The 72,089-nt window shown below is 39.4% G+C and overlaps 1 protein-coding gene across 1 annotated transcript; it reads left to right on the forward strand.

Moving 5' to 3' along the window:
* Positions 1 to 2,256: 2,256 nt before the first annotated feature.
* Positions 2,257 to 20,239, forward strand: hs3st3b1a (heparan sulfate (glucosamine) 3-O-sulfotransferase 3B1a). Its single transcript, XM_072693288.1, has 2 exons — positions 2,257 to 2,717; positions 18,045 to 20,239. Exons 1-2 carry the CDS (start codon positions 2,257 to 2,259, stop codon positions 18,661 to 18,663), a joined length of 1,080 nt encoding a protein of 359 aa, XP_072549389.1. The 3' UTR covers positions 18,664 to 20,239.
* Positions 20,240 to 72,089: the final 51,850 nt, after the last annotated feature.

Genomic DNA, 72,089 nt, shown 5'->3' on the forward strand with positions numbered 1-72,089 from the left:
AGTCATCATCATGCCCACATAAGGAGCTCCTGGGTCGAAGCTATTTTGCCTATGAGAAAAATACACACAATTTCAGCTTCTTTTTTGGATTCTCTGAATTACAAGAGTTGGAAATACAGGGCTCCAGTGTTGTCCAGTGGCTCTTTCTTCAAGAGACCACTGGACCAATCCATCTCTCTGGATAGCTAGGATACACAGCTAGGATAGCTGGGTACTAAGCTGAGAACTGAATTGTGAGGCCCAGTGTAATTTGTGGCCCAAAAACCTGTGCAGCCCCCCTGACGCAGGTACACATAAAATCCACAGTAATGATGGCCTGGTTGCCTGTTTTAGTAACTAGTCATAAAAAAGTAAATATCTCATCTACTCAGCGATAAAAAAAGCCAACTCAGCATCACTTTTAAATTTGTTGCCAGCTCTATTCTGGTCTAATTCTGCATTTTTTTGCTTTTACTGGGAGTGAATGAAAAGATGAAGACTTTAGAGCTTGCTGTTCTGATATCTCCATGTGCGCAATAACTCTTACAGTAACCGTTTTGTGTGTATCAGCGCCATTAGCAGTGCCAGGGTTGCTCGAGTAAACAGAAAATGGTGCTAGATCCTTTTCCAGAGGCTGTGCATGTGACATGAGTACATGTGACGTGAAAAACTCTCGAGAAACCTACCAGACCACTCTGTTTTTAGAATCAATGTATTAGACACTGCAGGGATGACCGTGCAGCACACTGATTTATTACAATATTCTGTCCCCTCAGGACACATTTAGGAATACAACTGCTTTCAATTTTAGCAAACAAATCTTGAGGACCGCCGCTTTAATGTTCTCCTTCAAGTGTGTTCGGCTGTCCGATGAGATTATATCAGTGGCAGTTTAAAAAGATGTGTTGACTGGGTTCTTGTGTCTTGGACGAAGCATGCGCTAGCATTCACCCTCCCAAGTCTGGTGGCTTTGGGCTGTAGGGGGAATCCTAGCTAGTGGGTGAGGATTGGAAATTAGTCAACTTTTGGGTGAATCTTGGGGAAAACTAACAAGTTTGTGCTGTGCACTGAACTAATATCATAACACTGACAACCTAACCAAAGTAAGAACAACACACAAAAAGGACTGTAACTCACTAATGTTCACCCACTATGAAGAATTATTTGTTTGCCCTTTTCTCAATTATGAAGTCCATCCAGCATATTCCAGATCGGAACACCGCCTATTGCCTGCTTGATTGTGAATGTCAACTACCCTAATCCCACACATTGAAGCTCATTTGTCCACCATATCTTCTCTCAGCACAAGGTCAGATGCACAAGCTTGAGGAGATGCACCTGTGCTGCATTCATGTGCTTGACCTATGCCCTGGTTCACAAGGTTTCCTTGCCTGAAGCTCAAAGAGCAACACATTTTACCAGCTAGAAAAAACATGAAGTTGATTGTACTACATATTCAGTCAAGCATGTACTCTACAGCTGGACTTCATATTTTTAGCATCCTGAAAAGTGTGTTTGTAAGACTGCATGCATATTGAAATTAAAAGATGAAATTACAGGCTGAGTCAGGGTCTAATCTTAAGAAGTAAGATGAAGAAGTAGTGCTTTGTATATGCATGTCTCAGAACACTTGGGTTGCACAAGAGAAAGTGTGTGATATGCAGTGTTATATTTGACAATAGTTGTGTAATATAAATATAAATATGTAATATTTAAGTGGTTTAAGAGGTTTTTCTACTGGATTTTAGAGCATTGCTGTGAGGATTTGATTGCAGTCATCGACAAGAGTGGCAGTGAGGTCAGGATTTTGGATGATCACCACCCCACCTCATCCCCAACTCCCCAAATCATCCTCATACATGGTCTAGACAAGCTGTGTCAGCAGAGGGTGCAGCTTAAAGTAGCATGTAGTGTAAGTTGCCATATAATTAAAAGTAATTTACTTATTGAATTATTTACATTTAAACTGCAGTTCAGTATGTTTTAGGCTACTGTTGCACTGTATAGCGTATTAAAGCACCAGCCACCACAGCTACACAATTAGCCAATCGCAGCGCAGGGGGGCGGAGTTTGCGGCTTGGACTCCTGGCTCCCCTCATCTCTCTCACTTCCACCGTCTGTGGCTGAGGGTGTATAACGCCATGCGCTCAGCATCTCGTGCCAGTGCAGTGTCTCCTGTGTCGTGGCGCGCGGATCAGTTTTGGTGCGGGATCAGGGCAGCGTGTGACTTTGCCGCCATGCGCGCGCGGACCATGCAGCTGCAGCCCCAGCAGTCTTATGGAATATAGCCTGCTGTGCCACGCTTCGCACGCCGCCTCGCTGCCCCCGGTGAGAAACAAACTTTTGGTGTTGTGCATCATGCTGTCGCTGTGGGCGTACACGCTGTACTGCTGCATCGGCTACTGCTCCAGCGCGCCCAGCCTGCCCGGCCTGGTTGCGGACCCCGGAGAGCCCCCGAGCGCGCACACGCTCTCCACGGAGCTTCCGAACGGAGACAGTGGTGGTTTTGGCGGAGAGCCGGACGGCAGCAGTAGCAACAGGGTGGACGAGTGGGATGAGGGCAGGTTCCTCAACGGCTCGGAGACCAAGAAGTTGCCCCAGGCCATCATTATCGGAGTGAAGAAGGGCGGCACGCGCGCGCTTCTCGAATTCCTGCGCCTGCATCCGGACATTCGCGCCGTGGGCGCAGAACCGCACTTCTTCGACCGCAACTACGAGAAGGGGCTGGAGTGGTACAGGTGCGTGTGCGCTGGGCTGTGAGTGCGCTCCGATGGGGGCTGATTGAGTGAGAAAGCAGGGGTGTAATGGTGGGAACGGTTCCAGCTCCAATACGGGTTTACGGGTTTCCAGGTTATGAGCGACTTATTTCTTTATATATATTAGTTTATTAAATTATAGTACAGATTTGTATTTCAAAACACTGTAAAGTAGAATCTCCTCGTGCACAATTGTCAGGGCCCTTTCTGAACATTTGAGGCAATATCCTACTCTGGGAGTGAATGGCCACCTCAGTCAGGTCTCTGGTCTGCAAAAGTATGAAAAATAATGTTTAATAAATCAAAGCAGCCATGAAAAATCCTTAAATCTCCAAAATGACAGCTTTACATGAGAAAGAAAAATAACTCCTAACTTTCAATGAAAGTTAATGTATAAATAAATAAATATACTTATTCTAAGTCATTTTAGAGCGTTTCTATTGGTCCGCTCATTGTGAAATTTTGACTTCAAAATAATGTCAAAAAAGGGTTTTCTTTTAAGTGACACCAACAAAATATTAATTTGTATACAATAAAATAAATCGCAAGTGAATGTCTTTAAACTACTAATTTGGCTGTATTGTCTTGTAGTCTTGTGGGGTGTTCCTGTTATGCAGTGGTCAGTACCTACCAAAAGTGGTCTGAGGAAGTACAACCGGTGAACTGCAAACATGTCATGGGGGCCCAAAGCTGATTCTTGCCCCATGGGGTGCAAAGGCTACTTTGTCTTGTCCGATCCCACAGAACAGCTACTGTGGCACACAGCTTAATGCTGGCTGTGTCTTGTGGAGTCCATGCCTCAAAGCCTCGGAGCTGTTTTGGCAGAACGAGAGAGACTTATACAATAATAGGCAGGTGGTTTTAATGTTATGTTTGGTGTTTGACCATTTCATTTCGCTGTTATTAGAGAAGAAAAATGTGTTTTTATTACAGTTCACGTGGCGTAACCAGTAGCCGAAATTGTGTTGAATGATCAGCAAGATATGAATCTTGTCATGTACAGCATGTCTCTCTCTATTTTCACCTTCCCAAAATCGTATTGCTGAAATGTCAACACCAAAGTGTCAGTGTCAATAAGCAGTTTCTGAAACGTGGGTACTGGCTTGTTTTTTATGTTTTGTCATTTCCACCAAAGACCACATGAAGAGGCTGAGGGGTGTATCAGCGCTACTGTCTGACATTTCGATATGCTCTGTACTGTACTGCATTGCACCCTTATTTTGAATAGGCCCTGTTAGAACAGAACAAGCACCTTCAAAGATGTTTCTAAACTCTTAAGAGTGTGAGTAGACAGGACATATGGACCATTGTGCTGACCATTCAGTATCCAGACCAGATTACTGTGGATTATATAGTAGTCTCAGATCATTTTTGGGTAAAAGCCTGATTACAATAATAATTAATTAAATGTAAAATTATTATTAATATATAATTCATTTACTATGTACAATAACAGGTTTATTTAGGACTAAAAACTTTACACATTTTTTAGAAACCCATTTACTATCACTGTCCATTGATGCCATTCTGTAGACACAGAATCACACATTTTAAACCATGATGATGATAATGACAATGCTGGGTGGTTGGTGTTGTTACATTGCAGTTGTGTGAGGTGGAGCTAGAGGCTATTCCTGATTTTGGATGCTGTATCAATGATCATTTGCGTTTGACATTTGGCCTAAATTAGCTAGCATCATGCTTCTTCATTTGTGGTGGCATTAAGAGGCATGAAGAGGATGTCAAAGGTTGCCATTTTTCTTTTAGACATTTTATCCGCTGGTACTTATGAGTTAATTACATTTACTCCGGTCCTTATGTCCCCTAAGCTTGAGCCTGAGCGCAAATATGAACACTTTTTCATTTTAATCACTACATTTATCATCTTAGATCTAGTTTATGATCACACAGGATATTTATTTTTAACAAAACAACAGAAAATTGAATTTGACTGTAAATAAAAGTATGCAAATGATCTCTAATAAAAAAAATAGGTGTTCAGCCAAGGTGTAACTATACTGTGCATTATTTAAATTTTCCTTATCATGCTTAATGCAGTGGTTGGATGTGAAAAAGTGTCAAGAAAATGCTACTTGGGCAGCCTGAGGAAGAAATAATGAGTTTCCAGCCATACATGCTGCCTAGTATGTAGCAGTAGCACTTCTCAGAAAGAATCTTCCCATACAGAGAAACGTTAGGTGAACTAGACCTAAACTGAACCTGTGTGATCTTAAAGTAAACACAGCCTATACAAACATAGTGATCACATAGTAAAGCTCATGGTCAGTTTCCCTTGCACAACGCTATTGATTGCTGCCTGTAATTCTGACCTTTACCTTCCATTCTCGAGCACACATTTGCTAGAATGAGTGCAGAGCGCTTATGTAGAAGCAAGTACTTCTGAATGAGTTTGAGTTTAAAGATATGAGGTGGTCTGGTTCGAGAGTCTTAAAAGACTTGATGATATTGATATTGACCTTGGAATTTTCTCTCATCCAGACATCCAGCTCTCCAGCAAACTACTCATCTTACGACAAAGAGGAGGTGGTTTGAAGTGAACTGAAGGGAGCCATTAAGCAGCATAGCTTTTACAAAGGGCCCATATATTGGAAGACTGAATTTTCCTCTGCTTTAAAAAAAACATGCAGTCCGTTATACATACCTCAGTCATTTACATACCTCTGCCTATTCAGCCTACCACAGGTTAGCCCTGCCCGTTTGCATTGCAGTTTTCAGGAGTGTTTTAGCTCTGAGTGCTTTTTGAATAAGGCCTAATTCAGGGCAGCCAATCAGAACAGAGCTCATTTATTCTATATCTGTCCTAAAAGCACAGTAACAAAAACAGCCTGTTTAAATATGAGGGACAATGAATTATGACAAATTCTGGAAAAAGAGGCTTATGGGCTATGAGAAACAGTACTCTGTTCAGCATCTGAAAGCTGTAGGTATTTGTTCATGGTATGATGTTGTCAACAGCAAACATTAACTCTCTCATTACTTTAGAGTCAGGGCTGTCAACAACAGGAATTTAAGGAAAATCAGTTGGACTTATGTCAAACAAGGAACACGTTAAATTGGGTGGTTCTAAATGAATTGTGTACGTGTACGGAACTAAGTTTAAATAACCTCTGCATAATGTTTTATGACAGTTAAGTGGTGCAGAATTCGCCAATGCTGCTGTTGCATAAATTCGATAAGTAAAAAATGAGGTCTAACAGAGCTGAAATAGCAGAAAACAACCATAAAGACCACATGATAATCTGTGTTGTCATTCTGCAGCATGTTCATATAAATAATTCTGTATTTCTGTATAATATATATTCTTGTATAAGGTCATAAGGGTGCTAATACACATGCAAGCTAACACTACTGCCCACTAACTAAAACCCTTTACAAACTACCCTGCACAGACACAAACCTTTGTCAAATGAGGCTACTTTGTTAGTGGTAAAGTACACTGTAATGTCTATGCAGTATCATTTCAGTCCACAGGAATGTAGCATGACTTTAAATAAAAATATTAATAAAAACATTAATAATGTACACATAAAAAATACAGTACATAATGATGTAGAATTTCAGAGGTCTATAGGAATATGTGTCACACTTTAGTCACCTATCAAAGATAAATGTTAAGTGATCTGAATATGCTCAGGATTTTTTTTTGGCATGTTGGAAAATGGCTTGGGAAGTGGATAAGAGGGAGATGTTTTGGAAGGTCAGTTTATGAGGAATTATTATTAAAACAGTGCACATACTTAGTGTGTAGGATATGATGAGGGGACAACTAACTGCAATGCACTCAATCATTGCTCTGTGTACTTCATAATAGTCTGTTTCCAGAAATTCACAGCAAAAAGCACTTTATGCTCTTTCTCGTTTTCCCTGTCTCTTTGAGCAGCTAATCAAAGGGAGATGTGGACCATTGAGCAAAGAAAAGAACCTATATATAACTGTCTGGGTCATTTAAAAGAGGCACTGGCTATGAAAAAATAAGAACCTTTGTACTTTAAAAAAACGATAAAATGGATTTACTTCAAGAAGCTTCAAAATTACAGGTATTACTTTGTCACAGTGTTGAAGAATAAGATAAATAACAATTTTTAAGTATTTGAATTGGTGTAATGAAATGTAAGACTGAATACATCCATCAGTCTCTATTGAACTGAATCCTCTTTTGCCATCTTTGGTGGAAACCACTATCAGTGATCAGTCATCTTGATGCATCTATTCAGAGTAAAGTTGGCAGGGAGTGGGGAGGGGCTAATACTATGCCCACATCCACCCTCAAATGAGCTTTCTATTACATCTAGTTTAAGGGTGGTTCATTTTCTCCCCATGTTTTCATTGACCAATCAGAGCTAACCTAATCGGCATTACATGTAAACTGAACATTTTTAATACAGCATGTTTAGATTTTGGTTTACTTTATTTTGGTTGTGATTAATTGATGTATACATTTATTTCCAGTTAAATTCAGGATATAGACTGCTGATATGCTGGTTACATTGCTCTGAAGTCTAGTAGTGGTGTAAATATCCTGAGTGGTTTTACAGCTTTCTGTTGCCTCACATGCTTTTAGTAATACTGTGGCAGTCCAAGAAGACAAATAGCCTGAGTAACCTGTGACTGTGTCCCACTGGTGAGGGCTAAAGCCAGCCCGGTGGAAACCCTGAGAGCAGCAGCATGCAAGCTTGTCTAATGGCTGTCTTGTCCCCTGAGCCATCGCGGCTGGCTAATTAAAACATCTCTGCTTAGTCAGGGCCATGCACCGCTACTCGACCTCCATCAGCTACTTGCACAACATGCGGTCCCTAATTATTGCTCAAAGCATATCTAACTCACTGGTTTCATTGTTAATCTATGGCACCAGTAACACCGAAATGACCCTCTGAACAGGAGTAACCTTTCTCTTTTTGGACATCATGGGTAGTCAGTCAGCCACGACATGCTTGGTTCTTGAAGCTTTAGGTTTAAGAGTGGAGCGGCAAGACTAACGTAGCTAACAAGTTAGCTTATTACCTAGCAGCCATCTTAATTTTTTTGTCTCTTTTTATATATAACAGTTTGCTAAACTATGTCTGAAACTACAGAAGCAAGTCTATTGTTTGACATACTTCCACACAGTTTGACGCAGGAATATGATGATATAGGCTGGTTTATAAACTTTCATTAGTTGTTATGTCTTGGCTGACCGACTACATTTGGGGTAAAGGGTAAAATTGTAAACATCTCTGAACCATCAATTTAAGTCCTTTCTGTGAAGGAATGTTGGGTGCTAGCCCACTGGCTGCACTGTGTGTTACTTTCAGAAGGAGGGGTCATTTGGCAGAGCCAGAGAGTCAGATGGCCATCTTTATCGTGGGAGCCCCTTTGACTAATTGTGAGGCAGAAGCCTGGAGAGAGGAGCAGGCAGTCAGAAGGCCAGGACCCCTGTGGAGATATTCAGTCATGCCTACACTGTTGGCCCAACATGGTGGGGGAAGCCGTGTGGTCCCTAGTGGAGGTGCTGGGCACAGTAAGATTTTCAGCAGTAGTTATGACATTCATTCTTTTGTCTGAACTTTAAGCCACTGAACCCTAAGCGTAGTTATTCTGGAATGATTTTGAGGAATTGCATCTGTATCAGCAGCATGTTGCTGTTGTAAATGTTTTGATACGACTGATATTTCAAACTGATATTTGATGATGTGTTTCTTGCAGTCCATAGGAGCAGACGTTTTTAGGTGACGCTGGTCTATGGTGCAAAAATATTTCTAAAGTAAATCTTTTTTTCTTTTTTTTACTGCATTTTAACCCTACAGAAACCCACTTACTTTTTGGATCATTAAAGTGCTTTAAAATGACCTAAAACCTGAACCTTTTAAACCAAAGTTCCATTAAAAGCTTAGAAAAGTTAAGAAAAATATCAAATTCCATTATTTTTTCCCCTTCTTCTGTGAGGTGAGCATTTTTTTGTGCTGTAATGATTCTAAACCGAAATCAAAACCAGCATTTTGTAAGGCCATGGTTCATCTCACAACGCATTTCTATTTATTTTATTTATTTTTGTTTTGAGGGGCTTCTTTTCCTCTTTTACAATTTAAAATCTCAATAAATCGTGGGTCTCAAACTGGGCTTTGCAGGACCTTGAGTTAAATCATGCACATTAAATGAGTGGGTAGAGAAAATCTGAAAATCTTGTCATTGTTCGGTATAAACGATTCTGTCTTTTCACTTAATAAAATCATTTCCTTGCAGAATCTTTGGTGCATCCCTACTTGAAACTCTTTTTTACAAACCAGTTCAGCAAATTGCTGAACCATGATCTAAACCTAACTGTGAAACAGGTGTGCCATCACTGCCTTATTTTACATGGGTATCAGCAGATACGTAAATAGACAATATTGACACATCAATGCATCCTAGGAATACTAATAGCCATATTTGTACTGGGAAAATAATTATTTCAGGCCAGTGAGAAGACGATGGAGCCAATAAAAACCAATGCCAGGGGTGTCAGACTTTTATGTTTTGTGTAAGCAGATGATGAAGGTTTTCTTTTCTGCTTCATAATTATCCAAAATTATTTTCTGCCTTGAAATTGATAAAGTATTTCCTATAGATGAAGCTGACAATATCCTATAGATGAGGATGAATAGAGACTTAATCCGTTTTACTCAGTGTTTGCTATGAATCAGGAACTGCTATGAAACCAGAAGGTATATAATAATGAGTGAGGAATTAAAGTGTTTTTCCACATATGGCCCATTAGGGCCATTAATCTCTTCATTAAGAGAGGCAGCACCACGCTGAATGAATGTTTTGGTTCTTCCTATTGCTGTGTGTGTTAATGTGCAGCATTTCAGTGATGCGATCCTCCATTAGCGCTGTAAGTACCCAAGAATATGTTAGAAGCAAGAGCCATAACATAAAACATAAAAGTTTTCTATTGAGTAGTAATATTCTTTATTTCATTACCACATTCCCTGGCACTGAGTGAGCGAGACTGCCACCAGCAATGTGTGTGTGATTGTGATTGTGTGTGTGTGTGTGTGTGAGAGAGAGAAAGAGAGAGAGAGAGGGCGGCAGATGCCTGGAGTAAATTGAGAACGACTCTATTGAGGCAGGCCGGGCTGTGAAAGGGAGGGGGCGGAGCCCCTGAGGTGTGCATTAACCCCGATGAGAGAGAGCGCGCAATTAGAGCTGAATTGTGTTGTTTCTTCCTTCACTTTGTATGCAAATGCGCTCAGGAGGGCGAAAGTGCTTTTTGACGAACACAGCATGAGCTCTCTTTAAAAAAAAACACCCTGAAAAGATTTGGCCCAGGAAGAGATTCTAGACACTTGTAGCTTGCAGACTTTTCCGCATTCACACACACATTTAGAGGGAAACATTGGTCTTCCCCCGAGCAGAATTATAGAAGTTCAGATTGTTCTTATTGACTCTGTGTTTTGTGGACTCTGTAAAGTTCCATTTGGGATGGAAAACTTGGGAAGAAAAGGAAAAGGACTGGAAGGAAGGAAGTTGAGTTGTTCCTTTGTATTGTATGAACACAGCAGCCTGCTGAGCTTTACAGAGTAATAATCAGCATCTTTTAGGATTTTTGCTACTTGAAGAATTATTGGAATTTCACAAAGAAAATAGTAGCATTATGTTTCTTTCATAGTTATATGAATAATCATAGTTATATATAATTATAATGTATTGTCAGGGTGTGTCCTTTTTTGTTTATAGAATTGTGACAGTAGCTGTGGTCCAAAGCCCAGGCTTCATCTGAGATAGGGTGGGTCCTTGGTAGAACTGTCCAATGAAAACTATGGAGTAGCCTATTGGTCACACAAATTGAAGAGTCCAACCAGGCTGCATGGCTATGTCATGTAAAGATCCCGCCTCTTACAATTGTGGTCGGGGACTTGTGCATGTTCATTTCTTCATGGAAATTAATTATAATTATTATCAATTATAATTTCTGTAGTGCTGTTTTTTGTTTCTTCACTCTTTTCTCCGCTTTGTATGTGCGCAGATGGCCGGGAAGGATACATCAGTTTTACCCTCCAAATCGGGCCGAATGTAGACTGCATTTCTGGGATGTTTACAAAGTGTCTTTTACTTTGGAACAGCATTCTATAATGTAGTGTCCACGAAATGCAGCCTACCTCAGCTGCAGCCTAGGCTTTGGGATGAAATTGTTACAGCTTTGTCGCCCCTCTGGTACATCTGGAAACTATTTTAGATATGCTGAAGTAACTGTGAAACTACATTTTTGCCTAAAAGATGCTTACCTACTCAAAATCTAGGTGGCTAAGGGTCAGTGACACTGGGAGTACCAAGGGTTTTATCATCATACAGTTTGATTTATCTGCAGGCAGAAATATTGTAATGCAACAAAGCTTTGTTTTTCTTTGAAGAGGTCTGGGTGAAGTGGAGTGAATTAGACTGAAAATAAGATTATAAGCTGTGCAAGAATGATAAGGTGACATGTTGTAGTCAGGAACAGAGCCCAAAGCAGATTCATATCTGAAACGCGTCACACCGAAACCGGTAGATCATTTGAAGTGGCTGCATACCACCACCTCTCGTGCCCTATTGTGTGGTTAGAGAAAGAGGGATGTTCTCACTGGATTCCTTCTCACCGCAACACATGCAAAAACATGCACACACACCCTTAACTTTCTTTACATGCAATACACTACCAGGTTGCATCCAATTGGCGACTATTGTAAGTTGCTTTATCTAGTGAACGCAATTAAAAAATATTTTTTTATTAGGGCCATAAGACTTTTGTCTGCAGCTTCTAACATTAAAGGTATAAGGACTCTCCAGGAACTTAACTTAGTATAGGATTAGTATACATTGCATATGCTGGTTAAGGCAAATCCTATAAAACAATGGATTTGAACCCTCTGGAGTCAGTGAATGTGCTGGCACGTCAATTTTATGTTTCTTTGTTTCTTTGTCTCATGTTACAAGTTACGAGACTATGAAGATGTGTCGAGATACTCGTCTCTGCCTCTGTCCCTGTCTTCCTGGTAGATATGTGTATCCATCATCTGCCTCTCATTTGCAATTGGTGGATTTGTGTGTCCGTCTATGGTTTTGTGTGAAACTGACGAATGGACAGTGTTTTTTTTGTTGTTTTTTTCTGTCTTTTACTAATTACTAATTATGCAAAGTTGCTTTGTGACAGCAACAGTTGTAAAAAGCGCTATTCAAATAAATTTGACTTGACTTGACACTCCAACTCATCTTCTGCCTCTCGCCATGTCTAACTGGTGGATTTGTGTGTCTGTGTGAAAAGGACACTCATCTTCTTCCTCTTGCCATTTATATGCTATTTCATTCATACATTCGACTGCTGTTGGGAACCTGAGCCTCTGGTAAACCCATTTCAAGCACTAAAACAATTCGTCCACATGAGAAAAGGTCTGATTCACAACAAATGTGAAGATTTTCTAAATTCAGTTCGTTTTCAGGTTTAGGGTCAGATTATCTCTTTGCACAGTGCTCTAGATGAGGTCACATGAGGTCTCTTCATAGAGAGAGATGAGATTGTTCTGGACATGTTGATATAAATATGTGGGTATTCTCTTATATTCAAGTGCCTTTAAAGGCAAATTTAAGAATACAGACACGGGTTAAGGCTAATCCTATAAAACGAGGAATTTTAATAGAGAGTACCTAACTAATGGAGACGTTTAGTCCAAGATTATCAATATAGTCTAAGATTAGCTTAGCTTCCCAGAAAAACATGACTCATTGACTGTGAAATTGACATTACTTTGGGTGTCACAGCGTATTACACTCTTTGACATTGAGGAAGACTTTATGTGCCCTAAAGCATTCTTTGAAAAAGATCGTTTCAGGTACAAGTGGCGATGTTCAGGGAGAAAAGAGCTTTATTAAGCTTGCACTCCACTTCTGTTGAATCCGCAGACTCACTCTGGAAAGACCTGTGTCCTGCTGTAAATTAGTGCTTTGTCACTTCTGACACCTGACACTTCTCATTAGAGAACCAGAGAGAGCTTTTCATAGCCAAACACTCAGCGACTCAAGACACCAGCTCCAGCCTTTGAACGTGCTAGCTGATAGCAGGCAATGTAAACACGGGTTTTAGACACAGCTCTTCAAAAGCTTGTTCCGTAGGATCTACATCTGCAGACATACCTTAGGTTCCCCCCAGACATAACACAACAATTTTACACCTAAAGCTCTCTGCTTTGGCTCTTTTTGCTAGAGCGTGTTCTACATGGGAAAAAAAAAAGTTGGAGAGATGCTTCACTAGAGATCCTAGCTTTCACCTCCATACAACATCTCAACTTTGTCCTCTGTCTGCTGAACTTTTATCAGCAACTAACCAGCTAAATTACATATTTCAAATCATGCATGACATGTCTTTCACTAGTTTCCAATGTTATTGATTAATGGTCACAAATGTTCCAGGGCTTTGCCATTAGCCTAGCTTTGCTATCATAGTTGTAGTTGTAGTTCATACTTTTTTTTAATTAACATTTGTGACCTGTCTTGGAGACCTAGGTCTAATAGCCAAAGCTCACCAGTACCGGATGTAATGTAATTTTGAAATATTGACCAAATTCTGCTAGCATAACCAGCATATATTGTCGCTGTCCAATGAAAAACATGGATCTTCAAAATGGTGACTTTACAGGAGAAGGCAAAAGCTCTTAACTTGGAGAATGGAAATCAGTGTATGTGAAATAAGAGTTTATTCCAATGAATTTAAAGCTTTTCTATTGGTCTATTTATCCAGAATGATCTACATGGTGTACGGAACAGCTACAGGGTTCGAATACAGGAGAAAACTAAAATCGGACAAAAATGGTGACACATGGTTTTCGTTGGACAGCAGTGATAAATACATACTTGCAAACGTCCTCTTCTGAGTGGTCTTTTTCTTATCAATCTCTACTGTTTTTACCATTTCTTACCCTTTAGTGTTCCAAGTGCTTGTTGGTCTTGTGGGAGAGCTTTTAAGTCTTCCATGTTAACTGCAGTAAGTTAAAGGAGTGGGCTACTGCTTCCAGGCTACACCGCTGACTAAGGAGGGCAAGTTTGGAGAGGTTACTACTGTCCTGTTTCGCCTTTAGTTTAAGGCTTTTGCGTTTACATTTCACATCTGAATAATTCATGAATCTAGGTTTGTTTTGCTCGGGGACTAAGTGGAGAGTTTGATTGGTAGTAAGTCCCATGAGTCATGCCAGAAAGAGCCCACTGCGGTCTGGTTGTGTATCCAAGAGATGGGAGCATAATTACGGAGACACTGATACGCTGCTTTCTCTCCCACACGCTCCTCTCTCATTAGCGTTGTGCCTTTTTTTCTGTGATAATAATAATAATGCTCTAGAGGGAGAGATGGTTTGTAAGATTGAGTAAGAACATGCGCCACTGTTTTTAAAGGAATATTCAAGCATCTGTCTGGCTTGAAGAACTTGAAGAACCAAAAGTCATCATGTTCAGGAAACGTTCTACTAACAAAAAATGGTTAGCTGCCCATTTGATTCAATTATAAATGTGTTTTGAGTCAGTAGTTTTTTGCTGTTTTACTTTTACGTAATGTCTGGGGTGATCATACACGTTATCAATGTCGCAGAAAAAAAAACTGTATCTCCATTTATGCCTCCTTTTTGACACTTTTTGATGTAATAATCTGAGCTGATGTTTACGTTGTGTGTAGAATTTCATGACGGAGCAATAGAAAAACTCAAAAATCAGGCGACTTCCATTGAAAGTTTAAGGTATTTTCCATTTTGCATGATGACATGCGTCAGAAAATGACCATTTACCATGCTAGCTTTGCGTTTACCGGCCCTCCCTGTACTCCTGACGGCACAATGGAGTCTCGCCTCTCCTTTCTGTTCCTTCTCAACCACCCCCCCTTACACTCCTCCCACTAAATGCTCAGATATAATCTCTTAAAGTTTGTTTTGCAGTAGAGATTACTAACGGTTCTGCCAGCTAATGCCTATAAACATGTCATTTGTAACCACACTGGCTGTTTTGGGGCTTTTGTCTCTCCCACCCTCTGAACCCCAGGGCTAATTTTATTTGGAGCAATCTGTCACAGTCAGAACTCAAAGGCAAAATGTAAACAGCGCATTTGGATAAACCACTGGGTGATTGGAGAGTGACTTAGCTTAGCTTAGCTGACATCTTGTTTAAACAGTGTTCGGTGCAGTATATAAATCAGTTGGCATTACTTAAAAACAGCTGCTATTTATGTGCTATTCAAAGGTGTGTCTCTAATGCTCTGTGTATTCTGCTGTTGGTTAGAGCAGCTGAAAGTGTGTGTTGAGGTGTGTGTGCGTGTGTGTGTATGTGCTTGAGAGTCTGCCAGTGCTCTCTGCCTCCACATTAGCCTCATATATCTATCTCTCTAAAGCTGGAAAGCATCTAGCTGCGCCTAAATCCCACTTGGCCTACTTCAGGCGTCCCCCCAGTGCAGGCTGAAGTGAAAAGGCTAATTTGCCAATTAAAGAAACCAGTCTGACCCTGTTGACTGAGGTAGCAGGAGAATAAGTGCTACGTAGATCAGATATGTGGAAGATTCCCGCTTGAGAAATTCTGCACACTGTATTTTTACCTTTCTTGAAGGTCCATATGACTTTGGTGTCTTGTTGGCAACCAAAAATTATTGATGCACTGATGTGATATACTGGATTGGTTATACTGGTTATTATTAAACTAAGAAACAATAATGAACTCAATAATTAAATACAAAATAAACATTGCACTTTTGTAATGTTTGAATCATACCCCAGTTCCCCAATTCTAAAAAGAATGTTGGTGGTTGGTGTGCATCTCCGTGTATATACAGTAGTGTGCAATAGTACCATGAAGACCAGCCTTCATTTATTGAATTTCCAGTCAAAAACAGCCTTCAAAGGCCAAGTTCTTTTGCTGAGATGTTTCTGAGGAGACTTGATATAAGATAATCTGCTTTCATAAGGAAGAGAGAAAAAAAAACATTTTCTGGGTTCCCAACAGCCATGCAAGATCTAGGAGACCACCAGCACTGCCTCTATCAGATGAATATCACTTAAAGCCTTCATCTTTGAGAGAAGAAGAAATCGAGCTCCACTCTTCATTCAGATCTGAAATCCACAGGTGTTATTGTCTATCCTTCCATTCTGAGAAAACATCTCAATACTGTGGAGTTGATCAAGAATCCAGAGAGCCCCAGAAACTCTGATCCAGGAGTTCAGATCTCAACATCTTTTAATGTATTTAAGATGGCTTGGATCATGAGAAGCAGGAAACTTTGGACGTGTGGAAAAATCCTGCGGATTTCTTTAAAACACTCAAAGCAAGTCTCCTAAAAGAATGGAAGCTGCAGTTAAGCCAAAGTGTGGGGTGGGTAACCCATATTACAACAGATAATATACCATATTATATGCAGCTCACTGTCAAGTAGGCTGGTCCATTTTTATAGTATGTATATAATGTGTATATACATATTAAAATACCATAATGCATATGTTCTATAATACATGTTTTAATGACCAGTTTCATTGTGCAGTGTTTGCTTTGACCCTGCTGGATTCATACAGTGCTCAAACTGTGCTATCTACATAAATCTGTAAAATACATAAAAAAACATTGCTTAGTGAAGATGCAGTAGAAAAATTTTACAACTGACATTTAGTACATTTCACACAGTGTGGATAATATACAGTGACTAGGTACAGAAATATTAGTTTGTGACTTGTAGGAAAATTATTGAATGGATTAGCTGGTTGATGCAGTTCTCCACTGTACCTGAACACTGATTTCACGCCCCGCCTCTGCATCTTGAGTTCCACTGCTAAAATAGAGATAGAGACAAGCTGTAAAAAGTGAAACACTATAAATATCAGGATTTATCGCCATCTATCGAGTATTTAAGTTTAAGAGTTGGTATCGGTATTAGTACTCGGTATCAGCAGATCTGCTATCGGTAAGGAAACAATTGTATCAGTGCATCTCTAGTAATAACATCCCATTTATATTGGTCCATTCATCCAGCAGTTTTCATAGAATGTAAAGGAAAAGCTGGCATTTCCAAATGACATTTTGATTTGACATATGATATAATATATATGCTTTGCTACAGTGAAACACGAACACCTTAAACAGAACATTGGCATTGCATCGGTACATGGTTCAGTTAGAGCACTAGGAGTTCAGGTATTGGAATCTGTGCGGAGAGACAAACAATCAGAGAATTCCCCACACATTCATTGTGGAAGTCTGCAATAGGCCTTTTGAAAAGCTTTGGAACATGGAGTAACAACAGGTGCTGCAGTTGAAAATGTTATTTAGTAAGGCTCATTGAATCTCACTGATGAGATTTTAATGAAATGGAACTCCTAAGAAAACTTTTGTGCCCATTACACAGCGCGCTGCATTGTGGATATCTGCATGAGCTCACATTCCTTCCCTTGCGGAGAGATAGAAGTTATGTCATTGAGGAGGATTACAAGAGCGCAGTGAGAGGGATTAAAGGGAGTATAAGGGGATGTCTGTCTTTTCTTGAGTGGCTAAATATAACCCCACTGGTGAGGCATGTCATCACCACTTTGGGTTCGGTACGAGGCAGATGACTGCGTTCGTTATTCTGCGCTTCTGCTAAGAATCAGCTCACAGTTTAGTGTGAGTGCTTGCAGTGGGTGGCAGCTGGTTATGGATCTTAAAGACTGACCTTTCCAAAACATAGCCTGAGTGGCTGAGTGTCTGGACAGAGTTAATCCACTGGCTCACCCTGCTGTGACAGGAAGCGGCTTGGGAGGCCAACTGAAAGACGACTAAAAATTATTATATTATAATATATTATATTATTAGAAAAAAAAATGATTTATTTATTTATTAACTCAGTTACTCGTCATTTTGGATGAATGATTTTTGCACCTGGTTTGGACATTCATAAGGGTTTAGGTGTTGGAAGTGGATATTTCTTTGTTTTTGATGTCGTCATGGAAAGAAAAATGTGTTCTATTAGAATTTATGAATAATAATTAGTAACCATTGATTTAAAAATGCATATACAGTAAAAATGAGCATGTTTTTTCTCTGATCTGTGTTGTTGTCCAGGGGGGTATTGGCCAGGCACATGTTTGTATTTTGAATAAATTAAATAAACTACATTAAAATATTGAAGTAGTCACCCAGAGCTGGGGGTTGTCGGGGAGACCAGAGGCACCTCGGACGTCTTTGCGCTCACAGGGGTACATTGTCATTCTGTACAAGAGCATCTGCTAATTGAGTAAATGCAAATGCTGACTCCTGAAAAATATGTGCGTCACCCTTTGTTAACACTCTTGTCTTGTCTTGCAGAGATCTGATGCCTAAGTCTCTAGAGGGACAGATCACCATGGAGAAGACACCCAGCTACTTTGTAACTAAGGAGGTTCCAGGCCGCATCTACGCCATGTCGAAGGACACCAAGCTGATCGTGGTTGTTCGGGACCCAGTGACACGGGCCATCTCGGACTACACCCAGACACGGTCCAAAAAGCCAGACATCCCTTCCTTCGAGAGCCTGACCTTCAAGAACGCGACGGCTGGCTTGATCGATGCCACGTGGAGCGCACTGCAGATAGGCATGTACGCCCGGCACCTGGAGCGCTGGTTGAGGTTCTTTCCCATCAACCAGATCCTGTTTGTTAGCGGAGAGCGTTTGATAACTGACCCAGCAGGCGAAATGGCCCGCGTCCAGGACTTTCTGGGCCTGAGGAGGGTGGTGACAAACAAATATTTCCACTTTAACCCAGCCAAGGGCTTTCCCTGCCTGAAAAAACCTGAAAGCAACAGCAAGCCCCACTGCTTGGGCAAAACCAAAGGGCGCACCCACCCAAATATCCACCCGGACGTGGTCCAGCAACTGCGGGACTTCTACAAGCCATTCAACAAAAAGTTTTACCACATGACCGGACAGGATTTCGGCTGGGATTGACAAACCTCAGTGCAAAAACACTTTTTTAAAAAGAATTTATTTGTGTAAAAAAGTATAGAAGTCTATTTTATGATAATTTATTGCAGTTAATTCACTCTGATGCCTGTCCATTTGTTTGTACATACTGTAAGCCACAACTTTTTGCATTCCGGTTTGTATGTAGGTAGGTGAGCTTATTTAATGGGCTTGAGTATTTGTATTACCAAAAGGGAAAACATAGTAATGAACAACCAGGTGGAATTTAAATGAGGCGGAGAAATGTCCCAAAAAGGAGAACAAAAGCACAATTAAAGTAGTTACGGGTAAACACTGAGTCAGTCTTGCACAGGGAAAATGACATTACAGTTCTGTCCATTTAGCTCCCAAGCAATAGCAGCTCTTTCAGTATCTGTACCTTTCAAATGCCTAATTCTCACAGGAGTCATGCCTCACACACGTAATCTAATTTCTCCAGGAGACCATTATGCTGTAATCTTTTCTCATCATTGGATTAATCTCAGAGTTTGAAAGGGTCTTTTATGATGGGTCAATACAGAGTCCCAGCTGATCCGCTTGTTCAGGCAGATCAATATGCTAATTGCTGCGTAACATGTCAATTATGGTGAAAAAAATGGGCTGAAACTGGTGTGACCCCAGCTGTAAAATCGGTTTACATCGTTGTATTGATTGAAACCTGGAAGGTTTTCGCAATGATTTTACTTGTATTACAACAGTGCGGAATGGTTTTATTGGCTCTCAAACGTATTCCTTGCTCACGGCTTTATCACCATCTCTAAAAATGCATGAGGAAACATCGCCACCAGAAATATGGAAACTGTTAAAAGTTCAAACTAGTTGATAATGCTGCCAAAATGTTAAATGCTTTGACCAGAGAATTCAGATAACAAACCTCCCCGTGCCATAATTGCACATTCACGCTTGGGAGAGGAGGTCGTAATGCTGCGTCCTTGGTGCTTCAATGAGGAACGGGAACAGGAGGAGGAACACTCCTGAATTCTCTGGCAAAGCAGTTGCACAAACAAGCGAAGCCATCTGAATGACCTCAAGGATGGATCCTGCTAAATACCTAAATAAATAAATAACTAGATAGAACGAGCAGCCCATTAAGCCAAGCAAGACGGAAGAGACGCGCCGTTGTTTTGACTCAAGGTAATCCATGTGTGTAGCGTCAGTTCTCTTAGGTGAAGTCGTGTCAGTGTTCAGACTTCATGAAGAATCTAAAAGGCATGAAATCCTATAATATCCAAAAGGGATGTGTTCAGTCTGTGCTGGACAGGAGTTCTGTTTTCAGGCATTAAAAGGAAAAGTAATGTTTTCTGGACACGGTTATTTTACACACGTGTAGGGCTGAGTTTTATTCAACCCTTTAAGGATATTCAAATGTGGCTTTTGTTTCATTTTTGACACAGAATGCTCCTTACGGTTTGTCACAATAAGCTGAGACTGGGAATACACAATATGCTGTGCTATTCAGTTTTTATTCCAACAAATGTTGTCAGGGGAATGACACACTGAAAGCATTACGCTACAGTATTCCTCTAAAGTGAAAAAAAATAAATCTATTTTACCAAAAATATCTTCGTCTTTACAGTGTGTTTTCTCTTATGCCGTCAACTATCATCCAAATGTTAAACGGATTGCTGCCACGTGCCTTTATCTTATGAGTTCATTACATTAAGTTCATTATTCCGCAACGGAGAATTAGCTCCTCTGAGGGCAGGCCCTTGCCACAGAGCTCAGTATGTGTCTACAGCAGGGTCCTTCCATATGTTCTATTAAGTCAACCAGATAATGAGCAGTGGCACTACAGTGGAGCCGCAGAGTTACAGATAATCCTGCTGAATTGCCTTCTATATCTGGAGCTGATGGAACCAGTGTGGTTTCTCTGGAAGAGTTCTGCAAAAAAATAATACCCTACATGTCATACATCAGTGGAGGCATGTTTAGCACTTTAATAGCCTACAGTCCACCAGCAAACTTTGCCTGTAGTTACTGCATAACACACCTTAGTGTGTAATAAGCCCTGAACTGTTATGGGGTAAATGGGTTTGTAAGCATGTAGTGTTTTCCTTTTGGTTTAGTTTTTTAGAAGTAAGAATCTTTTTGTGGTCAGACTCCCATCTCAGTCTCAGCTGAATTAGACTCATTAGACAAGCGAAAGATCTGCTCAGCTCTTCTAAAGTTCTCTTCTACACCTCAGAAATATTTCAGCAGTCTAGCAGAGCAGAAGGAGAGCTATTTTTCTGTCCAAAACCGTAGTACAGTTAAGCACGGATGTTTTCCTCCCTATTTTGTCCTAAGGAGGGGTGTAAAATATAGATTTCAGGAACCAGTGAAACAATATTGACATCTGCTCTATTTCTCCTCAAACAAAGATAAGAAAAGACCTTATCTTTGGGGAGATCCAATGCTAGGGTGGCTAACAAGTGATTGCACCTTCTGTGAGAAATCAAAAATTTACTTCGCATTTGCACTGAATCAGCCAAAAAACATGGCTGCTGTCCAAAGTTCCCTTCCTGTGTTTTCCACTGGCGCTATTAAGCTAATTTAACTGGAAAATCATTGAATTTTTAGCTAGCATTGCGCAACCTTCATGACAAAGTCGCTCTTTCTCATATTGTATGAAATGTGATCTAAAGCATGCCACCTAGCTAAACATGGGTCAGTGCTAGCAGCCATTTAAAGGCCTGAACTTGGTCAAAATGTTTGATCAGTGCTTTTTCTATTAAGAAGAGTGACATTGCAAGCTTGCTACAATTCAAAAATTTGGAATCGCCATTATGAAATTTGGCATTGGCACAAAACACATTTGGCAGTGTATTATAAAGTGTATAAAATGATTGTATTCTAGTACCTTCACAGGACTGTGCAACTTTTTCAGGATCTGGATAACGGTACACTATTTCTAAAAATAAAAAAAATGAAAAAACAGCTGAAAACTTTGGAGTTTACCACAACTGGTTGTTGATAATCCTTTGTTGATAATCCTTTACCTGTGTTTTATGGCAATTCTAAGACAAAATATGAGACGATATGGTACGTTTTATGTCCTAGGTTAGCATTTTAAGCATTGTCCCAAGTTAGCACTATTAGTGATACCAGTTGATAGCGACACATTAAATGGTATTTTTGTGCATCCAAACACCATGGAAACACGTCATCAGTTACACAGTACCAACTAGAACTCGAACATTTCGACATCCTAGTACAAATAGAACTCAGAATAAGTTACAATGTTTCAAATCTTGAGGCAGCATGAATTCAATGCTGGTGTAAGATGGTGCTGGTGTAGGCCAAAAACCATGTTCAAAACGTATCGTGATATTTTTTGCTGGTGACCAGTTATGCTTGTTTTTTCAATATATTACAATATATTTTTTCAATATAAATGTGTCATATTTGTTGCAAATCATCAAGTGAATACAAGTCCACTTCCTATGGCCTGTAAGATCTGGCAGGCCTTACATGATGGCTTCTTTTCTCGGATGCCTTGAGTCATTTTGCTTTCGCCATCTATCGAGCTAGAGATCAAGATTTCATCTTGGAAAACGCAATCTCCATCCATTAAAGGGCAGCCTTTACTTAACTCCTCACAAATCACCCTCATTTACCTGTTAGCAGGTAATAAAAGAAGCTCCACTATGGTAGCAGGCTGGCAGCCAGAACCTGCTCAGGAAGCACCTTCTCAGCAATTAGGGGTTGTGCTGTGTGTGTGTGTGTGTGTGTGTGTGTGTGTGTGTGTGTGTGTGTGTGTGTGTGTGTGTGTAAAGGGAGTGGAATCGTGCTATAATTGCTATGCTCCCAGCTGGGGAATTGTTGTTTGCATAGATACCCGTAGGCTGTTGTGTGCAAAGCTGCTGTTGTTTGAAGGTTGAGAAAAGCAGAGAGCAGACACCTGGCAATTCAAGATGTAGATCTGCTCTGTTCTCCGTGTTTGGGCCTACAGCAGGCGAAAGAAGCCCAAAAACAGTGTGTTGGGCAAACAGGTATTAGGCACAACAGGCTGTAATTGCGGTTTGTTTTGCAGCCTTTATGTCATTGTACTTCATGTGTCTGGTCTTTACAGAAACAGAGTTTTAAAAAGATGGTATTGTTTCAGTTCTGAAATCTGATTGGCTGAAAGCTATTATAAAAACAGGAAGTGCATAGACCATTGCTTCTAATTCAGTTCTCTTCAAACATTTGGTTTAATGGTCAACCTTGGTCAAAAGCTTATTGTTGACAATCTACACTATATGGACAAAAGTATTAGGACAACTGTTCATTCATTGTCCGGTTGTATGTTGGGTGATCACAACCCCACCGTATCCAAACTCATCCTAAAAGCACTGGATGGAGCACCATCATTTCAGAGAACACAGTTCCACTGCTCCATAGCTCAGTGCTTAGGGGCTTTCTAGCTTTCTAGCCAACGCTTGGCATTAGGCATGGTGCCAATAGATTCATGATTATCTGCTCTGGAGAGTTTTTTTTATTGGCAATATTTATCTACAGGGACAAGACAAGCTGTGTGTGTGCATTTGCACATCTGTGTCAGCAAAGGGTGCAACTAGCCTTTCAACTAGCTGAATGAATTCAGCGGTTAGAGCACCGGGCTATTGATGACAGGGCTGTGGGTTTTGATACCCGGGCTCGGCAAGCTGTCGCTGTTGGGAGCAAGGCTTTAATCGGGCGATGGCTGCACACCTCTTCAGGCATGTGTGCTCACTGTGTGTGTGTGTGTGTGTGTGTGTGTATTAGTGTGTATATGTGCTAGTGTTAGCGTGTTTACTGCACATATGGGTTAAGGGCAGAGTCCAAGTTTGTGTCTAACAAGAAGACATACGGTCCTCTTATCTTGCATTTGGCCTTATAGTGTATATTATGTGACAACAAATATGATGAATTCATTATCTAAAATTATTATCTATTTAATATCATAATGTATATTTTCATACATTTTTGTATTTTACATCTGTGGTACAATGATTTTACTCCACTTTGTGTCACTGTAACTGTAAAACCACTGTAATATGTGGCCTTCATTGGATGGTGCTGTTTGTATTTGGGTGTAGTCACTCTCTCAAAAGAGAGTTGTCCTCAGCAAAGACAGGCTGACAATCCTGAAGCCCGGTAATTGCGTTAGTGACTTACAGACATTCACATTCTTCTAAGCCACTTTAGTGCAGCAATCTCTAATAGGCCAAGTGCACTGAGCTGTAGAGATTACAGGCCAGCTTGTCTGGTGGACGGATTCAGAACAGGGGCACATTCAAAGCCAATTTAAACAGGTTAGGACTTCTTCAGAAGACACTGTGGAACAGGCTTTAGGATAACTGATAAACTTTACATTACTCTAAAAAAACATTGAATGCTTTACGTATAAAGGGACACATATGGAATTTCTGTAGGCTCAATGTTGACACTTTTTATGGTTTCTTTGCACATGTTAAGGAAATGTTTTTAAGGCACTAATCTGTGTTTGATGTCCCATACTACGGTCAAAGTCAAATTCACACAATCCCTACTGTGGACAAACTGGGTTACATCTTTAACCCATTCTGCAATTAGCCCCTTTTTAAAGACAATAGGCTAAGGGTAATCCCTTTGTGTTTCCATTGGGTAGGTTCTTTGGTAACCTTAATCCAAAAGGAAGGATATGTGTTAATCTGAGCGGCTCCTGGGGGGCTATAAAACACAGACATAAGGGTGCAGTAGTGTGTTTCAGCAGGCCTGGTCAGTCAGGAAGAGGCTGGAAGTAAGGCAGCGTAAGGAAATCACAAAAAGCACAGAGACACTCTATGTCTTATCACTGCTTTATACTGCATGTCAGTCATGCATAGAGGATTCTGTCTGATTCTGAATAAAATAAATAACTGTAGCCCTGTAGTGCACTGTAGCCCAACTACATTTAATCCTGGCTAAGAATTTCAATAAAATATGTGATAACAATCCTAATTTTACAGAAAACTATTTTAAAAATAACTATTTTGTTTAAGTAGTTAACAAACCCCTGAGCACCTACAGACATAATCTGTAAATGAACAACTCAACTGTTTTTTAAAGTAATATGTCAATAATGCCAAATTACATTAATTTCTGCTTTTTTTTCAAATTGACAGAAAACAATACTATATTACTAATACAGTCATTTTCTTCTCAAATTAAATTTGAAATTATGTCAAATTAAATTAAATGGTTTACTATTAGTACTGTGTCTACTAATAATTAAAGTTTTTTTCTTTGTAATTGTAGGGTAAATCTTATGAGTTTTATAATTATGGGAACTTTTACATTTAAACTCCATAATCCTAGATACAGATTTATCAAACTTGTTTCATTTAAACAAACATAATTTATACATTTTAGAAGTATAAAGTACAATGCTCTCCAGGTTCTCCAACATTCAGCATCACTGATGTACCATAGAATGGTAGAAATTCTAGAAAAGAATTAGAAATTCATAGAATTTAGAAATTCTGTCAATTTCTTTAAACATTATCCCAGCCATATGTTTAAAAAGAAGAACTCTACCACTTTTTCAGATATGTTAGCTTGAGCAAGATCTACACACTTACTAGCACTGATTGAAATACAGTTTGGAGGACTGTTTGATTTTAGCTTTGTTTGAGTATGCATACTGCGAGTGCACTCTAACACTCATTCCATTAACGGAAAGGTTGAATTTATGATGGATTCTGTTTCATAACTCTCTTCCACTTCAAACCTCCTCTGGGGTCTGATATGAATTAACCTTGGACTGGCTCCCTGATATTGCTTCTTCAGATAAAAACACTAAATTATTCTTCAAGTAGAGCATGTTTCCAGACTCCTATCTATAAAATAGCTTGAACGGGTTTAGTTATGAAAACATTCCATAAAGAGGAAGTGGTAAATTTCATGTGATAATTAAAGTCGGTTCTCAATATGTGAAGAACCCAGGGGCTGAATAGCGCAATTTCTTTCAACTTTAAACCAATCGTGTATTAAAACCGTGTACACTAAGAGCTCACAAATCCTGCAGTTCTAAAGATAGTACATAATTAATTGATAGTACAGGCCATGTGCGTGTCTCGCGGACACTCGCTGTAACTCAATTAGGGGTAAGAAATTGTCCGCAGGACAAATCCCTTGTTCCCTTCTCTTAAATGCTTAAATCTCTGCACTCAGGGTAAAGCGACTGATTTTCTTAATACCAAGATGGTAGTCAGCCTAGGATTCTGCTAAATAAGATTAGCGGACCTTACACATGGTAGTCACCACAGTCCTTAATCCGAGTTTGAGAGTGACTGAGATTTCCCAATTTAAAAGCACTGGAAATCCGCGTTGATTGGATAAGCCATTTATGGATTCTGTGGTGTTCACACATATATAACAGATTTTCATAATTCAGCACTAATCCAGGCCAGAAGAGAGGCTGCTCAGATTAGTGTGTGAAGCATTACAGCTGAATTATATCATGATGCATAGTGCCTACACTGTCAAAAATCAAACAAACAATTTTTAAAAGGACTTTATGGTATCAAGAAATTTAACTGGCTTATTTATTTGGTATACTTTTACATGTAGTAATTCATAAAATATTGAGGTAACTTTACATCGTGCTTATAACATCTGTATGAAAATGCTTTGTAGATGTTCTTAATATGATGTCATTTCAAAGCAAGATTACACACAAACTTTACTGTGAGTGGAGAGTGAAGTAGTCACACAGTGAGTGTAAAAAACTCTTTAAGTAAGCCAACCAGACATTATAAATAAGAAGACCGGTCACTGGTTGAAATATGAATGGGAGTTCTCGTTACACTCGAAATAACGTCTGTTTATGGATAAAGTCCTGCCCTTCAACAAAAAGAGCCAATCAGCTTGCTGGGAGGCTCTATGATATTGTGTCACTGGTCAAATCTTATCAAAATAAAAGTCACTACATCAAACAAAGCAGTAACACAAAATACTTTCAAACTAAAAGCAAAAGTAAGTCTCTCACATTTGAGTTCCGGATTGTCTTTTTTGCTGATCTAAAAAATGATGTGAGAACTGATTAAGGGAAAACTGGTTTGGTTTTGTTATATTTTATTGCTGCTACTTTGACAAGAAAAAGACACTGAGACACAAGAGTTTAACTGATCTGTTATATTGGCAAAAATGTTTATTAAACTGTGAACTTCTGAATGAATTATTCATCTTTATTTTCTTCATTATTAGTTAGCAAATGCATAAAACAACCTCAAGCTAAACTGAATACCTGGTAGCTATAAAAGAGCTATGTAGTAATTGGACAATTAATCACAAGAATAATCAATCATTCATTTCAATAATCAATAGACTGATGAATAGTTTGTTGCAGCCCTGACGCAGTTACATTTACATTCTGTATTCATTGAATACACAATGGATTGTATCAATTCTGTGCACCTTTTCCCTTTTTGTTTTAATTCCAATAAATTACAAAAGTAAAGCAAAAGATTAAGGCTAGCTTCCGTACACTTTCCAGCACTGCAGGACAAGACGTTTTCAGCTTAATAATTAAAATGATTGCAAAATACTAGTGTATAATACAGTACAGACAGTATTTCCCCTGTTGTGTGTTCCAGCAGGCCTGGTCAGGTGTCTGATGATAATAGCAGGTCAGTCAGTTAGACAACACAAGGTACAGTATTTTGAAACAGAGCTGTGTCTTATTATAGCTTTTCCCTGCACAATGCTTTGGGCAAATAACCAAGACATCCACCTACACTGAAAAAAAATGTGATTCAACTTTAAGTTGAGAGAATGAGAGAATGAACATGCCTGAAGCCAACAATGAGGTTTTCACACCTCACCACCACCTTATCTCCCACCTTTAACCTCTCAGTCCTAGCACCACTTATCAGAAAGGGCTCTGGTCTTCTAGTGCAAAGAAGAAGCTTGCAAACTCTAGCCCAGAGTTTTCTGAGTCCCCACCCCTTTACAGCTTCCTACACTTCATTATTTGCTGATGGCATGTTCTGAACTACTAAAAAAATGCAGTACTCAGACTGGCCTAAAATGTTTTTTTTTTATACTCAATTAAAAGCATATCTTACAATTACAACTCCAATATTAAAGGTAGCCCAGCTATTAACTTTTTAATAGCCTAAAATATCCATTTCTTTTTACAGTGTAGTGCAATATATAAAGACTTGATATACAAGAGACCTGTTAATGAACCTAATATAGAAGTTCATATGGCTGCACCTTTTCAAAAGCATCAGAGCCACCTTTTACATCTGTTTACAACCAATACACCCTGAAAAGATTTCCCTGTAACAAATAGGAAGCACCCCATTCTATTTGAAACAAAATCACCCTCATAACCCAAAGACTGAGCTGGTGTACACATGTGCGTGCCCCGCCCCCCCCCAAGGGATTAGAGAGACCTGTCTGCCGTCTGTCCTTGTGTCTATGCCCTGAGCATGCCGTAACCTTTCACCTTCAATGAGTCTCTGTGTAAAGAAACGGAGTGAGGGTCTCCAATCGCCTGAGGTGCTGTCCTTAGACTTGCTTGTCTCCCAGAGATAAGAACGTGATCTCCATATGTTTTTCTGTCCTCCCTTCCTCCTCTCTTTCTCTAAAGTCTAAGACTGAGACTACCCCCTGCCCACCCTTTACCCAAGGGAAGAAACGGTGTAAATATGCCTCTGTGATATATTAGTCTTACATGTTATCACTTATAACTTCCTTTGCCTCTATCGACTTCATTTGTGACCAGAGACAGAAATATTTAAGGCCATTGTGGTTCAAGGGGTTTCATATTAAGAGACTAGGAGCTTTTAATAATAAGAAGCACTCTGCGGGCCAGATTGATAAAGTTATAATGTTTATGTCCGCCCTGAGCTACGGCAACATTTTATACATAGATAATTTCAGGGCATTCGGAGAGATTGAATCGGATTTTGCAATTAATTGGATCGTTAAACGTGTGCTCGTGGGATTAAAAAGAAATTAAAGCAATGCCAGAGCAGCATATTTCCCCAGACAGATCTTCCACAAGCCTCTGTTTATCCCTTATCCATTCTCTGAGACTGTTTCTGCTTTCAGCAAATCCCTGCCTGACGACGCCGATCTGTAAAAGGGTTTTGTGAGTCAGTGTTTTGTGAACTCTGACAATGTCGTTTAACATCAGGTATACATATGGCAGACTGTACACTTAAAACAATGCAGTACTCAGCCTCCAGGAAAATCTAGGGAACAGTTAATTATAAGTTTAAAAAACATAAAAATCAGTCTCTATAAAATGAAAGGCATGTTCAGCCTTTGAATAAATCAAGGGTTGTTATGCTTCATACAAATCAGGGGCTGTTCAGACTATGTAAAAATCAATGCATAACCAACCTACTGTAACATGTAGTTCTGTTTTGCATATTAGCACATGGCTCTGTTTGTGTTTTGTCCTTGTCTCTGCCCTAGCTCCTCCCAGTCCACCCTAGTGTTTCCACCTGCCTCCTTTGTGGCCCTGCCCTTTCGTTATCCTCCCCAGGTGTTCTTTTGCCTTGCATTGTTCTATGTGCCTCCCAGTCAGTGTGATCCAGGGTCCTTGTAGGGTAGCAGTTCTGTTATTTTTGGTTCCTCTGTATTGGGTTTCGTTTGTTTTTCTTCCTCTGACTTGGACTCTGTTAAGGGGCCTACTACAGTGACTTGCATCTTGCACTTGCATCCGGGCTCCTCACTGCCCATCGTTTATATATATCTATAGTCAAGGAATCAAGGAATCAAGGAATCATCAAGGAATCAAGGAATGTTTGGTTGTCATACAAATCAGGGGAGGTTTAGCCCATGTACAAATTAATGAACGTTTATTCTTAATAAAAACCTAGGAATGTTCAGTCTTAGTACAAACCAAGGGACATTCAGTCTATGTAAAAATCAAGGCATGTATAGTGTACATGAAAATTAGCTTATGTAAAGATTAAGGAATGTTTAGTCTACATAGACATTAAGGGATGTTCGGCCTACATAAGAAAATAAGGAATGTTCGGCCTACATACAAATCAAGGGAAGTTTTGCCTGTGTAAGCAATAAAGTGCATATAGCTTATAATGTACATAATAATTAAGGAATGTTAAGCTCAAGTAAAAATCAAGGCGTGTACAGTGTACCTAAAAATTAAGTCATATTTAGACTACATACAAATCAAGGGATGTTCAGTCAACATAAAAACCAAGAAATGTTAAGTTTACATACAAATTAGAGAGTTTTCTAGCCCATGTACAAATTAAAGCATGTACATTTGTGTACAAAAAAGTTTATTTTTAATAAAAACATAAGCATGCTCAGTCTTATTACAGACCAAGGGACATTCAGTCTACGTAAAAATCAAGGCATGTATAGTGTACATATAAATCATATAAACCTATGTATAAACAAGGGATAACAGCCTTAAAAAAAACAGAAAAAAACAAGGAATGTTTAGTCTTCATACGAATCAAGGAATGTTTAGCCTATGTAAAAATGAAATAATTACGGCATGTATAACGTACATAAAAATTAAGAAATGTTCAGCCTGTGTAACAGTAAAATACATTTCAATCTACAAATCAAAGGATTATCAGCTTACATACAATCAAACAAATGTTCGGTCTACGTGCCAATCAAGAGATGTTCAGCCTTCATACAAATGAAGGGATGTAGCCTATTTAAAAAACCAAGGAATCTTCAGCCGACTCCAATTTCAGTATCATTTAGACGTAACCAAACGTTACGTTAAGTGTAGGGTAGCAAAGTTCAGATCAATCTTGCAATCTTGTCAGCAGAGTGGGACACCCCACTGATGCTGTTTCTGAAGGCACATGTGCTGAGAATGGTGTGAAATAGTACACTTTTAGCTTTGAATAATTACTACCATCTGGCTTCAAATGGCCCAAGGAGGTTAACATATTTCTAGCAGCTCTGTATGTTTGAACAGACATGTATGTCTTTGGCTCTCCCTGATCTCTCCAACCTGTGGAGCCACGTTCTGAGCCCTGCACTCCTTGTGATATCTTTACATGTATTTCTTACATCCAGTTATCAAAAATGCTCCAAAATGCTCCATTCCTTGTAATTGAGATCATTCCATTCCTAACACTGGTCATTGCTGAAGTCCCTTTTTCTTCCTGCCCAAACTCCCATGATCCTCTGATCTGTGGCAGTGAAGATGGAGGTCCTGATTCGTCACAGGGCTTGTCCCACCAGATTCCGAGCGTTTCCATGGTTTCCAACCCCTTCCTTGTCAGTCACTGTCACCGGGGCAACACTCTTTCTCCCTACTGGCTCTGTTTCTCTCACTCTGCTCTTTCATGGAGAACTCTTCTGACAGGCTCCTGCGCTTAAGCCACCACAGAACTACGAAGTAGCGAAGGCTTTGCTGGCAGCCATCAAAAACTGCAAAGTGTGAAAAGATGGCAAGGTGCATTTCAGGTGCAAAGCAGCTCCACTTTTAATGCTACCGTTCCAAATAATTTCAGAGCTTGTGAAATAGACAGCTTCATAACAACTCTCAGCAAATAGGCCTATAAGGATTTTCAGTGCTGCTGAGTCTTGTACACTATTTGGTTGCCATCTCTAGCATGATGCCATAGTAGAACCAGCTTTGCTGCCCTAGAGAACCTTTTAGTTAATACTGTCAAAATACTGTAATTTCTATATTTGATGTAGGCTTGAACATCACAAGACATAGCCAAGACCTATTTACTTAAGTAACAGTACCTCTTCAGTGGTATTGGTTCAGTGGCAGATTCACCTGTTGTTCTTTCTTAGGGCACTTTTATTGGGTATTAACCACTGCATACTGGGAACATCCCACAAGACCTGTCATTTTGGAGATTCCCTGATCCAGTCGTCTAGCCACCACTATTTGGCCCCTTTCAGAGTCGCTCAGATTCTTAGACTTGCCATTTTTCCTGCTTCCAACACATCAACTTCCATCAACAACTGACTGTTCACCTGCTACCTAATATGCATATCCCACCCCTTTACAGGTGCCATTGAAGCAAGATAAGTCTTATTCACTTCAGTCAGTTGTTTTAATGCTATGCCTAATCAATGTATCTTTATGTCCATTAGCAGATGCTTAGGAGCATCAGGCATTTTTGGGTCTTATTATTATTTAGCATGCCCCCAGACCCCTTAAGTAAAGGCTAAAATATCAAATGCCAAGCTCCAGAGTTACATACAGAATTTCTTTATTTTAAAGAAACCCATGTATTTATTTTAAAATATTTTTATTTTATTTATTCTTGGTTTGAATGTATGGTTCTATGAAAATAGTATGTTTACTGTACATCATTTGCATGTTCTTTAAACACTATAAGTGGATCACCACTGAGAGTGAAGAATACACACTTCGGATTGTAGAGTCCCACAAACAACAAAGACAATGAATTGTGGTCTTACACCCAATTTAGATTCCACAGCCTGATTCAAATTCCACTGTCTGTCCTGAAGAAACCCCTCTCTCAGCCTCAGCAGTGAGTTGCGAGTAAGAGTCTGCTCCTCCGTCCCACCACCCCAAGCCAAGCCTGCTCAGCATAAGGCCACATCTAAGGCCCTCAGAATGATCCTGTAATTATTTCAGAACTTGCCCTTCCACCATGGTCCCTTTGAAGTCTCATATCCAATCGGGCTGTCAGATTGGCCAATGAGCCCTCCAGCACAGTTTCCATTCAACGACTAAGCCGTCTGGCTTGAACACGACACACTGTTCTCTGGTCCTGTTATCTGTTATCCGGCCGCTGACTGACTGCACATGGGCTTACTTCACATGCACACACACAATCCAGTCTTTCTGTCTGTCATGCCCCTTTCCAGCTTCTTTACCCTCTCAACAACAATGCTGTAAACTAGAAGCAAGGATTCATGCCAGCTTCTCGCACATGAGGATTCTCATATAGGCAGGATTTGCTTGTCTACTGCTTTTGTCCCTTGTTGATCCCTTAGCTGAGAATAGATACCCGCAGTGTTTTGATGTTAGCATGTTAGCAACTAATAACATTTCCATGATCTATCCTTGATCTGCAGTAACTATTGTGAGGTTGGATAAGCTTTACAGGACAAAACCTATTAAATCTAATGAAATTAAGTAAAGACATAAGTAAACAGGCTTTCTTTTTAAAACAATATATTTGACAGTGATTATCTGCGAGGTGATCATTCTTTAAAGTCTTTATATATATACAGTTCTATTAACAACTCTGTTGTTTTTCCTTAGGAGAAGATGCAGTGATTATTATTTTATGGAGAGTTCATGGGTATAACATAAGTTCTGCTTTTATTGGTGGCAACACTATAGCAAAAACATTAAAAACATTACTTTTTGGAATTATTCCAGACTCTTAAAAAGTAGTATTGCTATCCTCTCAGTGTCCTCACAGTGTCCTTTGGCCACATTGTGTTGTTACCTAGCCTTAGCCTAGCACAAATAACCACTCACTTCCTGGCTTTCACTTAGGCTTAAAGCAGCAATGAATATTTAAGTGGATTCATTTTTATAATCCTTATTTAACAATCATCTAACACTCCATATTTTAAACCAAACCCACATCCACATGGGATTTAACACAACCATATCACATTAGTACCACAGGATACCTAAAAATATTGTAGAGGTTGCATTGTTAATGGATGATTAATAATTCCAGATAAAAGATCTAATAGGTCTAATAGGGTGTGGAGCCAGTGATGTTTGGATAGGTGATAATAAGAACAAGAGTAGAGTATGCCTTTCCCTTATGCAAGATGCCTTATATTGTACATCACACACTCATGTCAGTTGGGTGACAAAATGAATTGTGTGAACAGTGTCTTGCAACCCATCAAGTAGAGGAGTAGAGGAGGCAGCAGCAGCCCATATAAAAAGCACTCTAGTAAGTCAGGACTAGTGTAAAGTCCTCATAAATAATTCAGCTGGCCATTAAAGAGCAGCCCGTACCAACAAAGCAAAACTCGAAAAGCAGCAAATGTGAATATTTATGTGATACTAAACACAGATGGGGAAGGAGGAGTAAACCCACCAAGCCAAGTGTTATCTTCTAGTTGACCTACTGCTCCATTACTGCATGACATAATTGCTGATGTCATCCAGACACAATTCAACAGGAAGTTTAAACAAGAAAATTAAAGTCAAGAAATTAATAAAATGCAATTTTATGTGCAATTAAAGTGAGTTTGCAGATTACAAAAATATTAGTGAGATTTAAATAGAGTGAAACATGTAAATACTGTAGATGGTATAAAACAGGGTTGTTCAATTCAGTTACTGCTTTGTCAGAATGCTAATTGCATTCACACTGGTTATTCTGGAACACAACTGCTCAAAAATAACTAAAAAGCATCAAAATATTAAAAGAACAGAAAAACTGTAAGTGAATGATCCAAAATCTTACTCAACTAAAGGTATGGAGCCAGAAATATAGTAAACTATTGATAGGGACAAAGACCACGCCCTGGAATGGCTGAGATGGGGAGGCGAACTCAGAGAAGCTGGAGTTCGGGGCAGCTTCAAAGTCCAGAGTGAAGCCGAAAACCTCCACATTACATGAAACTGGAGCCTTAGAAGAAAAAGGGTGGAGACGAGGCAGTGGTGGGTGCGAAGTTGTTTGTCACAGCGTTATTGGGAGAGGGCTGGATAGAGCTTGGGAAATAAAGAGGTATAGTAGGAGGTAGGAGGGCGTGGTCCTTCTTTCAAAATTATTATATAACTCCACATAAATTAAACATGAATATATATTGTCACTGTTCTCCAATATCACAGCAAAAAAAACTTTGACATTCATTAGCAGTTAATGTAAAAATATTTTACTTAATTTTCAAGTTATTTTGAAGTATTTGAAATCATGCAATTTTCACGCAATGTAAAGAACAACGACCAGATTCATATTACTCCAAATAATTCAGATGCATATCGCTGCTGGTCAATGAAAACCATGTATATCCATTTTTGTCTGTTTTTAGCTTTCTTGATGGTTAGAACCCTATAGCTACTCTGTACACTGTGTAGATAAGTCTGGGTGAATAGACAATAGAAATGCTCTAAATTATTTTAAATAAACTCAGTGACATCCATTCAGACCATTTATGCCTTCTCCTGTAAACTTACCATTTTGGAGATACATGGTTTTCATTGGACAGCAATGGTATACTGTACATGCAAATAAACACACATCAATACAGGTATACAAAGAGCGTATGAGGGTGAAGATACATGGAAAATATAGAATCTGTCTCTTTTATGGCCCTCATTTGTAACTGACCATTACTTAAGTATTGAGAAGTGAGTCATATTTGAGGCAATACTTTTCTATATTTGGAGTGAAAATGTCTTTTTTGATGATGCAGTGATGTGTCACATAATGGGTGATCATGATCCTTACACAAAGACAGGTTTGCCTAGTGGTGGACAGATTTATGCAAAGATATTAATTTGCTTGATATTTGATAGAATGCTTCTTTTAATTAAAACAATCATTAAAAATATGTGGAAACTTTCTTTTTTAGAGGACAATTACACAAAGCAAATATCCATTTTCAATATTTTACTCAAATAAAGGCCAAATCTTCCAAAACTATACTTATATAAAGTGCAACTACTTGTGTATTGACGTGGATGTGTATTGAAACTGAAGTTGAAAACTGTACTGTAAACTGAAGTCGTCATATTTATATAATTTGTGTGATACATTTATAGTGTCTTTGTAGTGATTCAATCTTTTATCATGCATTTTAAATGGTATCGTCTGAAGCGCTATACACTGTGTAAAAAAAAAAGTCTCTTAACCTTCTACTGACGTAATCCTGACAGATATTTCTAACAAACCGAGTCCAATTTCTATGTGCTGCTAAAAATAGGGCCACTGAGGATCTGAAACTTTTAAAGCTCTTAAAGAAGACAGCAGCCTGCTGTTTCAAAGGAGCATCTCATGTACTCCACCCCACTCACTCACAGCAGGCCTGGCTTCTATAGAGTCTGCCACAGCTTTTCAGAACGCTCCGAGCCTGTATTCAGGCTGCTTACAATAGCTCGTGGGTGGCTGGCTGTAGCATTACCCTCACAGAGGAGCAACACATTTCTCTCAGCACACACACACACACACACACACACACACACACACACACACACACACACATGGTTCATTCATTTCACTTCAGTTCAATTTAATTCAACTTTATTGTCACAAAACCAATGCAAGGTTGAACAGTATAACGGCACACTACTACAGCTAAGAACGACTCTAGAATCCATGTTCTCAGCGGCAACTTTTTTATTGGGTTCAGACGCTTATTAAAACAAACCCACTCTCCCTAAAGCGCACTGACACTGATCTATAGGAACAAACAGGGAGAGAGTCCAACTGCACTGCAGAACCAATCAAAATCTCAGTTTCAGCTGAAGTGCTCACATATTACCTTACCGTGTATGCTTTAGTGCATTTACTGTGTTTGACTTTAGTCCCCTGAGCCAGGGGTCACCTGGTGACAGAACCAATCAGAATCTCAATTTCAGCTGGTGGGCAGGGCAACCGAGAATCAAACTCAGTGGCGGAACCAACCAGAATCTCCATTTCAGCTGCCGCATGCACATATTAGATATTAGCTTGCTGTGTATGCTTTAGTGCGTTTCATGTGTTTGACTTTAGTCGCCTGAGCCAGGGGTCAGAATCCCCATTTCAGCTATTGGGCGGGACAACAGAGAGCCAAACTCATATTAATACTCAGTTATACTCAATACTAGTTCACAGTGTATACGGACCTGGTCTTCTCCAGAAATGTTAGCTAGCACAGTTAGAGCTTTGTATGAACCTGCAGGGTCAAAACAAATACAGAACACTGACACTGTTCATGAATGGGTTCACTGGAACATGCTAGTATAGTATAGCTCTGTCAGAGTCTGTATGTAGAGCAGGAAGTTAGTGTTGGTCAGTCAGTCAGTGGTCCACAGAGATGTATAGTAAGGAAGTAGAAGTACTTCACTACTGTACTTAGGTGCTAAAATGCTGTATCTGTTCTCTACTGGAGTATATATTTTTTTTCTCTACTTCAACTTTTACTTCACTTCATATTTTGGATGAGTTTAATACTTTTACTCTGTTACATTTTTATGTGCTGTATTGTTACTCGTTACCATTATAAAAATGGTGCGAATCATTTCATTAAACAACCCATTCCCATCTGTGCAGTGAACACACACATAGTGGACAGGGAGCACATTGCTGTGGCACCAAGGTAGCAGAGAGGGTGAAGGGCCTTGCTCAAGGGCCCAATGTTGACCCTAGCCCGGGTATCGAACCCACAACCCTGTCATCAATAGACTGGAGCTCTGACCACTGAGCCACCACTGTCCCCACATTCAAACCCACATTCTCACCACCAGAGCGGTAGATGGCACTGATCAAGCCGTGAGCATGCATGCTGCCGTTCTTCCTTTCGCTCCGCTGCCGCAGTGAGGACACTAACACTAGAGCTTTGTTCATTTATTTCCAGATGGAAGAACCACCTGAAGAAACCCCATCTTCACCACTTTTAAATACTTTGTGGCCTAATGGCCTGAGATCTTTCAGTTGTAGTTCTGAGTTAAACTCAGTGTTTTAAGCTGCTCTCCTCACTGGTTTTACAGACAAAACACTTGCAGGTCCGGTTCTGTTCCGAGCCTTCCTTTTGGGCGAGAACCAACAGACCTGTGATGGTCTTTAAGTCTAAGCATTTAAAATAATATAAACAAATGTCTGGTGGTCCAGTTGTCTTTAATCATTCAGAGAAAGTTGTCATTTGTTAGCCGGTCATCCACTGTACCACTTGCACATTTAGCCACAATGTGCTAATGATATTTAATTGTCCATTAGCACATAAAAAAATGCCAAGTTTCTTAATAAAAAATCGCTTCGGTCCTCTTGCAATTGGACTGCAAATAATTCACCCTCTCACCTCAAATCTGTGTGCCGCCCCTGATCTGGTGCAAAGACAACAGGCGATACAAGGAACAAGGACAATATCGGACAAGGACTTCCACAGTGAGTACAACATACTGTATGTATTTCATGCTGCTTTAGAATTAGTATGACGTCCGTGTGGCATCAACCCACCATTTAAAACAGTCTGAAAGTATAAAAGGAATATTGTATGGATAGATGGCACTGTGCCCTGCTAGTGACCCATTGGTGACCCCTTGCCCAGGGGACTGGAGCCAAACACAGTGGATGCACTAAAGCATACATGGCAAGCTAATATGTGTGTGCTCCATTTAGTGCAGTGCTCATTACTGTACCAGCTACATTACTCTTAGCGCCCATAGCCTGTGGGAAAAGAGACATCCGCAGAGGGATCTGGACCTTAAAGAGCCTCAGATCCGCCCAGTTCTTTGGTTTCACGAACACCAGACTTGTGCTGTCTCTGAACTGTTTCCTATCAAATATCAAAGTCTCACAGTGGAACAGAGTCAATGTGTCTTAGAGGGCAATAGAAGAAAGAACATGTGCAAAGACAAAGGATTCTATACTGCAGTTCCTAAATCAGGGAAAAATGAGTGTGTGTGTTTTTTGGCTTTATTTTCTCTGATTGTCGGTTAGACAGTGTCCTAACACATAGGAAGGTTATCACTCCTAAAGGTTACATTTCCTGCATCCTATCTTGTATTTTATTTTTCCCCTGATGTCATGTTAATGTGTTTTTATGTACCAGAAAAATGTCTAACCTCAATTTCTATCCTTTGAAGCAACATCGCTCTGCACGCTGATAACTCCACTATGCGACTCTAGATACTCCACACGTTTTTTTCACTTTCAGTTCTGGTTCTGTATCTCTCAGCTTATCCAGAAATGTGTGTTCTTCAGGTGGTTGGATGCGCAAATTACTCTTACCAACTGTAGGGGGAGCCTAGGAGCAAGAAATACCAATTCTTGCACAGTGCTGTTTTAAAGAGTTGAATAGACTTAACTAAAGTGTTTTGTTCCTGTACCTTAAAAACTGATACATGTAAATGAGCTGTGATCTAATTGGCTGCCCTGAATCACGTCTCATTTGAATAGCAATCCAAATTGAAACACTATGTTTAATTTCAATCAGAGCAGTCGGAGCTAAACTGCAGTAGACTGTAGACATCCTGAAAACAGGATTTCAGGTATGCTACATCCCCTGGACACCTGATTTTGTGCAGTGGTGTAGCATAGTTTCTGTTCCTGCTGAACCAAAAGGAAATGTAAAAAAATCAGGAATCTATGGAATTTTAGGAAAAGTATTTCATCAATTTTGTTGATTAAATCCATAAGATAATGAGCCGTTGTTTCGACATGTTTAGTTATGATGATGATGCTGGAATAATGCTGCTGGCATCCTGTCTAAAAAAAGGACTGTAAAAATAAGGACTGATTAGGTGTTTCTGTTCTTGCCAAGCTGCAACCAAACAAGATAATAGAGCAGGTACAAGTGGACTTATAAAGAAATCAAATGTACCTTTCTGAAAGAAAATAACACAAAAAGAAAACATCAAACAAGCATGTTTTAACTATCCTCAGCCATGGCAGTGCTGAACTGACAGTGTCGCTGCTGATCTCATCTCTGCAGCTGTTGTATTTGCCAGTGTGTTTTGTTTCCGCACTCTTACGATGCAAGTCATTAAATTAAACAAAGCAGTAAGGAGAAGCTGCTCAGTATTAAGATTTCTGTATAAACGCATTCCATATTTCTCAGAATTGTTTCAAGATCATGGCATAGAGAGTTCTGTTCTCTGCTACATAGCTGATAGACATATTTGCTCAGGCTTATTCACATAATATATGTGCAACATTTCAGTTATTGGTTTCATTTGCTCTATAAAAACACGATAAACTACATTTGTTTTGTTGTTTTTGGGGGACACAATAGGAGGTACACTACCAGTCAAAAGTTTTAGAACATCCCCAAATTTTCCAGTTTTTATTGACATTTAAGCTGAGTGTCCAGTTATATCAAATTGGACAAAGGTAAGCAGGGAACTGGCAGGGGTTTTGAGGAAAATTAAAACTAGTAATAATTAAATAATGTAAATCTAAAAAATAAAAAAGGGGAGGGGGCCTTTTAGCGAACAAATTATTGGTTAACAACTTACAGCTGGTCTATAACAATGGAAGTAAATTAAGTTTTGAAATTGATGTAAATGATTACAAAGCTTTTCCTATTATTATGTTTAGAAAATTATACTGAACAAAGAAAGAAACACAGATTCTGTTAGATTGATAGCTCTTAAAAGTGTAGATATATTTTATTTTTTTACAGAAATTACCAATGAAAGGGTGAAATTACCAGGCTGTTGTCAGTATAGTTTTCTTCACCTTTAAAAGGTTCTTGGAAACTGGAGAAAACTGGAGAGGTCTGATGTAAGGTCCAACAGTCTCCATAGAAATCCACAACTGCATCAGAAGTTTCTGAGAGCCAACAGCTTATGTGATAGGCAGCTCAGATGACAACACCTTAAAGGACAGCTTAACACTGGATCTGAAATGTCTAGAAATGGTCTATTTACAACCCTGTTATTTAGGCCTTAGATAAACCATGGCAGTTTTCCTTTTATGGAGGGCTTATGAATAACCTGGACTCTGCTCTTATTAGATGTTTTACGTCACTGCAATGGCTCACACAGATGCCACATAGCACATCATTGCATAGCGTAGCTTTGTTTTTAGCGCTGTTACACGAACACTGTAATTATGTTTTGTAATAATTCCCAAATAGTGTTGCTGTCCTCTCAGTGTGGTGTTCAGTTAGTTAGCTAAACAGATGGTAAAGCTATATGGCTAAGGCTAGCTTTTAGCTTAGCACTGATATATCATCTCTTCTTTTGCCTCGTTGTGCATCACTTTTGAGCACCCCTTCAGTGGTCAATGGCATAGAAAAGGCCACAGTCACTTTTGAGCATTGTAATTTCCAACTGTGTGCATCCTCAAGGTTTTTCAATGCTCTCTTTCTTGCAAGAGAACCTCACACATTCACCCATTAACAGGACCTCATGAAACCCAATTGATGCTCCTACTACATCAGTGCTAAGGTTAAATCTCTTTGGATCTTGAGTAAAGGTTGATTCCTAGTTTAAACACTTCTTGCAGGACATTACTATGGAAGCAATCTTGCCTGTTGGATCCGTCTCAGGAAGTCATTAAGCATCTGTTCTGAGAGTGGAGTGGCCCTGAAGCTTGTCTAACTGCTTTATAGGAACCAGCATTAGTGCCTTGGGAAATGCATCACTTTGTTTACAGCCTCTCCACCAGATGTAACAAATGCCAGATAACCGGAGCTAAAATGTAAGGATTAAAACACAACTTTTTTCATTGGTTACGGACTAATTCAGTGATTCGGCCCAGGTTGGACTGAGGAGGGCCCAAAAAGAGGAACCTGAGGATGGCCAGAGGGTCTCAGGTACACAGGTTTGTTGGCTGAAATCTGCTTCTCATTTCTTCTTTTTCATCTTTGCAGTAATTAAATGAACACTGACAATATGGCATGTTCCCATGCAGGATGGTAGACAGAGGCGGGCTTGAAGGAGGGAAGCAGGAATCGACTGCATGAAAAACTGCAGGTTAATTAGAAACAAATTGCAACAGCAGCAAGATCAAAGTCAGATCACATGCACCTCACTGACCTGGTCTTGACCTGGCTAGAGGGTGCTGTTAGTACTCAAAAAGATTTTGTTTACATCAATGCAGGGGATAGATAGCAATTCTAGGTAACAACGGTGAAATCAACAAATTTATCACATCTGTCATTCCTTTTTGTTTGAATGAGTTCTCTGAACTCCTATATATTATATATGTTGAAACAGCAGATATCTGCTTCAATCCACTGCTGCCCCTCAGTGATTTATCAGTCTACTCATGCTTCAGGGTTTGTAAAGTAGCCATTTGTTGAGTTCCACTTTGGAGTCGGTTACACAGCAAATTTGTCAGTGTTAACACATAGTGTTAAATTAACAATATAAGTGTTGATTAAACACTGACAAATTTTCTGTGTAATTACACTTTCTGGGCCAATATAATATAAATAATTGTAATTTCTTTTGAAGATTGCATGTTTTTTCATTTACTGGATAAAATTTTTTAATACATATTCCTGACAGTTGTATTTTGTCACATCCCAACCCTGTTAGCTAGTAACAGCAAGATTACTATCCAACATTGTAAAACTTAAAAAGACATAGACATTAATAGTAAATTCCACCAACAGATGCACCCATGAGCTCACTTACCAACAACATAATATATAGAAAGGGCTCAAAATGTGAGATACATTCATATTTGCTGCTGCTGCTGCAGTATGAGAACTACAGATTTCAAAAATGTTCACTTGATAATTGCAACCATCTCAGCTCAGCTAGATTGTGGAGATGACCTCAGCCCTTAAAAAACACCTGATGCTATGGAAAATGTGTACTTATTCTCAGGACAACTATGACCAGTATTGTGGTATTATTATTACTTTTAATATGCATTGCCTGTCAGGTGAGATACTACTATTTTTCAACAGCCTAATACAATAATGAAATTCTTTTATTTAAGCTTAATGAAGCTAATTACTGTACTAAGTCAGGAACGTCAACAATGGTTCTACAAAATTTTGTGAAAGTTTACTTCTTTAGTTTACAGACTAGAGCTACAAACCCAATGTTCTCAACTTCAGAAACTTCAGCCACCACTTAGCATTGTGCAAACTGCATGCCTAGATCATCCCACCTTCTCAAGTTGCTAAGTCATTTTAAATAGAGATGTGTATTGGGTTTCTAACAGACTGTTATCTATAAAGAGGGAAAAAGGTGCAGTAGCAGTAGTCACAGCCATCTTGAAGCCCTAGTTCAGTGCATAGCTTTGCCAGTTTTTCTAGGTAACAGAAGGAACATAAGGACGTCAAACCATTGCTTTAACCCGGAGGCTACTGAGGAAACTCCGCTTCTCCTCCACTCTTCACGATCTGTACAGTTCCTTACGCAACTCGAGTGGCTCGAGCTGCAGAGTGTCAATATCAAGACTGACGGCATGTTTTTGTGGATTGTTTTGTAAGAGTAGGCATTTTGTAAGTGGCTAGTTTATGGCACTGACCTCGTGACAACCATCCATTTGTCTTGCTTAAATAACATATGAGATGCTTAGGGCTCGGAACGCGTACATAACTCTTCTCCGTGAGTTCACATCTCCTGCTGAGCCTGGAGCACGCAGGCTCCCTGGGACCTCGACTCACACTAGAAATATGAGCATGGCCCTGGAGTGCAGTGCAGAGGCTATGTGGGGTCTGAGCTCAGAGCTGAATGAAGGGGACAGGGTCAAGTTTCTCTAGCCACAAAATGAGAACTTGTGTGACTGAAAGACAAGTGGTTAAGAGAGATGTTTGTAGGCTGCGTAGCTTCAGTCAGTGTATAGGCTGTATCCAGGCCCTACAGGATAAGCTGAACCATAGCAGTGAACTGCTATTCCCCTCATCAGAGTAGTAAAGGCCTTTTCCAAGTAAGAGCAGTAATTTGCCTGAATTGTATATTTGAAAAGTAAAAGTTAATGGATTAGTGTGTCAGTCTGTCAGCAATGGTCCTTGTAGAGCTTAATTAAGCTTAACCCAATTACAACATGGAGGTAACGCCAAAATTGGGCTATTTAAGAGTTAAAGATTTAGATATGTCAACCCTTAGACATTAGACATTTTGCAACATATTAAGCCTTTCTAAATAGTAACACACCTGTGAGGACACCTAAACAGGTCCCATTTCAATACTGACTATTAAGGTGAGTCGCAGCTACATTGTACAAGTGGCCACATGCAGGAGAAAAAGAAACACCTGCTTATTCTTTGTAGCTCTACCTGCGGTCCAGGGAACACTTTCTGATAGATTTCGGAGCATTGCTGAGAGGATTTGATTCCACTCAGAAACAAGAGTACTAGTGAGGTCAGGGTGTTGTATGATCACTACCCCACATCAGCCCTAACTACCCACCTTATCCCCAAAGTATTGAATGGAGTATCATCATTCCAGACAACACAGTTACAGTGCCCTCCATAATTATTGGCACCCCTGGTTAAGATGTGTTCTTTAGCTTCTAATAAATTGAGTTTTTTTCTAAATAATATAGGACCACGATGGAAAAAAGAGTAAAATCCAACCTTTAACTCAAGTGAATTTTAAGGGGAAAAAAAAATCCCTGACTAAGAAATAATTATTCTTCATAAAATCACCTGTTCCACAATTATTGGCACCCCTTACATTTCTTAGGAAATAAATGTAATTAAAGTATTTCTGTCAATTCTACAGTAGTTTACGAAGTTGATCAGAGTATGTAGGAACATTTAATTAGTAATTCACAACTTCCTGTTTCCCTGGGGTATAAATATGACGTGACACAGAGGCCATTTCTCTTCAACATGGGAAAGAAAAAGGAACATACCATTCAAGTAAGGCAGATGTGTGTTGACCTCCACAAGTCAGGCAATGGCTACAAGAAAATACCCACTCACCTCTACCTGTCCATATCTACTGTCTATTAACTATTAAGAAGTTTAAAACAACTGGAACAGTGGTAAACAAGCCTGGACGAGGACGCAAGTTTATTTTGCCACCACGCACAGTGAGGAGGATGATAAGAGAAATAAAAAGGTCTCCAAAGCTCACTGTTACAGAATTGCAACAAATGGTAGCTTCTTGGGGTCACAAAGTCTCCAAAACAACCATCAGGCGCTATCTGCATGCCAACAAGCTGTTTGGGAGGCATGCACAGAAAAAACCTTTTCTCACTCACAATCATAAACGCAAACGTTTGGAGTTTGCTAAGCAGTACTGGAACTTCAACTGGGACTGTGTGCTTTGGTCAGATGAAACTAAGAGCTTTTTGGCAACAAATGCTCTAAGTGGGTCTGGTGTAACACAAGAGCTGAGTATGCAGAAAAGCACCTCATGCCCACTGTGAAATATGGCGGAGGATCAGTGATGCTGTGGGCCTGTTTCTCTTCCAAAGGCCCTGGGAACCTTGTTAGGGCATCATGAATGCTTTGAAATACCAGGACATTTTAAAACTAAATCTGGTGGCTTCTGCCCAAAAGCTGAAAATGGGTTGTCACTGGGTCTTTCAACAAGATAATGACACAAAACATATGGCCAAATCTACACAGAAATGGTTCACCACACACAGAATCAAGCTCCTCCCATGGTCATCTCAGTCCCCAGACCTCAACCCCATTGAAAACCTGTGGGGTGAGCTGAAGAGGAGAGTGCAGATGAGAGGACCCAGGTCGCTGGATGATTTAGAGAGATTGTGCAAAGAGGAATGGTCAAAGATCCCTCTATCTGTATTTTCCCATCTTGTGAAACATTATAAGAGAAGATTAGGTGCTGTTTTGTTGGCAAAAGGGGGTTGTACAAAGTATTAACATCAGGGGTGTGAATAATTGTGGCACACATGATTTGATGTTAAACAATTATTTCTTAATGTGGGATTTTTTTCCTACTGAATAAATTCACTTGAGTTAAAGGTTGGATTTTACTCTTTTTTCCATTGTGGTCCTATATTATTTAGAAAAAAAACTCAATTTATTAGAAGCTAAAGAACACATCTTAACCAGGGGTGCCAATAATTATGGAGGGCACTGTATAAAGCTGGGAGGTTTTATCTACTCCTCTAGATTATGCTTGGCTTAGTCATGATGCCAATAGGTTTATGTTCATCTGCTCCATAGGGTTTTATTCTATTGGCAGATACCTTTCTACAGGGACTATACAAGCTGTGTATGGGCATTTGTATCTGTGTCAGCACTGGGTGCAACTCAAAGTAGTTGAATGCATTCATTGGATGGGGTGTCCACAAGCATTTGGACATGTAGTGTATCTGGGAAGTTACTGAAGCAACTGTACTTAAAGCAAGATTATGTAGCATTTTACCTTAAAATAACAGCTTCAAAATCCTATTAATGCCTCACTGGCTTGTAAAAGGGGGAACAGCATCTATGTAACTCTGGTGAAGTTGGCAGGACAAAACGCTGAAGAGAAATTCTGTACTTTAATGTCACATGATTATTTCAGTTTCAATGACTGTTTTATACCTCTCAGCTTGTCCTTTAGGGTGGCTCACACTGCAAGTTACACTTCCTGACTATAGGGGGTGTCCCAGAAAATACCAATTCTCCCATGATGCTTTAAGTAAAAGTATAAATACTATGGTAACAAATACTGAGTATTTAGGTAAAAACATAATTAAAAAGAGATCTAATTATACATTTGAAACAGTTCCTTATCAAGTGAGATAATGGTTTATGCTAGTAGAGCACACATTATCTGCAGAATTACACCATTACTATAATACTATTTATAGAAAAACACACAGAAATACTGAGATTTCCATTTTGTATCCACTTACAGTGAACCATAAAATATGCAAAAAAAAATGTTTTTTAAATAAATGCTGCTGAATAGTTTGTAACCAGTATTTAGGAGAAAGAATAGTTAAATATTTTAAAACGGCAAGCCTCATTTAAAAAGAATGAGTAGCAGTATTACTATTAAGTAATAAGAACTAGTAAGTGTCAGAAATTACAGATATTTATTACTATTCATTACTTTCTACTCTTGCTCTACACTGTTGTTTACCTTGATAACCTACACTAAATCACTAGCCAATCTTGAGTAATAGCTTACATTAGCTAAATTAGATAAGTTAATAGAAATGCATAAAAGAACAAATAAGTTACAGATTTAGATTTGATATAGAAGTGTTATATGTTTGTTTTCCCAAAACAATAAAGACATGAAAAAGTATATAAAAAAACAATAGCTACTTAGCTAAGATCACTAACTACTGTACTGATGTGCCTAATAGCTATGGTATTTTTACATAGATAGATAGATAGATAGATATTTTATTCATTCTGAAGGAATTTTAACAGCCAGTAGCAATTGCACAATACAGCACACTAATAACAATGCAATAATTACAATAATAATAATAAATAGTTAATGTAGTTAATGTAAAAAATGTAGAGTTAATGTAAAAAATGATAAAAGAAGATAAAAGGCAGTGCAGTTATAAAGAATAAGGAATGAAGCAGACAGATGACAATACTGAATAAATATATTGGTATATAAGTAAAGTAGTGTCAGTAGTGTCAAGGAGTGCAGATGTACAGGTGTCTCTCAAGGTTTCTCCCTCTTGATCTGATGGAGTTTTTCTATGTCACTGTTGCCACTAGCTTGCTCAAAAGAAGCTCTGACCCGGATCTCTGACCCGGATCTCTGTGAAGCTGCTTTGTGACAACATTCATTGTGAAAACAATAGAACAAGAGCACCTTCAATCTCAAAACCTTGGTTACCGTTTTACTACGATTTCCTAGTTGAATAATATGTTTTGTGCGAAACAGCATCTGAATTCTCTGGTTCTATGGGTGTGTCAGCGGTGGTAGCCAATCAGCAGCGAGAGCCAGAGCACCTAGTGGATTCTGATCCACTGATAAAGTCCTCTACAAGCACGAGCGAGTGTTCAAAGGACCATTTTCTGTTTAAACATGAGTTTTGCTCCGTGTTGTCAGGGCTGAGCGCAGCACTGGTCTGTGGGCAGCAGCTGCTGGGTGTCTGGACTGTAAGCACTATGTGACCTGAAGCACGCACTAACCTCAGTACCCTCTTGCGAATTTGAGAGCCAGGCTTACTGAACACGGAGTCTTTAGTGAGTGTTTTGAGAGCATGCCTGGATATGCTTGTTTTTGCTCTCCAGCGTTTATAGGAAAATGTATGGTGTTGCTTCATGTTTCTGTTGTTTGTGGGAGTAAGCTAAGACTTTTATAGGGTTATCACCTTACTTATGTTCTCAGCATATTGTGGGTGTGTGTTTTTGAGAATCAAGGCCGCCATTTTATGATCTGATATGATTTATGGGAGCGCTCATGCCCAAGGGAAATGAGGGGCAGTGGGGCAGGAATGTGTAAAATTGAGACCTGTCCTTGAGTAGCATCCTCTTAGCACTGCTGAACTCATCGAGTAGAGGTACTTGTGTAGAGGAGGGTGTGATGCAGTGTCGTTCAGGGCCAGGGAGGTATTCAAATGAGTTCATTAAAATATTTTGCCGCTATTTTTGAGCCCCACTGCCAATGCTAATTTCTTCAATTAGCTGCTTCCAAGACAGAAGCCTTTCACGAGTAGTCACTGGAGCTGGCAGCGTTGTCAGTCCATCTGCTCACTGAGAAACAGTTAAACTGTCAAAATATAGCACAAGCACTTTGAAATGCTCTCTGGGATCCACAAACCAGCAGCTGAGAAAAGTCTATGTGTGTGTGCCACTGTGTTTGTGTGTGTGCATAAGCATGCTGATGCAGTTTATGCAGTACAATATAACTTTGTGGACTCTGTGACATCAGTGTTAATGATGCATTTGGTGCCTGATATTTATGAGAATATGCACCGATTATGCAAAAGCTACATGCAAGGCAATAGCCATGCAATTTTGAGGCAAGACTTCTTACAAGTTGTATGACTCCTTTGAGTAGATATGGAAGGAACAATTGGCTTTGTATATGTATCGGCCAAATTGCAGCTCAAATATGCATTCAGTCGATAATTTAGCCAATCCTGAAAGCTGGTCAGATGTTTTGCGAGTTGCTACAGCTCTATGGATAATGGAGGAGTTGGAAACACTGACTGTATGAGTGATACAGTCTGCATGTATACAGTTAGGGGTTGGCAACCACTGCAAACATGCAACCACAGATGTGAAACTGTGATTACTCGCATGATTGTTCATGTTCCAGTTCATTTGAGAGCTGTATTAATACGTACAATAATACATACAACTAGAAGAGTGCATTACCTAAAGGAAACGCTGAATGGTTGTGCAACTTGAATGGTTCCCACTTCCAGGAAATTGCTAGGTTGTTTGCTATGGTGTTGCTGTGTGGTTGTTATGGTATCCCAGATGGCATTGCAAAGTGGTTGCTAGATGGTTGTTAGATATGTGTTATATTGTTGCAAGGCAATTTCTGTGCTATTTTAAGTGGTTGCCATGATGTTGATTGTGGTTGCTAAGGTGATTCTAAGTGGTTGCTTTTGGTTGCCTCGGTAGGGTGTCCCTTTTGTGTTGCTTAGTGTTACCCCACGTGGTTGGTTAGCTGTTATTAGTGCATTTGTATCATCATGTGACATTTGAAGGGGGCACAAAATTTTGCATGCCATTTTGTCCTATGGAGACAAACTCCCCAAAAGTTTACACGGAAACCTGGTACAACCATAATGATGCATGCATACACATTACACACTTTACAATTACTCAAAATAACACAATTAATCACAATTATGATTTAATTTTTCATTCACAATTTCATAAGGGCCCAATTGTTTACTCTGGGGTCTGTATGATCCCAGTTTCTCCATAGCCTCTGACCCTAAGTTGATAAATGAGCACTCTGTATGCTACAGGGTTTGACTGTTACAGAGAAAGGAAAGATAGGAAAGATCATCCAAAATCCAAGTAGATAAAGTTAGGTAGGACCACCTATCAAACCCAGAGCCATGATTTGTGCTCCACAAAGACAGAGGAGGGCTTTTTCATCTATTGTGGCCCATACCAAAACTTAGGGGTTCGTTCGCTTCAGCTCTCGTATCTCCAAAGACATACCGGCACACTATGTGACATGTGAACCCTGGACAGGAGGAAACTGACTCTGACCCTTTTGGTGAAGCATGCAGGCTAATGGAGGAGGGGGAATAGTGACAGAAAAGCACTGGAGTGTGAAAGCAGCACCTTGATCTCTCGGGAGAGTTGTCTGATTTATTCCACAGAGCGAAAAATCGGGACTAATGATGCTGAAAAATGAGCCCGACACAGTGGTTAGTTTCTGTGGGCTTTTCCTTTAAAGATAACTCCTTATTATTGTATGCTCAGTGTAGGGTATTAGTCTACAGCTGGGGGAAAGGGAGGCAGCAGCGAATGAATCACTGGCTGCATTCTTGCGAGCGATTCAGTGGTTCTCTCAAACTTAGGATGGCCTGGGGAGGATGCACTGGAAGCTTCCTTTTGAGCGCCCTCCAAAGCAGAGGTCAAGGCAACCCACATCCATCAGTTATGGCTGCAAACGTGAAGGGGGACATAACTGTAAATTGTGAGCGAAGCCGAGTTCGTGAGGAGGATAAAACTTGTCTTGGGAGTGGGGGAGTGAGGGGGTGAAGGAAACCAGTCAGCCATTTTCTCATGGTACCGAAGAGCCACGTCTGCTCTGCTCTTGGTTCTGTCTGGCTGTGTTCCCAACCCAGAGTAAGGCTGCTTTTACGGAGATGTTTTAGTATCAATTTGCTGGTTTCTTGTACACCCTCAAAAAGGGGGTGTAGGAGTGTTCTCCAGGGGTTATTTAGGCAACAGTTATATATCAAGCCATGATGGAGATGCTCTGTCATCATATCAAACCATCATGGAGAAACTGTTGTATATGGTTCTTTAAAGAACTCTTTAAATGGTTCTGTAAAGCATCAAAAAGACTTCACTGAGACCACTACTGTTAGAAGTCAAAGACGTTTCTGGCACCGTACAGAAGTATTTTTGCTGTGTGTGTGGACATGTATAAGGGCAGAGATATAGAAACTCAATCAAATATTATTGCTTATAATGAAATAAAAAAGTACTGTAGTAATTGAGTGTGCTCTTGGATTTGAGTCCAGGCTCCGATCACATTTTCCATTTGTTTTGGACTTGTCTTCAACTCAGTAGTATTTGTTTTAGGAATATCTTGATCTGAGCTATCATTCTCAACCAAGATCAGCTACCATTATTGTAAAAAATATAGTATTTACTTATTTTCACTGTCTATTGAAAATGGACTTATACTCAAACAATTCAAAACCAAATCAATGCATCTGTTAGAGTCTGATTTCGCACTGACATTGGTTGGAATCATTCAGGGTAGACACTGAAAGACTGTTAAACTGTTAAACACTCCTAAAAGTTAAGGTGCTTTGAAGGGTTTCTTTGAGCGATGCCATGGTAAACCACTTTTTGGTTCCTTATGCTCTGTTTACACCTGAAATTAATATGCGATGGGGTGATTTGATCATAAATGGTTACCAAAAAGCATAGCCGTTCACACCTGTGACTGCTTTTCCACTGAAGGAAGGCCATGGTGCACATTAATATACCAATATAATAAAAATAATATAATAATACCAGCCACGAGTATTCATTTATTCATTAGGTAGTCTGTTATTGTAGCATGCTCAGCTAACTCATGCAGAAGGAGGATGGTGTGGTCTCACGGTTATTACATAATTTCCATCTGTGACAGTGACGTGGCTAGCAATCGGATTCCTGTCCACACCTTTACTTTTCACTGGCCACTTATGATCAGATTACCCCAGGGTGCACATTAGTGCCAGGTGTGAACAGGGTTGTAAAGAGCCATGTTGGTAATAAAGATGTATAGTGTGAAGAACCTTCAAATTGGTAAAGACCATTTTAGAGCAAGTTAAGGTTCTTTAGACCCTTCAAACTTCTTCATACTCACCCATCTCTGTCACAAACATGGTTCTTTGTGGAACCAAAATGGTTCTTCTATGGCATCATTTAAAGAGCTACTTGTAGCACCTTGATTTTGACTCTTTAAACTTAAATAGTCAAATTTTGACTAAATTAAACTTTCAATAAATTATATATTATACATAATATTGCAAAATATAAAACATTATTTATGTACTTAATCCACATATAATTACAACATTAATATGTAGTTAATTATACACTTTAATATAGACAGTAGACAGTAAATTTAAAGTAATAACTATAGTGAAGTGTAGTGCAGAGTATTGTGGTCTCCATACTGACTTTTGTATTTAGTACCGTCTAAGCTTAAAGGTATCTTTTGGGTCCTAGTCTGAACAAACTAGCTAAGAGTATTTTCTGAATAGTGAAACACTTTTGTAAGTTGCTCTAGATAAGAGAGTTGCTAAATGCTCTAAGTGTAAATGATATATATGGTCTATAAGGGCTTTGGTATAGCTCACTTGTAAAGGACTTCACCAAACTAACTGAAAAGACTGGTACCTGTTAAAGAGAAAAGACTTGGTCTTATAAAAGATTCACTGTTTTGGGCTTCAATCTTGATGCTGGCTCACTCTCATATGGACTCAGTCTTGACTCTCCCTCGACTACTTGGAGTGTTGGACTTGTATTGAACTCTTGCAGCCGTAGCAAAAACTTGCCCTTCTTCACAGAAGGAAGCGAAAGAGATAGAGTTCAGCCTGAGCCGTCCATGAGGATCTTTAGAGTTGGCCTGAACAGCATTGGAAGTGAGCTGACAACAGTAGTTACTTTCTCCTCCATCTTGCTCACCATTAATATGATTGACTGGCTAACTGATTGACCTCAGATCATCTCATGCTGGCTGATGCATGGTTAAGCCAGAGCGTTCCATCAGGTTAAACTGTGAGGGACGTTTTCAACAAAGATGTCAAATTTTAGTGCACTGCCAGGCTTAATGCATTTTACTAATTAAAATCAATTTCAAGAGATGATTTTTTGACAGATACTAAAATACCCTTGTGAATGTAGCCTACGGGTAAAATCATTCCACCTCGCGATGTCATTTATTAAGAGTGGGCTGTAGTTGCCAAGCAACGTAACAATCAAAGATTATTTCATTACATTTCATGATGATTCCATGCCCCCCTTTTGCACAGAGACGTGGCACAGTGATCAGTATGTGTCAATGCAGAAGGAATACTGTGTTACACCACCACATAGCAAGAGTATCAAGACAAGTAGAAACCAAACATCTCTATCTGGCATTAGGATTAAACAGAGGAATTCACTACTGAGTACTGCTCTGTGCTCAGCCTCATGCTCTGCTATGTTGGCCACTTGGAGGCTACTGCGATATAGGGTCAGAGGTCAAATGGCTCATTAGCACATACTTGCTCTGATCGTGACACTGATGGCGGCTAATGCATTGAAGACATGACCTCTGAACTTCTTCTTGGACTCTTTCTTTACTACAGTAGTTTAACGGTCCAGTAGAGTAATTATGAACTTACTCTAAAATGCTCTGCATATTTAAATGACTATATGCTGCTGAAATGAATACCTAAATTACTCACAAGACACAATAATACATCTAATGCTAAGTCCTGCTAGTTCACCCGTTGGATTCTAGTAGTTTGTTAGCACTATACTAAGATACTACATTTTTGGGGGCATTTCGTATTAAAGATGCACATTTGCCCTAGTGGGAAAAAATGTACATAATTATATTTAAAACAAATGTCGAAAATGTACATTCTTGTTTAAAATATGTTAAAAATACATTAATATCATGTTTTTTAGAAAATGCTTGCAAGTAAACTTTGAGAACACTTCAGAAATATAGTATATTTTGTTATATAAATAGTATTTATATATAATATATATATAAATAATTTACGTTGTACATAAAACTGGATCTATCCCATGTATAATTCAATTGTTTTGAGTTAAGTTTGTCATCATTGTCATTAACATTGTGTTAACATTAACATTTGTCATCATTTTCCAGATCTAAGTTGAATCAACTTAATAATTAAATTATATTTATCTTATTCCATATATCACATTTAGATACAGTATGTGTTCAGTCTCTTGTCACTGGCAAATGGGCAGTGATTGGCCTATGCAAGCTTAAAAAAGGCAACCACACAAATAGAATAGGAATACAACCTATTTGAGTAAAACTCACAACTTTGCCATTGGCTCCTAGGTGCTCCACCTGTTTGCACCACCAGTTTGTAGTCATTGCCACCAAGCTAAACTGACCTACGGGTGCATTTGCTATGTGTATATATATGTATACATAAATTGTATGGTACTTGTCTGGTCTCAGTGTTGACGGATATGGGAGCAAGTAAAAATTTTCTTTGCTGCTAAGTGAGGCTTTATAGTGGGTGCTAAAGTGATCACTCATGCACTAATGCAGAATTATGCTGTTGACATTTATGAAGATGGCAATTGTTAATGTCATGTAACTTCCAGTGAAAAAACAATCCATGACTGGAAACTGGATTCACACTTTTCTAACATTTCTAATATATGCAGTATCATAATTGTAAATTGATACTTCTTCTTGAATGTTTTTTAATTTCAGTTCAAGTTTATGTGAAATATGGATTTATGCACATGCAGTGGTATATTTCAAGTCTTTCGTTTAAAGTCTACCAAAGTACAATTAAAATGGTTTCATAAGAATAAGAATAAGAATAGTTGTTCCTCTTTAAGTGCACTGATCATTTGCGTGGCTCCTCACTAGGGTGAGTCTTATAAAACATATTTGTAACATACAGTAACAAGCACCAAGCTACCACTGCAGCTTTCCATTTCTAACCACTGACTGAACGCTTGTTAGACTACTGCTTATATTTGCTGTCAGAGATGTAGCTACCAAGAGTGATGGTGTTGTTTGGGAGGAAACTGTCTCATCCATTACAGCTCATAATTGGTGGATTCCACTGTCACTTTCTAATTATTTTAATCATTGATTTGACTTGTTCTCCAGAAGTCCTAACCAGTGGGAGCGGCTGTATCCACCTAGATACCACAAACAAAAAACATTGCTCTGATTGGACAGTTTTTTCTGGTGAGATTTGTGCAAAAAAAAAACAAAAAAAAAGAACTACTAATAAAATACAGAGTTTAAATACGAGGACACAGCAGGTAGTGTGTGTGCCAGACAGCTTCTGGGGGCCCAAGGTTGTGGGGTTGATTCTTGCTCCAGTCACTGACTTTGAGGAATCTGGTGTGTTCTTCCCAGTTTTCTTCCCACCTCCCAAAAACACATGGTAGGTGACTGGATATGCTAAATTGCCCCTAGAAGTGTGTGGTACCCTGTGATGAACTGGCGCCCTGTCCAGGGGGTATTCCTGCCTTGTGTTTAGTGTTTCTGGGTAGGTTCTCGACCTACCGCAACCCTGACCAGGAAGAAGAAGAGAATAAAAATTAAAAAGAAGACGTTTAACACAACAGACATGATGGTTCTATGTTATTTTTTTGGATTTCTTAGAAATGATAGGCCCTCTTTCAAGACATAGAAGGCCCTGAGGGTCCCACACTGGTAACTGTACATGTAATTTTTAATGCTCATATTGTACTATTTATGATCATCTGTATATATTATTAAGTCATACACATATCTATAATGCAACAGTACAAACAATTCCCTGTTTATATTGTATTTTCTTTTTTACAGTGGTGTTGCTTGTTGTGTATATATAAAACTCATGTTGGCACCAAGGCAGAGATAAATAAATATTCTCAGATTAGATTTTATCCTTAAAATTAAAATAATAAAAAAAAAAATATTACTCTGATTCAGATGATTTCATATGTATTCTTCCAATTATAACCATTTTATGCTTGGAACAAAAATCATTTCGCAACAGCGAGAAGTCTCTTGTCTGTGTCTAAACGACTGGCAGTGTTTGGATTAAGCTGCTGAAAAGCTTTGCAAATTCCTGTTACACAACATTGCGAGCAAACAAGCATAAAAAAAGAGGAGCTTATCAGAATCTCCCTCCTGTCATGGGTTGCAACTTCTTCAGTGAGGGGGTGAGACTCCTTCATATCATCCGTCTTCCTGTGAAGCTAGCCGAAGCCCATTTTGTTGTAAAAGCAATGATTAAGTGTCAGCAAAGTTTCTTTTCCATTCTGCGGTAAACCGCAGCTCAGGTGGCAACTGTAGCCTGGCAAAAGCACAACAGCTCGAACTCTTGTTCAGACTTGGGTCAGATGTGCCGCTCTCACAGCTGATCAAAGCTAGTTTGAACAAGCCGAAGTAAGTTAGCGGCTCTGGAGTTAAATGAGCATATTAGTGATTACTTTATCATGAGTGCAGCGCAAGCAGTGATGGGCTCAATAGTGGAAAAGGCTTTGAACTGTTCTTCATTATTCATAGCTCAAGCCCATCCCTGACAGTGGCACTCAGTGTTCAAGGCTTTCCGAGAAACATAAGCAGGCTTTCTCTGTTGTTAAAAGCCTGCTTTCTCTTCTCAAGATATTAAATGCAAAGCATGTTTCATTTACACCACAGGACGCAAACTCTTTTTATAACCCTTCTTCCTTCTGTTTGAGCTGCAACTCCCACAAAGCTGCATAGTGGAGCGTGAGGCGCAGCCTAACACAGGTTGGAATGTAACAGATTTTTTAAATGGAGTTGAACAAACATGCCTTAAGTCAGTGGTTCCTGCAAATACCTCTCCTATAAGCTGCATTTTAATGTTCCTTTTGTTTTTCAGATCATAAACAAGCTTTTCCTGAGTTGATATGAGTGTGTTGGCGCCAGATGTTTCAAGTAAACATGTACAAATACTTTGCTAAATGACTTAAGTAGAAATTTTAGTTATCTATACTTTACTGGAGTAATTCTTTTTTAGACTTTTTACTTCTTACATTTTCACACAATTATCTGTACTTTTTACTCCTTACATTTTAAAATTAGCCTTGTTACTCCTATTTCCTTTTATTTCTATTCTGGCTTGTCAGCGTTCAAAAAAAAGAAAAAAAAAGGAAAATGTGAATTTGACTGTGGTTGAATGAGAAGTATAAACATATACCATTCTGACACCCTATTGGTTTGTAAGTGACCCATCGCATCTGCACGTTATGTCACACTCCAGGAAGGACACAGCAGATGTAAGCAGCCTAGTATAAAGATGTCCGTGGCAGAGACTCAAGAGAACTCGAGTGAAATATCCCAACTAAACACTACATTTACATTCAATAAAGATTATTGATAACATGACTCTGGAGTTTGACTTTTTGCACCATAACAATACTTATAGGCAACTACTCATCATATTTCTTTGGTTGACGCAGGGAAACCAGTAAAATGTGCAGGAGCATGGTTGAGAACCTCTACTTTAGGTTATATATCTTCTCGTATTCCAGTAACAAAGTATTTTCTGAATTTTGTGGATTGAACTTCTCTTAAAAGACATTCAATCCACAGAATTCCCACAGATATTTTTCTGTATTTCTTGTGGTTGTAATTTAGCACTATTCTGAAGAAAATAAGCAACTCACAGTGAGAGCTTGCCAGGCGTGTGGTCAATATTCTTCCCAACAATTTCAGAATGGTTCATTTTTAAAGCCTTTTATCTGTAGATATACAAATATATCTACAAATCTATTCGTCCACACGAATCCGGATATTTTTCATAAAGGAGATTACCCTCCCTCTATTTTGAAAAATATTTCCGTCCACACCGAGACGAAAACACTTGAATAAACATGCTAGCTCTGTATGGGGAGACAGGACCTCATAAAGAAAGACATCAAAACATCATGATGAAGAACGAAAACACAGAGGTTAAATCCCAAATGACACTACTCCCTATGTAGTGTACTATTCAATTCAAGAAATTACGGATTCTAAATCTAATAGAAGAGTATTTACATTTACTCATATGTCAAAATCTGAAATCTAGTGCTATCTGTGTGTAGACATTGCAGTTTATTGACTTTTGTAGTTCTCTGTATAGTGAGTAAGAAGGTATTTGGGATTCAGCCAGAAACATATATGTGTTGTAAAGTTAGAGTGTTCATAAAGCTCCATTTGCCTCATACACACGACAACACTGAGTCGGCAAAAATCTCCACTTTGGAAAGCATTTCTGAAAAGCTACAAGTGCAAGTGGACTGGGCCTTATTCACAGGTTAGTCAAACATGTTCTACCCTTTGAGTAGACTTCACTTGGATTGGTTGGGCTATTCAAACTGCACCATGGCTCCACCCTCTCGATATCACACACACCTGCAGCTAGTTCTGGACTCATTAGCTGCGTTCCAAAGCCTAGGCCCATTCTCAATCTTTTCTCAATTGCAAAATTACCGCACAGCATCTCCTTTCCTCAGGAGTTTATACTTGCGCGTCAAACTTGCCTAATTAAATGTACCAAGTACACTTTTCACTACATGTTCCTGAGCTGTTTCTTGCTTTTCTGTTGTCTGTTGTTTTCTTGTTTTCTGACATTTGTCTCTATTTCTATTTCATTCTGCCTAGTTCATGTAAGCCTGACAGTGATGACTGAGTGCTGGATGATTGCTAATAAAGCTACTGTGCAAATGTTTCCTGCTTCAACACTTTAACACTCAAGACTTTGCCGAAGGATGCAGAGAGTAGCTTTTCTCTCATGGTCACCACCAAACCTTTTTCTTTCTAGGAAATTTTGGGGGAGCACCTAAAATGTGTTTTGTGGGTATCAGGATGCCAGGTCCAGAGCCCATCACATAGATAGCCCGTCACAAGGAATTACCTTGGTGTGGGTAGTCTACATATTTGCACTTTGTTCCTCAGTCCTTTGGCAAGAAGAAGATGCTCAAAACAAAGTTTACATTTTATTATAGCAGAAATATTTACTAATATGCTTTAATATTTGAAAAATGATTTGCCTACAACCAAACGTTCCTCCCCACTCTCTCCTACCTACTGATCGAACACAAGAAAATCTGTAACAATGTCACACTTTAAAGACAAAAGAAATCGTTCCAATGTCAAGTCATTAAGAGTTGTCCCTTGTGGATCTCTTTTCCAAAGTCGGTCTTCCAGAGTCTCCTTCATGGATGAACTCCTACTACTTCAGCTGCAGGGCTTCAGTCTAGACACCCGAGAATTCTTCGTAATGAGATTCAGCTTGAGCCGTTTGACAGAGAAGAATTGAGACATGACTAAATGTGAACGTTGGTCTAAAAACGTGTCTGTAAGTCCATCAAAAAAGCCACTCACACAAACATAAAACAGCAGGACGGTGTCATCATTAACAACAGGGGAGTTTCATCAGGCTCGCTGTTTATATAATGGCGCTCTGGGATTTGCACTGCACGTCTGTCTCTGATTGCACATGAGGAAATGTACAGATATGGATAGACAATAACAGCTAAGAAATGATGCAAAGCAGAAAGCGTTTTCACTATGGTGTTTATATGGTTATTGTGTTATCTAGTGTGCGCAAACATCTGTTTACTTATTATTGACCACTCTCTCATCTCTGTCAATCTTTTTTTTTTCCTACTCATTTGTTTGTTTGCATTTAGAAGGTTTTGTAGGATTTTAGGTACAACAGATGTACAACTGTGGCTCAATCCTTTACAAATACGTGTGTCTGTCTGTTTTTTCTATCCTTGATTGCTGTTAGTCCCCATGCTACAACTGCCCTGAATGAAACCACACACACTTTTAGATTATGCACGCGAACATAACCAATGACTCTGAACCTTAAATCCTCCAAGAGGTTCCTTGCAAACTGCTACATTGCACAGAAAAAGCCTAGAGGAAGAAGAGAATTTAGGTACCTTGTATATTTGTGTATTTACTATTTATTTGTATAGCATTATGTTGGAATAAATCCAAGTATTAATTTTAATCTTATTAATCACTATCACATGTAACACTCCCAACAATGGGGAACAACACGATTGGAGGATCCAGCGCCAGGTACCCAGCTCTGATGCATCTGCTAGTATATATAAGCATTACACTGAAGTGTTGTGGGGAGAGAGCGAGCCATCTACTCACCTGGACAGAGCAAAGCCAATTGTGCTCTCTCGGACTCAGTTTGGCATCACTGTATTGTATTTCACTACATGTCCCTGAGCTGTTTCTTGCTTTTCTGTTGTCTGTTTTCTTGTTTTCTGACATTTGTCTCTATTTCTATTTCATTCTGCCTAGTTCCTGTAAGCCTGAAGTGTTGTGAGGAGAGAGCGAGCCAGCTACTCACCTGGACAGAGCAAGGCCAATTATGCTCTCTCAGACTCTGGCTGCTGATGGCAGGCAGCATGACCCGCAAGTAGTATTTATCTGTAGTACAGTGGGGGAAAAAAAGGATTTAGTCAGTCACCAATTGTGCAAGTTCTCCCAAATGAGAGAGGCCTGTAATTGACATCATAGGTAGACCTCAACTATGAGAGACAAAATGAGAAAAAAAAATCAGAAAATCACATTGTCTGATTTTTAAAGAATTTATTTGCAAATAATGGTGGAAAATAAGTATTTGGTCAATAACAAAAGTTAATCTCAATACTTTGTTATATATCTTTTGTTGGCAATGACAGAGGTCAAATGTTTTCTGTAAGTCTTCACAAGGTTGGCACACACCGCTGCTATGTTGGCCTATTCCTCCATGCAGATCTCCTCTAGAGCAGTGATGTTTTGGGGCTGTCGGCGGGCAACAGACTTCAACTCCCTCCAAAGGTTTTCTATGGGGTTGAGATCTGGAGACTGGCTAGGCCACTCCAGGACCTTGAAATGCTTCTTACGAAGCCACTCCTGTGTTGCCCTGCCAGTGTGATTGGGATCATTGTCATGCTGAAAGACCCAGCCATGTTTCATCTTCAATGCCCTTGCTGATGGAAGGAGGTTTGCACTCAAAATCTCACAATACATGGCCCCATTCATTCTTTCATGTACCCTGACCAGTCGCCCTTTGCAGAGAAACAGCCCCAAAGCATGATGTTGCCACCCCCATGCTTCACAGTTGGTATGGTGTTCTTTGGATGCAACTCAGCATTCACTCTCCTCCAAACACAACAAATTGTGTTTGTACCAAACAGTTCTACTTTGGTTTCATCTGACCATAAGACATTCTCCCAATACTCTTCCAGAACATCCAAATGCTCCCTAGCAAACTTCAGACGTACCCGGATATGTACTGGCTTAAGCAGGAGAACACGTCTGGCACTGCAAGATCTGAGTCCCTGGCGGCGTAGTGTGTTACTGACGGTAGCCTTTGTAACGTTGGTCCCAGCTTTCTGCAGGTCATTCACTAGGTCCCCCCGTGTGGTTCTGGGATTTTTGCTCACCGTTCTTGTGATCATTTTGACCCCACGGGCTGAGATCTTGCGTGGAGCCCCTGATCAAGGGAGATTAGCAGTGGTCTTGTAGGTCTCCCATTTTCTGATTATTGCTCCCACAGTAGATTTCTTCACACCAAGCTGCTTGCCTATTGCAGATTCAGTCTTCCCAGCCTGGTGCAGGTCTACAATTTTGTTTCTGGTGTCCTTCAACAGCTCTTTAGTCTTCACCATAGTGGAGTTTGGAGTGTGACTGTTTGAGGTTGTGGGCAGGTGTCTTTTATACTGTTAACGAGTTCAAACAGGTGCCATTAATACAGGTAATGAGTGGAGGACAGAGAAGCCTCTTAAAGAAGAAGTTACAGGTCTGTGACAGCCAGAAATCTTGCTTGTTTGTAGGTGACCAAATACTTATTTTCCACCATTACTTGCAAATAAATTCTTTAAAAATCAGACAATGTGATTTTCAGAAATGTTTTTCTCATTTTGTCTCTCATAGTTGAGGTCTACCTATGATGTCAATTACAGGCCTCTCTCATTTTTTAAGTGGGAGAACTTGCACTATTGGTGACTGACTAAATATTTTTCCCACTGTATATCAGTTCTATCTGCTTTTGTTAAAATGGATAAATGAGTAAGACAGGGTGTGGCGGTGATGGGTTTACAGAAAGCTATGTTATGGCTAGGAGCATTGAAAAGAAAGCTGGAACTACATCTATATATTATTGAAAGAAATATATATATATATATATATATATATATATATATATATATATATATATATATATATATATATATATTATTTTATATTATTATAAGAAAGCCTTGTTTTATTTTAGTGCAGCAATGTGGTTGACTGTGTTCATGACATCAACATTGCGTTTCACACCAGAGAACCGGCATCCACAGCACACTATGGGATACTGAGCTGTAAATATTAAACATGTTTCATATTGCAAGATTGGAGGACTTTAGGACTTTAGGATTATAGACACCACATACTACAGGATAGTAAAAAGATCCCCCTCGTATGGTGAGGCTTTTTGCAATTGTCAGAAAGAGCAAGTCGTGCTCAAAATCGACCCGATGGTCCTGTAGTGAGGCCAGACATTAATCTCAGTGATGTTCAACCAATAACATTGTCAATGAATATAAGGGTCGGGCAATATCATCGTATATTGTCATTATTGTTATATGTTCCTTTACAATATACTTTATTGAGTATATCTGCATTTCTAGAATACAGAAGAACTGGCTGAAAATGGATCTAGACCCTTTATAGAGAGCCTGCAAACAACTGCAGTGTATTTTAGGACCTACATAGACTGCCAGTAACAACTAGATGATTGGATACCAGTCCATTATGCCATTATCTTGTTTTATTAATTGATTTTTCCTCCTTTTCCTCCTTTTCCCCCTTTAATAGTTTATGTTGGCAAGTATAGCATAAAATCCCTTTTTATAGATTTTTTTTAACATTGTAAAAGATCCTCCTCTTTTATTCCCCTCACAGACTCCTAACAACAAAAACAAGTCTACAGCTACAGGCCTCCTGCTCTCAAGCATGAGTGATTAGAAGCTGACTGCAAGGCAATTAACCTGCCGGCTGGCAGGATGGGGGATGGCTGTGGGAAATAAAAGCAAGGCTAGATCAGATCTAATCAGACTCTGGTCGCTGTGCGCTCTTTTTTGTGTTTATAGCTGAGGAAACAGCTCATCCAAGGGGAAACACACCCAGACGATGGCGAGATAAGACTGATACAGACACTCCTAATCTGTCTAAGAAGAGCTGACACTAATAGCCAATGGGATATAGTGCGCAAGGGGCATGACCCAATCTACTCATGACATTCCACCAATAGAGTATTATTTTTGGTCTTACATACAGAACATTTTATTGAAACACATCATTGCAGTCCTGCATAAAACTCATATCTCCAAAATGCCAATTTACAGAAGAAGAAAAAGACTTTCAGTGAAAGTCATTGTAAAAAAAAGGTTGTATTCCAACTTATTTTGGAGCATTTCTATTGATCCATTCAGCTTGAATTTTTGAGTTAATGTCAAGAACAACTGCCAGATTCATATAATGTCAAAAAGTAAAAAACATTGTTTTTATGGCAGCGACAATATAGTGGGTAGTTCATAAGAAAAGGCTGATATATGGACCCTTTAAAGGTGAAAAGATTAATTTGCATTATTATTATTGTAAAGACAATAAAGACATCCCAGTGTATGTTACTAAAATAGGAGCCCTGTCCCAGTCCATGGTCCTGGAATCTACATTTGCAAATGTATGCGAGAACTGCTAGGCAGTAGGATGTCCCATTTCTTATTTGCTGTAGATGATCAGCTTTTAACAAGCACTGCATCAGTGCAGATTCAGCAGTGACCTCTTACCCAAAAATCCTTGAGTTACAGGTGAGGAGCGGAGCGCAAGGGTTTCTTTACAGTTGTCAATTCAACTTGTCATTAAGATACATTATACTTGTGATCTAAATGGTGCCTTGTCCCATAGGTCTGCAGATTGCATATCACCAAATGGACTTTCTGAGAAGGTTCTTTTTTAGAATTACACAGGTGTAACAGCTCAGTTTTTCTGGAATTCAGTCATTTCTGGTTATCATACCTCAGCTTGTCCCATGAAAGGCAGTAGTGTTATCCACTACACTGTTCCAGCTACAATGCAAGACTTTACATGAACCAATAATGTATTTTACTCAATGGGTCAAAAAAAAGGTTCTGTATTAGTGGAACTATCTCTGATGCTAATAATGGAGCCTAATACCACAAGAGAGGAAGAGGAAGTATCTTTCCATACATGTCTGTGGCCTTTACCTGATGCCTCTGATCTGTGAGGTGATATGTCTGAGCTGCTCTCTTCAAAGCACTCATCAGTCTTGGGGCTAAAATGTTTGCCCTGGGTGTAATGCTAGCCCTCATTTGTCTTAGGTTCAATCAGATCTATCGGAGCCCTGATCATTCATTAGTCATTAAAACAGAGGGTCCAAAGGGGCTGTACAAACAAACCCACTTAAACCACAGCCCTGCACACACAGACGCGCACACACAGACGCACACACACACACAAACACACACCCAAAACGTCTCAAAGCACTAACACTGAAAAGTCCAACCAGGGTCAGCAGGGGTTAAACTATCAGAAAGGACCGGCTGAACCTGAGCTGGCCTTTCTTAGCTCACCTTTATTTAATCAGGCGTCTGTCAGAGAGGGAGCACATTGAACTGGTTTAACCTCGTGAAGGATGGTCATAATAACATTTCGGTCCACTCCCTGAGCTTAAAGCTAGGGAGCCGTCACCCTGACCATTACCTTCCCTCTGACAGTCTAATTAGAGCACATTTAGACGAGCCTGTCCAAACAGTACCAGGTCATATACAGTATAATTATGCATATATAGAACCAGACCTTAAAAAGTGCATTTAAGTAAGTATTTCTTTGAAACATCCTCACTTACACATTCAAAAATGTGTTAAACAGCATTGCTAATATATTTCGTCTGTGCTGCTGGGACTTAATGTTGGTCTCACCGTAAGAGCACAGCGGAGGAAAATGAAAGGCCCAAAGATCTGTAATTAAGCCCAAACATGCAGGCTTATGACACAGTACTGAAGTCCTCCCGGCCTCAAACTTGAGGAATTACAGGCAGTGGAACACTTAACTAAGCAGAGATGTTCAGACCATGGATTGCGGGGTTCATGACAGAGCTCACACCTTGGGAAGTGTAGCAGTAAAATAAAAATAAAATTGCCTGATTTAAATGTCATTATCTGACCTGTGACATACACTGATCATATTTGATATATATTTTTAGAATTGTTTTTAGTAAATATTCTAAATACAAATATATAATCTAAAACCATTATTAGATTTTTCATGATAAGGTGATTTGTTCCTGTATGTATGGTGTCTTTGAAGACCTCAAGGTTGAACCTCTAAAAAGAGTTATATATACACCTCACTAGTGTCAGGTGGGGCAATAGGGGGAGAATACGCACAGGCTGGGTAATTAATATTTTAAAAATTATCATAAAAATAATTAAATATAGCACCAAAACATACTCCACTGTTGTTATGAGTCTAAGAACCTGTTTTAAGTACTATATAGAACCATTTTTGCTAAAAGTGTCTCCATAACCATAAACAATAGCAGTAATTAACAACATGCCATTAAGCTGGTCGCAATGAATGCATAGTGCACCAGAACGTTTCTCTGTATCAGTTTAAAATTGTTAACACTGTATGTTTATAAACACCAGTCTTAGTGTTTTAAGAGCATTTGCCTCATTTTCTGTTACAGTATATAAAAGTAACATATTCTAAAAAATACATTTACAATATGTCTTGATTAGAACAACTTTGTTGAAATGTTCTATAATTGGCAGTGGCGAGCTTGTGATTCTAAGTCTACCACTGGTGAACATGTCTACTACTGAAAAAAAAAATCATATCAATCATTCCTCAGAAAAGAGCTCAGTAACACTGAGATAAACAACTGATTAGCACAGTGATTTATCAGTCTACCCAGGCTTTAGCAGAGCTCAGTAACACTGAGATAAATAACTGATCAGCACAGTGATTTATCAGTCTACTCATGCTTTAGTAGAGTTCAGTAACACTGAGATAAATAACTGATCAGCACAGTGATTTATCAGTCTACTCATGCTTTAGTAGAGTTCAGTAACACTGAGATAAATAACTGATCAGCACAGTGATTTATCAGTCTACTCGTGCTTTAGTAGAGTTCAGTAACACTGAGATAAATAACTGATCAGCACAGTGATTTATCAGTCTACTCATGCTTTAGCAGAGTTCAGTAACACTGAAATAAATAACTGATCAGCACAGTGATTTATCAGTCTACTCATGCTTTAGCAGAGTTCAGTAACACAGATAAATAACTGATCAGCACAGTGATTTATCAGTCTACTCAGGCTTTAGTAGAGTTCAGTAACACTGAGATAAATAACTGATCAGCACAGTGATTTATCAGTCTACTCAGGCTTTAGCAGAGTTCAGTAACACAGATAAATAACTGATCAGCACAGTGATTTATCAGTCTACTCAGACTTTAGCAGAGTTCAGTAACAATGAGATAAATAACTGATCAGCACAATGATTTATCAGTCTACTCATGTTTTAGTAGAGCTCAGTAACACTAAGATAAATCACTGATCAGCACAGTGATTTATTAGTCTTCCCATGCTTTAGTTGGAACTTCAGCATCTAGGAAGCCATTTGTTAATTTGCAAAATCTACCTAATAAGTGTGTTTGCTACACATTGTGTACTGATTTTAAGATAGTAAATACATTAGAATGAATGGTGTAACGGTTGTATTGTTTATTTCTACTACCTTTCCAAAATGTAACATGGCCTTTATTCTGAATATGTATTTCCAGTACTTTTCATATTCCATTACATCTCAGTCCTGTTTACTTGACTAAGAAGCACAGTGACACCAAAGCAGTTGCATCATCTTACTATTATAATCGCTGAAAAAAAAACTGTTAACAATTATGCCCCTAGTGGTGTAACAACACACACCAAAATTTAGTTTTTCACCCCTGGCCAAAAAAACTAAACAAAACACAAAAAGAGAGACAGACAAAAATACAAAAAGTGAGATGAGAGGAATTATAAGTGTTGGCAGGAAGGAAAACATGCAAGAGATTCACAGGAACCTGCTCTGTAATCCTGTGATGACAGCTAGGGTGCTTAAAAGTATAAAATTAACTTGAGAACAAGTGCGTTTCTAAACCTTCTGACGAATCCCCAAAGATGCCAAAGGAGTTTTCTACCACTGAGTGACTTGTTGCATCTGATGACAGCTTCCAGCCCATTCTGGGCTCTGTGGAACCAAAGGCTTAAATGAGCTTCAGAAAAGTCATAAAGCTAAAGCATGCCAGAACATCAAACTCACAATGGCCACTCACTTTAGCTGAGTGTGGAGGAAGTCTTTGTGTTCCTCCAGCTTGGCTGACTTGAGAGCTGAACCGAGAGGGGAAGAGGTCATGGAGAAGAAAAGAGAGCCGAGTGTGTTAGATGGGTTATTTAGAGGTCCTGAAAAAGCCTCTTCTCCACGCTTCAAAAGTAGCTCATACGCATGCATATCCTAGTGGGGAGCGGTGTGTTACTGGGTCATCGTTTACCGTTCAAACATGTGCTTCTGAGAGGAGAAATCCTCCAGGATCAGGACATTTCTGACACGTCCTTCACTCTGTCTCACATCTCAAACCGTGTTTTCATGTTCCAAGCCATATATATTTTTTGCTTACTTCTTCCTACCTTGACAGCTTACAATCGTATCTGTAAATTTTAAATGTTTATATAAATATAAAATGTTGCGTTCTGCATCACCATGTAACGCGTAGTTACATTTCTGAGGAGGGCCTTATCAGGCTATGACTTAGGCTACAGCCTAGGGTACATGGCTATGTGTAGGCTACAGCATGGATTCAATGCAAAAGTATAAATTGTACCTTTCATTAGAGTAGCCTTAGTTATAAGCCATAGCTTATGTAAGCATAGCCTTAGTAAATGAGCATAGCATTGGGCATGTATCCGTAGTCACAGACTTTATATAGAACCATCTATTATGGTCTATTCTAATTTTAAGAATTATTCAGCTAGGTAAAGAAACTATTAAGGATTTAGATGTTTTTTTTATGTGTTTCCCTGTGATGGACTGGCATTCTGTTTAGGGGGTATTCCTGCCTTGCAGCAAATGATTAAGGGTAGGCTCCGTACTTCATGCAACCCTGACCAGAAAGAAGCAGATAAGAAGATGGTTCATAGAACCCAGCCCACATAGAATTTAGCCTTAGTTGTTCCTCTGTTCAGATGTATCTGTATATGGGAGCTTCCATAGAGCATAGAGGTTGAGAAGGGAGGTTCCTGTGTGTTCAGAGCGTTTTCAAGTGCTCAAGCTAGCTGTGGTTCAAGCTGCCGGAGTCAAGGGTCAAAAGCGTCTCCGGGTTGTGCATCTGCAGCCTGCGCCAGGTCTCCTCAGCAAAGCAGTCAAAGTGAGCAGCCAGCCGCACCCTAATGCGTATTAGCACCACAAAGAGGCTGGGGAGGGGCCCGGGCGGGGACTAGGCTTTGATTTCGGGGAGATTTATGGCCATGATGAAATCGGGCCTGAATATCCCCCAGCTTCCCCATTTTCTCCATCATTGACTCCCATCTAGAAACCCTGCCTTTGTTCCTTGGAAACGGACGCTCGAGATTAAAAAAACGGCCCGTCTACGGAGAGAAAGGAGGGTCCCCCGCTCAACTGGAGACACTTGTTTTCGGGGTCTTCATCAGCTGATGCATGGCGCAAGGCGAGACAGAACACAGGGGCCACGCTTAGCGCTCTGAACCTGAAAAAAACATCTCCCCCAGATAAATGATGCCTAAATGATTGCGTAGATGGATGGAACTGAAATGGCTAACTTCATGGACATTCTGCCATGCAGAGGCAGTAGGCTGAGCGCACAAGCTCAGGACAATATCCTCTTCACCCCCCGCCCCGTCCCGTCCCCTCCCCAGACGAGAGGCTCTGTGTCCTGTAGTAAATACTGGCTGTCCCCTTGTGACCCCGGGAGTGATAAATAACCCTTAAGGTTAACCACGTTTGAAATGGAGCTGTGAGGCCATTATGGGCCCCCAGAGTTTTCCTGACGTTTCCAATATGTTAGCAGCACAGGCTTGGAGTAGGAGCTGTTTTCGTACACACTCTGGCTTAGGAAGTGTTAAAGTGTGCCAAGGAAGTTAGAGCTCTTTCAGTTGAGCTAAGTTAGTGTGTAATGCTCTGTTTATAGACTTGCCGCGCCACTGTCATAGAGGTGTTAATGGTGCAAAATGTGCAATATGTTGGGCCTTGTACACCTGCTGCAGCCTGCTTTATGTGTAACTCGGCTAGAAACACTCTTTTAACTCCATATGAAAGTGTAGTAAGCTAATTTAAACACAGATAATTTGATTCAGCTCAGCCAGTGTGCGACACCTCAGTGTTCAGAAGGGGTTTTAAGCATGGTGTGGTCTCACAAATAAGTAGTCACACAGTACATTATAAAAAACTGGATTATCTTACCGTTCACTTTGTAAAAATTCCAGGCAAAGACTGGATATACAGATACATTTTGTAGACATCATTCAACATTTCCCTGGAAATCAAGTGTAATAACATGTAGATATTTTGTCGCCTCTTTAACAGAGTCTACTCTTCAGGAAAATATTTACACTAGAGTACTCCAACTCACCACTAAGGGATTATATGAAGCTCCATTACTTCAGAGAATGCAATCCAATGCAGTGAACCAAGTTATTCCAAGAAATGGTTAAGAAAACATTCCTTGATGCATAAGACATTGTTTAATGTCAGTTTTGAAAAATGTCCAAATGTTTGTAGAATGCATTCAGCTCCTTTAAGCTGCATCCATTGCTGACACAATGCACACACACACACAGCATCTACTTTTTGTTTTGCATTATTGACATTAGAATAGGAATTTTTGGAACAGATAAACATGAACCTATTGGCACCATGCCTAATGCCAGGCATGGGCTAGAGGGGTATAATGCCCCCCCAGCATTGAGCTGTGGAGCAGTGGAACTGTGTTCTCTGGAATGATGGTTGGTGCTCCATCCAGTACTTTTGGGATGAGTTTTGGAGTTGAGGTTGGATGAGGTGAGGTGATGGTTATCCAGCATCCTGACCTCACCAAAGCTCTTGTCTTCCCAAGGTCAAGGCCATATCCTCCTAAATAAAACCCCCTTTTGTTACTCTATTAATTATTCTGTATATACTTTCCATATTCAAATTAAATATACTAAATGAACTTTAAACACTTTATTTTCAAACTAGGATTTAAACCCAGTCCCACAAAATACCTGCAGGCTAAACCTTTCTGTTCTGTTGCTAATGCTTCTATGAAGTTCCAGTATCGCCAACTAAATGCAAATTGCTGTGAGCCAGAATGTCAAGGCTATTGCCTTTTTTCCTTGACTTCATGGATCCATATGGGAGATTTCAGAGTAGGCCTAATCCAAACCTAATAGATCAAAGCCAAAGTCTGCAGTCACATGCCGCTAATCCGTTCACTTCGCGACATTCACTTTGTACATGTAATAATTCCAGTAAAGGCTTAGTGTCATCAATATTCACCATATTCAGGACTATCTGTACTGCGGTGTAAGCAGGCCTATGAGCAGGCAGAACTGTGCTCATTTGAATATTTTTATGTTATATTTGCCATCATTACTACAGCAAATAAATAAAATAATCTCCAAATAAAAGTTAGCACAATATGATATACAGTAAACAGCAAGGAGTAAATGCTCTTTGTAGAATATGTTACCTTATTTCCACAGAGCAATTCAACAACTTTGACCAGATGTCCAAACCTTTGCATATGACTGTATACAAGCAAGCCTAACAGCAACGTACAATGTGTAACCAATGTTAAGTGTGTGTTGCCACCCTGTGGCGGCTTGCGGTGAAGAGTACACTGAATTTTAGTCTCATCCACACCAGCACCTGTAGCTCCTGATGCTGATCTACTCTCCTGTAGATGCCGAACTGGAGCTGAGACCTACAGAAATGTGGACTGGCTTGGACACTTCATGAGGAACACCTTACTATGATGGTTGACCTGAACCTTATCTGAAACTGCTGGCCCAATATCTTCATGATTTTATGCATTCCACTGCTGCCACACAATTGGCTGATTAGATAATTGCAAGAATGAGTTTAATGAAGATCTCTGTGAGTGCTGGCTTATACTTTTAACACCTGTAGAATGGGCACATAAATGCTTGCAATAAAACCTAAAAATGTCAGAGCAATTATCAGAATTGAATACATTTAATTAAATAAAGAATGTTTTTATTTTTATTTGGCCAAAATATAATTTATAAAATAATCTATAAACTGTAGATATGTATTTGTAAACATATATTTTTTACTTTACAAAAAATGGGACAGAACAGGCAACAGAGTTGTCAGGAACAAACATTTAATACACAGTTACATACTGTTTTTCAACACAAGTTACACCTGTAATGTAGTGCTTTTACAGTATAAAGCTGTTAAAATACATTTTCATCAGTGCTGGTATGCAGAGAACTGTGCCTTTTTTCTAGTGCATTAAAAACTCTGCAGGAAATGCCTCCATATTTACACTTCATAATGTCAAGCAACACTTTTGTAGCATTTACTCATTCACAGATGAAAACACACTGGAGAAAGTTCCCAAACAGGAGCACTTTAAGTCAAGTAATGAACCGAAGAAGTCAAAGTTCTATAACAACCCGAGTCTTAGAAGTTAGGCCCACCTTCTTTGTAGCCTGAGGTCATTCCTCACACTGTAAGTCTTGTAAATGGTGATTGTGGGGAAAAACAGGTTTTTAAACTCTGAGCCCAGTGGCACCTACAGATATAGACACACACAGCACACATTACAGATACTTACAACTTATAATTACTAGAATAACCCAGGATTTACAGTAGGTAGATCCCCCTTCCAAGAATCCTTTGCTTCTGCAGACCTCTAAACATGCCCCTCCAGGGCTAAACAGCAAGTACATGGTGGAGCTAATCTTTCATTAGTAAGTTTCATACTGGTAATTTAACACTGACCATTTAATACTGGCCATTTAACACTGGTCATTTAACACTGGCCATTTAACACTGGTGATTTATCTCTTCTGTGTTTCATCATGTTTTACTGGTGTTATCTCTTTGCTTACTGAGAGAAAACCAGAACTCTGCCTAGTGTTTTTGCCTCTCTCTTGTCTTGTAGAGGAATTTTGTTTGAATGTAAATTGCCTAATCCACTGACGGCTCTGGTATGGCTTAGTGACCTGTTAATATTTTTAAAATGGGAAAAGATTAAATACCCCATAAGATGAACAACATTTTCACAACATTGAGATTTGGAGTCCCATTGATAGTCCCACAGTGGGGAAATTCTCAGTGTTGCAGCAGAAAGGGATAGCAAGACACTCAGTTACAAAAACGTAGATACATAATTTACACTATATACACAATATAAATAAGAATTTAAAAAACAATAACAATATTATTTACAAGTTATTGCAAATGACTCTTAATTGCACATGTTGGGGGGGGGGGGGGGGTATTGCACATGCGATACCGCTCCTTCACACACTTGGGATGAAGCAGCCTGTCACTAGAGGAGCTGCCCAGTGCTGCCAGAGTCTCATGCATGGGGTGGGAGCTGTTCTCCAGCATGGATGCCAGCTTGGCTGTCATCCTCCTGTCTCCCACCACCTGCACTGGGTCTAAGAAGCACCCCAGGACAGAGTTTGTTCAGTCTTATCTGCTGTCGAGATTTCTTTTAGGAATAACAGGGTCATACTGTTGAAAAATGTTATTATGTAATTTGTACAGCATAAATTTAAAATTTGCAAAACACGGTTATGCAAAAGATGACCAATTGACACATTTTAAGTAGATAATCCAACCCAATATATTCAGCAAATCCTAAAGCACAGTTACTGTCTTTCATAACACATCACAGAAGAGGTCTGTGTAAACATTCGGGCACCTTAAGTACATGTCAACAAACTGTAATCAGAAATACTTTTTTTTAAACCTTATGGTCTATAACGTTAAAGCTGTTGAAGGTACGGGAAGTGTAACAATGGCTCCC

The sequence above is a fragment of the Salminus brasiliensis genome, chromosome 12 (genome assembly GCF_030463535.1).
Source record: "Salminus brasiliensis chromosome 12, fSalBra1.hap2, whole genome shotgun sequence".
NCBI classification, from domain to species: Eukaryota; Metazoa; Chordata; class Actinopteri; order Characiformes; family Bryconidae; genus Salminus; species Salminus brasiliensis.

Bases quoted from the DNA above. Each gene is read 5' to 3' on its own strand.
- hs3st3b1a (XM_072693288.1), top strand. From the start codon at position 2,257: ATGGAATATAGCCTGCTGTGCCACGCTTCGCACGCCGCCTCGCTGCCC. The intron at 2,718-18,044 runs GTGCGTGTGCGC...CTTGTCTTGCAG, and splicing joins AAGGGGCTGGAGTGGTACAG to AGATCTGATGCCTAAGTCTC.